At 46.7% G+C, this 72089-nt stretch overlaps 1 protein-coding gene and 1 pseudogene across 2 annotated transcripts; both read left to right on the forward strand.

Moving 5' to 3' along the window:
• Positions 1-23847: 23847 nt before the first annotated feature.
• Positions 23848-24210, forward strand: LOC123634132 (annotated as a pseudogene). The gene has a single exon (XR_006733869.1). The product of XR_006733869.1 is annotated as a 60S ribosomal protein L30-like (transcript).
• Positions 24211-39309: 15099 nt separating this feature from the next.
• LOC123634142 (cytochrome P450 4F2-like) lies at positions 39310-54063 on the forward strand. Its single transcript, XM_045545463.1, has 12 exons — positions 39310-39546; positions 41295-41439; positions 43495-43548; positions 43641-43768; positions 45717-45838; positions 46417-46687; positions 47711-47777; positions 47959-48088; positions 52815-52948; positions 53044-53108; positions 53288-53370; positions 53823-54063. Exons 1-12 carry the CDS (start codon positions 39349-39351, stop codon positions 53998-54000), a joined length of 1575 nt encoding a protein of 524 aa, XP_045401419.1. The 5' UTR covers positions 39310-39348; the 3' UTR covers positions 54001-54063.
• The last annotated feature ends 18026 nt before the right edge of the window (positions 54064-72089 follow it).

Here is a 72089-nt window from a genome sequence, read left to right on the forward strand (position 1 = left end):
ATATTGAATTTGAAATCCCAGCATATACCCCGTTTATCTCTTAAGATTTTTGCAATAACCACTTCCCACTTCCAATATTGCTTGCTGCTCTATGAGCTTACATTGAGTAAAATAATCCCACTTGCCCTTATGTTTATCCACAATCAGGTCAGAAGGAAGCAGTTAAAAGGCAACACTAGAAAACATAACTATTTTACCACTGAGTGGAAAAGGAATTGTTTCCTGCTTCAATGGCTACATAAGGTTCCTTGGTTTCCCATGAAAAACAAAATACTGGGTTTGGGAATATAAATTTCATACCAGTATGGGCTCTGGTGACTCCTAGCTTCACCACGTATTAATACAATATTGGCCAAATTATTTACAATTTTTGTATCTTTATCTATAAATGGATATAATACTATAATAGTAATTACTACATCGGTTATAAAAAGGTGTCATGGAGCGACTATATGGAAAGCCTGGCACAGGGCAAGCACTAGATGCATGTCGCCCTGCCTCCCCGCCCCCCCCCCGCCCCCTTTCCCTCCTCCTCCGGCTCCTCCTCCTTTTCCTCCCCCCTCCTCCCTCTCCCTCTGCTCCGGCTCCTCCCCCCTCCTCCCTCTCCCCCTGCTCCGGCTCCTCCACCCTCCTCCCTCTCCCTCTGCTCCGGCTCCTCCCCCTCCTCCCTCTCCCTCTGCTCCGGGCTCCTCCACCCTCCTCCCTCTCCCTCTGCTCCGGGCTCCTCCCTCCTCCTCCCTCTCCCTCTGCTCCGGCTCCTCCCCCTCCTCCCTCTCCCTCTGCTCCGGCTCCTCCCCCCTCCTCCCTCTCTCTCTGCTCCTGCTCCTCCCCCCTCCTCCCTCTCCCTCTGCTCCTGCTCCTCCCTCCTCCTCCCTCTCCCTCCGCTCCGGCTCCTCCCCCTCCTCCCTCTCCCTCCGCTCCGGGCTCCTCCCTCCTCCTCCCTCTCCCTCTGCTCCTGCTCCTCCCCCTCCTCCCTCTCCCTCTGCTCCGGGCTCCTCCCCCCTCCTCCCTCTCCCTCTGCTCCTGCTCCTCCCCCCTCCTCCCTCTCCCTCTGCTCCGGCTCCTCCCCCCTCCTCCCTCTCCCCCTGCTCCGGCTCCTCCCCCTCGTCCCTCTCCCTCTGCTCCTGCTCCTCCCCCTCCTCCCTCTCCCTCTGCTCCTGCTCCTCCCCCTCCTCCCTCTCCCTCTGCTCCTGCTCCTCCCCCCTCCTCCCTCTCCCTCTGCTCCTGCTCCTCCCCCCTCCTCCCTCTCCCTCTGCTCCGGCTCCTCCCCCTCCTCCCTCTCCCTCTGCTCCGGCTCCTCCCCCTCCTCCCTCTCCCTCTGCTCCTGCTCCTCCCCCTCCTCCCTCTCCCTCTGCTCCTGCTCCTCCCCCCTCCTCCCTCTCCCTCTGCTCCTGCTCCTCCCCCCTCCTCCCTCTCGCTCTGCTCCTGCTCCTCCCCCTCCTCCCTCTCCCTCTGCTCCTGCTCCTCCCCCTCCTCCCTCTCCCTCTGCTCCGGGCTCCTCCCCCCTCCTCCCTCTCCCTCTGCTCCTGCTCCTCCCCCCTCCTCCCTCTCCCTCTGCTCCGGCTCCTCCCCCCTCCTCCCTCTCCCCCTGCTCCGGCTCCTCCCTCCTCCTCCCTCTCCCTCTGCTCCGGCTCCTCCCCCTCCTCCCTCTCCCTCTGCTCCTGCTCCTCCCCCCTCCTCCCTCCATAACCATCGCACAATCATCCTGAAGACCGACTCACGGAGAAGGAACTCCTGTGCGTTCTCGACCCATACAGATGACTTGGTGGCTGTCATCTCTTCCAGTTTCTTCCCAAGAAAATACAAAACACGGGATGTTCAGAAACAGACACAGGAACTGTTACAGCGAATGACCTGTGTAAGCTGAGCTTGCGACCAAGTGGCTCCGACGGCGGAACGGGCGGAGGCGTTCTATCATGTCCTTTCAGATACTTCAGTTTTCCAAACGGCAAATCTTAAACTCATGCGACAACCTCTCACATGTCTAGCATGTGAGAATATTGGCCCAGATTTGTTTTTGTTTTCCTTTCCATTTGGGGGAGCAAGATACTCTAAGACATTCAGTGGGGAATGGTCTACTTTTTCTTTTAATTTTGAGAAACGGGAGACAGTTGTCCCTATTAAGGAGGAAAAAGAGAAAAACGACTGTGGCATTGGGCGGGCCCCTGGCGGGTGTTTTGATTTCTAAAGGGGTCGCACCTTACACAGAGCAGCCCCATGCCTAACAGAACAATAGTAACAAGGCAAAGACAACCTAGAAAAAGCGAACATTAAAATGTGACCTTCTTTACAGAACCGGGAAGCGAGAGCCCGTGCGGGGCAGCGGCGACAGCTCCGGGCGCTGCAGGACCGCGGTCCCCGCCCCGCTCCAGCCGCGGCTCCCAGCAGCCAGGCACGCAGCCCAAGGGCCCGGAGGCCTGATCAGAAACTGATGGCTTGCGACAAGGGTCTACACTGAAATGCCAACCGCAGACAGAAATGTATTTACACCTGTGATGACAAATATAAAATAATGGAATAGCCAGGCCTAGAAATGAAAGTTTATGTGCCTCATGTTTAAGGAACTGAAATAAAAAAGCAAAAGCCAATGTGCAAGCCAATATAGTATCTGCCACGTCTGCAGGATAAGTAAGAGAAAATTTATAGTCTGGAAGTAAATATTTTTTAACCTCTACTTGGTATTTTGTGATTATGTAACTATTTGCCAAGTTTTCATTACGGATGTAATTTTTTTTTTTTATTTTGTTAGGCTAGTACTAAAGTCTGTATATTATCAGTCTCTTGTTATAGAAATGTTTGCCAAAATATCTGCAAGCTGATCATCTGTTAAATAGGATACAGATTAATGTATCAATTTATATCAGTCAATCGGTGTCTATATATACCTATATCTATATGTGCATGCCTGTGTGTAACCATAACAGAGCTTGTTTTACCATAATGAACTCTATGAGGATTTTGAAAACAGGTGAAATTATTTTTCTTTCTTTAAAATCATAGTTAAATATTACTAATTTTGTAACACTTCATATTTTACATAACATGCTAATCCAACACTACCTTGACCTTTAATTTTTTTCACTCATTACCAAACCATATTGTCAATAGCTAAATTGTTTAAAATCAATGTTAACAATAAGTATACTGACATCATGTGTGTAGTCATTTGTCCATATCTTCAGCATGGGAATTGAGTGTGTGAGAAACCATAATTAATCCTGAGTTATGCTGCATCAGTTACCTCTGATGCACAGGCACAAAGTCAGCATCTACTTTCTTTTCATTAGGAGTTCCTTTTTTTTTTTTTTTTCCATTCTAAATTTCTCTCCCTCAGGACCTTCTCACTCTTAGTTTCCATTAGGAATTCCTCCGAAGGGATCTACATAGTAGGGCCTCACAGAGTATTTATGGAAGATCTTTAGCAGCTAATTTAGGCTTTCCTAAAGCAGTCACAATGTTACAGGAAGGTTTTTTAATACAAAATTTATGAGGAAACGTGCACAGCTGTATCTTATCTATTTTTTTCTTTCTTTGCCAAGAAGAAAAATTCCAATGTGATTAATCGTTGAAATATTTAGGAATACAACTCCATTTGACTAACATAAAAACTGCTTTTCTAAATACAAGTTCTCTACTCAAAACTAACATTGATTTTATGCAAAACTGGGTCATTTCCACTCCTAAGATATTGCATATCTAAGTATTCCCAAATGAAATGCCTTTTCCTTTAATCCAGTTTCTGTTTTCCTTGTTCATAACCTTATTCAAACACCCCATTTACCACCACCAATAACAACAAAACCAACCAAACATTTTGCTGTTTACTCTAAATTTTATTATTCTTCTATTCACTAACTCACTGTTCTTTCAATATTTCAGTGCTCCTTCTTATCTATTTACATTGCTATTAACTGGAATTCCAGCATTCAATAAATATTTGCTGAATGAATGAAAGAACACAAGATGTTTTGCCTGTATATAATTATATCCTACCTGATTTTTCATTCAAAATGGTAATTTCATTACATTATTACTTTTAAAACTGATTGTAATGAGTATATAAGCCACATGGCATTGTTTAGCACCACATGGTGAAACTACCTCCTTCCCTGCTACCGGAAGACTCCCAAAGTCACTGCCCTGTTAACAGGTACTGCAGGAATCTGAAATATGTTAAACAGTGAAGCTCAGGAAAATTATTTCAATTTGCTGCACTAGTGAGAGTTGACAGATTGCAGGGCAATGAATTCGATTCCACATATGGATTAAAAATATATATATGCCTACTGAAGGAAAACGTTATAGTCACGATATTGTAGTCATGCTGAAATCTTTCAACTGGAGGTGTTCATGCTTTGATAATTCTTAGGTATTTTTATTAATATCTTCCAGTATTCAAATATGATTTCTGAAACTTTTCAAAAAAATGTCAGTGTGATTCTCAGATTGTGGATGCTTCTGCAAACCTTTGTTAACTTTCTTTGTGGAAACTGAAGCTAATCCCGACAGTTGTCTTTAAATGGCTTACAGAATGGTACTTATGTTTCACAGAAAAAAATGTAATTAAATGATCAAAATGCCTGCAACAAACCATTTTTAGGAAGTGTGCTGTCTTCACTTTCGTTTTTCATTTTTTACAATCTTTCCTAATTAAAATGGCATCTATTCTGTGTCTCTGGGGCCCAGAAAAAATACTCTGAAGCATCATCTTCTAACTCCTGCTTGTAACATTTTCCCAGTAGGCACTTTGTTGCAGAAATACCAATGAGTAATCGCTCTGAGGATGATGCTGTGAGGATAAATTTGATCAAGATACCAATTCTGAAGGCTGTAGCAACCGGAAGTAATTTTTCTGATGCTGACTAATGAAAAAGAAAGCAGAAGATGTATTAACTGTGCCAAATTCATTGATTTCTATTTCACAAGCAAACACGAATGTGAACATTTCTGGGTTGATTAAACAGCGTTTCAGTGAGAGAGCAATAACAGAGAGATCCTCCTCAGGGTAGGGGCTCTTATGTTTTTGCACCGTTTCATCTGCTTATACACAGCAGCTTGAGGTTGTGTTTAAAACTAAAAGAAGCTTAAACACACATTTTGAATAAATTATAGGTATGACCTTGATTATTGAAATCCAGAGTAATAAACCATTAAAGTATGGTGCAATCCTTCAGCGCTTACACTCTTCCTCTCGGCTAGCTCATTCCCGCACACAGCTTTGAATCTCTCCTCTGTGAAGACATCATCTTAATTTTATCTCCCATTGCATTTGAAATCTAGCGCTGCATTTCTACCTGCTTAATAAATATATCTTTTCTCATGTTCCATGGAGATCTCAACATCAGCATATCTCTCAAATCTCATTCATTCAAGGCCCTTCATTCCTTTAAATTGAAATACTGAATTTGTAATCAGTGGTAGGCTCTCTATTCAGTGCCTAACTACTGAAATTAAAACACTACCCTCTTGCTTCAAGACTAAAGCAGATGAGCTTGGGCTAGGAGAAGGAGCTCAGGATGAGCTTCCAGGAGTTAGCAAAGCCTTCAGAAGAGAGATAGGCGAGCACAGGTGTGCTAGGTCCCAGGCACGGACACGGGGCTAAGGCATGGATCCCTGAGACAGAACACACAACGCGGTGACTGTAAGAATGTCTGTATTCATTATAGGGAGTGGAGGGGGAGTAGAAAGGAATGAGGCTGGAAGGGCAGCTAGGAGCCAGTTTGTAAAAGAACCTGTATCTTCTTACTCTAGAGTTAATCAACCTTGAACTGTCAGAGTGCCTTCTTCCCGGGTCTATCCATTTTCAACTTCCCTACTCAGGTCTGCCTTACACACCACTGTTAACACACACTTCCTAACATGCAACTTTGATAACTTAGCTCCTCTAATGCTTTATTAAGCCCACAAAATACGTATTTTCTGCAATATAGTTCCAACTCTCTCTGCCCCTTCGATCTACATATTTATGTACATGCTGCATACAGTCCAGACAGCCTCCTGACCCTTTCCCTGCCTCCAGTCTCCCAAAATGTTTCTGTTTGTGCTGTTCTCCAGCCTCATGATAAGTTCTGTGTCCTTGGTGGTCTCTATAAAACAGCAACAGTCACAGTAGTAGTAATAGTAGCAACGAGCATTCAATCACATCTACAAGCTCGTCTGCATGACACCTGCCTCATGATCTCTTTATCTCCCAAAAGGTTTGCATTCACTTTTGAATAAATTGAACATTTTATGACTTTCTCATATTTTGTTTTGTCTTTAGTCATTTGTTACACTTTAAAATATGAGACTGTAGCTTATTCATTATAAACAAAATTTCATGAGGCATCCAATGTAGGTTACCATATATAACACGTTCACTGTACATGTATTGTATACCTTTGAATTAATACTCTGTCAGGAAAAGGTAAACCCAATCAATAGTCCATGAAAAAGCCTGCAGAACAGGCTTTTTGGTAGATAGAGATGTTTCCTGCATTTTTGGTATAATAACTGGAATTTCCCTAGGGTTTCTACCAGATAACCTCTAGGAAAAATAATTTAAAAGAGCACAAGAGACAAAGATAATACTAGCACATGATATTAAATGGATTTATTGTTTAACAGATTCAAAAGTCTACATGTATATACATAATATAATTTATGATATACATATATGTCTGTGTATATCTACATCTATATCTATATTATAGCATCAATATCTATATCTATATCTTTAAAGAGTAAAATACAACTCAATTCAATTGCCTTAGAGTTGCTGGATAATCACACAACATAAAATTCAACAAATACTTGGTCCATCACCTGCTGAAAGGCCCTACGACTTTGTCAGCTGTGTTAACTTTCTGTTATGCTGTGGAATGCAGAAACCCTGTGGGAACAAACCAGTTTCATATCCTCAGTGGAAACACACCAGGATGATCAGTGCTGGAATGTGGACTGTCCACTCTCATTCGTTGCACTGCCTAAGTGGGTTGACTCAGAAAGGGAATGGACTCTTCCATGACTAAATTGCAATAAGTAATTTGCAGACAAGCATGGAAGGATTTGTTTATCAGAACCTTGTGATTTGTTTACAGTAATAGGAAGGATAAAGTTTATTTATTCTGCGAGAATCATTGGTCATTCTGGAAAGCCACAGAGACCCTCCCGCTGCTTCTCAAATGCATATGAGAAAAAAAATTCTCCATATATTATCAGGTACTTGGTGGTTTAAAGCCATTTTTTGGCAGAATATTATGTAGCTAAGAAGATGGGAATGGGAGAGAGAAAGTAGGGAAAGAGGAGGACTTTAGCAGACGTGAAAAAGTGTTTCAAGCATAATTAGCAAGAAGTTCCACCCTTTGAGAGACCTTGTTCAATATCTTAGATACTTTACACGACTGCCAGAGGAAATAAAAAATCAATTATCACCACTATCTCATGCCCCAGCCCAAATAAACAAACTGTCTCACCCCAGCCTTCCTAAAATGTAAATAAGAATGGCAGAGCATATCACCTGGCCTCATAACCAATCCACTTTTCCTGACTTATTAATGGCTGATGTGAAATCTTTGAGAATAAGCTAATTATGTCAAGTATTCACAAGAACACACAAATTCAATCCATACACAACTAACTATGTGTATGTTAAAGATTTTAAAATTAAGATGAATAAATGGTCTTGCAGAAATATTTTCTATATTTTGCATTTTAAAATGATATACTGTTTTAGACATTTTTATTAGCCTAAAGAGAAAGTAAAAGATTAAGAGAATGGGATATACATCTCTCTCTCTCTCTCTCTCTCTATATATATATGTATATACACATATATATAATAAACTTAAAATACTTGCCAAAATACATAAAATCAGATGATTATGAAAGGGCAATATGTTAGCCACACTTTAACAGTTGGGAACAGCAACAATAACAAAAGACCCATGGATTTGCAACGGAACAAAATAATTTTTTAAGCACCATGTTAGCTATGACAATAACACAATGACAGATTGTTGAGCTAAGCCAGGATGTCTATGACCTGCCATTTCCAGTTTCCCACCAAAGCAGCTCAAAAACGTAAGAAAGATTTTTATTTTTTACTGAAGAAAATAGAAAGAGGTCTTACCCATCAATATTCAGCAATTTTTGTGAAAATGGTGGAGTGGTAATAAAAAGTGGACATTATTGACCTATTTATTAACTAGTAGCAATCCACAGAGCTTGGGGAATAGAAGAAGGCTTGGTTTTGTATGCTTGTGGGAAAATGCAATAGGGCACAATGATTGTCACCAACTCTGCTACTGTGCACTTTGACATAACCTGTAGAAAGAATGGAAACTTCTACCAACTTGACAGCTTGCATCTATCAATTTCATAGAGAGAGCAAAGGATATTTCTGTGTTCAATATCCTCATGGTAGACCATTGGGTAAGGAGCTGTTACGTCTGCTGCCACAGGTTGTCTGAATAAATACGGAGAATGGTGAGATTCTATACAAATTCACGTTCTCTGGCCCCCTCACACTCTCTTTCATAGAGTTCTATTCTTAACTTTTCCAAATTAAATGTTTCCAATATGGGCAAGGAAAAATATCACAGTGAACACATTGGTGATCATTCCAATCAAATGAATGATTTTGAGGATAGTATTCTATTTCTCCAGCTTTCCATTAACTGCAGAGAATTCACCAAACAATTATCTTTTACATTAAATAAATTGACACTTATTTCTGGTCACTCAATGCCTAACAGCTAACAAAGCACTCAGGTGAGGTATATGTCCTTCAAAATGCAAATGGCCTCATAAGGCGCTGCGCTTCTTTCCTGTTGGTGGGATTTAGCAAAGATAGTAACTTACCTCATGCTGCCTATGGAATGTCTCTTGTGTCCCTAGCTCCAGTTATACCCAAGAATTTAACTGACGTGTCTGGCCCTGTATTTTATCTGACCAAATAAGCCAGCCTCACCTAGCGGCACATGCTATAGCAATTCTCACATATCCTTTGTCTTTCTCCATGATATCATCAATGCAATAATTTCAGTTGCTTTGATGATGAATCATAACTAAATACAAACAATGGCACCTCGGGCAAGATTTACATGGACACTTAGCAGGGTAAATGAATCCTTAATATCAAGAATTATGAAAACAAAATGAACTATGTCTCTAGCATCATTCCATTTGGGCACATTAAAAATACATGCACATGAAACTATTCTGTATGATCCAGTAAGTAATGCTGGACACGTGTTTATTTGTCAAAATCCATAGAATGAAGCACACAAAGAGTGAACCCTAACTATGGACTTCAATGAATAATAATGATATATCAATACTGGCTCATCAATTGTAATACATGCAATAAATATATAATAGGGAAAAATGCATGGAGGAGGGAATATGTAGAAACTCTCCACTATTTCTGATCCATTTTTCTATAAACCTAAAACTTCCTTAATAAAGTCCATGAATTTAAAAAGTAAAAAATTAAATAAAAAAACCACACACATGTAGAAAGCGAAGGGGACAAAATATAATTTTTTTAACCCTCGTAAGTTCTTAGTAGAGGCACTCCCCTGAAAACAAAAGTCAGGAGGCCGGTGGATCATTAGAGCTTAGGAGTTCAAGAACAGCCTGAGCAAGAGCGAGACCCCATCTCTACTAAATGTAGAAAAATTATCTGGGCATGGTGGCACCTGCTGGTAGTCCCAGCTACTCAGGAGACTGAGGCAGAAGGATTGCTTGAGCCCAGGAGTTTGAGCTAGGCTGACGCCACGGCACTCTAGCCCAGGTAACAGAGCAAGACTCTGTCTCAAAAAAAAAAAAAAAAAAAAAACCGTATGTGAACATGGATACTTTTATTCCTTCTTGTCCAATTTGTATGCCTTTTCTTTTTCTTGCCTAATTACTCTGGCTAGAACATTGAAGAACTTCCGGTACTTTGTAGACAAGTACAGGCTAAGTATCACTTATCTGAAATCCTGGGAACAGAAGTGTTTCAAGTTTCAGATGATTTTTTGGGCAGGGCGGGGAGGGGACTTTGGAATATTTGCATATACATAACTTGGACATGGGACCCGAGTCTAAACACAAAATCCATATAGATTTCATGTATACCTTATACACTTAGCTGGAAAATAATTTTATACATTATTTTAAGTGATTTTGTGTGTGAAACAAAGTTTGTACGTTGAATCACAAGAAAGCAAAGGTGTCATTGTCTCAGCCGCACATGTGGACTAGCTGTGGTTGTTTGGCGTCACCATCACTCCTGACTCTACTGACAAGCAATCACTTCCTTGTGCTTATTCACACGGAAGTATGAGCTCATGCTGCTCCAGTCTTTCAATAAGCTCGTCACATATTTTCATGATGTCATCTGTGCACACTTTTTCTGCAATGTTAACATCCTCTTCATCATTGAGGACTATCTTTATATTTCAGAATTACAAAGATCTGACCCAAGAAACCTGGTGTACACTCCCTAATTACAGACTATGGGAGAGTCTTACTTCCCTTACTTTTTTTTTTTTTTTTTTTTTTTAAAGACAGAGTCTTGCTCTGTCATCCTGAGTAGAGTGCAGGGGCATCATTATAACTCACTGCAACCTCAAACTCCTGGGCTTAAGTGATCCTCCTGCCTCAGCCTCCCGAGTAGCTGGGACTACACGTGTGCACCACCATACCTGGCTAATTTTTCTTTCTTTCTTTCCTTTTTTTAAAAATTGTTTTGTAGAGATTAGGTCTTGCTCTTGCTCAGGCTATTTGTTTTCAAACTCCAGTCCTCCCACTTTGGCCTCCCAAAGTGCTAGGGTTACAGGTGTGAGCCTGGCCTTGGGTCATGTTTGACCATAGTTTTACAAATACAGTGTTTAAAAGATTCAAAATGTTTCTAGAAATTCAGGAAGACAAACAGTATATGAGATGAAAGAATATGATAACTCATGTTAATTATTAATTCCTTTTAAATAAAATGTGTTATTCTAAATGAACTGGGTGTTAACTTGGTGGTGAAGGAATGAAACCACAGGTTTTTCCCTTAAAAAAATTCAGTTTCTGCTGCTTGAATCTACACCAATAAAAAAATAAAACACAAATAAATAAATAAATAAAAATTCAGTTTCAACTTTGGTTCATTTGTCCTAAGTAGGATTTTACCCTTCTTCTTTTTTGACCTTGGTTTATGAAAACTGCAAATATAAAACATGCATATATAAAAATGAGGCAGTTTTCATATCTCAAAAATTGAGGTGTTTTTCATATATAACCATAATATCATAACTCACATCATGAAACACAATGCTTTTGTCTACTCCTCTTATATTAATAGAAAGCCATTAAAATTTTCCCACTTTGATAATGTCAAATATACCTCATTTTCCACTAAATTAGGATATTACTCACTAAGTCCCTAATACCAGTTGAGATAGTGATATGAAAATCTCACTAAGTATATAAAGTTTAATTGTAAGAAATAAAAGACTCCCTTCCATGTGGAGTAGGCAATATAGAAATGCATTTCATTTTGTTCGTTAAACAGAGGGGACACTCACTGCCTCCTGAGACGATGTAAACATGTCAGTTTAACCTAACACGCACATCTCTGAGACGCCGGTGGAAACTGGAAACCCGAGCACACGAAGAAAACCGACGCAGACACGGAAAGGACATGCAAAGTCCACACCAGCGGCAGACCCGGCCCGGAATCCATTTTTTTCCTCATCGTTATAATGAAACATTGAGCAAAATGACATTATTTAAGGACCTGTTATATACACGTATACAGTTTTAAGTGTAGCTGTGTGTTTTCATAGTGTATAGTTACACCATCACCAAGTCGGAAAACAATCAGGTGGAGAAGAGACACGTGTTGCCCATTTTTTTTTTATTTCAGCATATTACAGGGGTACAAATGTTTAGGTTACATATATTGCCTTTGCCCCACCCAAGTCAGAGCTACAAGTGTGCCTATCCCCCAAATGGTGCGCACCACACCCATTAGGTGTGAATATGCCCATCCCGCCCACCTGCCTGACACCTGATGAATGTTACTACCGTATGTGCACATGGTTGATCAATCAATACCAATTTGATGGTGAGCACATGGGAGCTTGTTACTGAATCCTAAACCTTTAGCCACTGATGGGGGTTACATTCCCATCCCTTTGCCTTCGCTAGATATTATACAAATAAAACACCATTTGCCTTATGAGTCCCTCTTATCAGATTTGATGCCACATTTGCAAAAGTGCCTAATTATATGAAACTGGCAGTATTCTTCTGAGTTTGATCCTTGGACAGTGCCCAGGACACGTGGTGACACATTCAGCCATCACACTGAGAGACTCTATTGTAGTACAGGGAGTTTGGGTAAGGCCCTGTGCTCCCTCTAAAATGGAAGGAATGATTTTGGGGAAATGGAGAAAGGATCAAATGAGACACTAACAACCACGAAATTGCATAATCTCTAAAATGGGAAGAGAAATTAGAACTAAAAAAGGGACAATGACTGGATTTCCTCTGTTCTTTGATAACGCGCTAAGCTGTTACTCCCCACCTTCCACGACCTGTGCTGAAGTCGAAGCGTATGGAAATGGTACCTGCGAATAGAAAATGGATCCTGGGAACTTGTGGATCACGGGAACACAATGTTTCTAGCTATTCCTCTTACAGAAATAAATTAAAAATTCCCCACTGTGCAGATGTCAAAAAATTATGATATTACTCCAGTGATAAGCTCTGTCTGCAGCTCACCTCAACTATTCCTTGGATAACTGCCCTAAGCATCCATAGCTCCTTTTGGTATTTCAACCTGGACATCACAGTGGACTTGCACAGACATCACTCTGCTCATAGGAAAACACCATGATGGGCCAGCACTGTGTAGATGACCAGTCCTTCCTCAAACTAGGAAAAACTCCATTTTTAAATGGTATACCTATTACATCACTCACTCTGTACACCAGCAAAATGACACTACTAAATATCAAAGGCAGTTTAAAATCTTGAATGACATTGAACAGATACACCACAAACACCTGTGGCCCAAAGAAATGACAAGTCTCAAGTCCTAGAATTGCATGTCCAAACTTAAGGTGACATATTACATGCACTAAAACTTCTACCCAATGCAAAAATGAAGATGAACTATACCTGTATGTTTACCTTTAGGGGAATCATGACTGCTAATCCCCAAAACTCAGGACTGGTGATACTGCTTCCTAATGTCTACATCCACACTTGGGCAGTTCCTGAAAAGTGTTGAAGATGTATTAGATATGGAAACAGAAATGATCGGTGATGATAACTTCACTGACGCTCCTACCCTCCAGAGAGAAGACACACACACACACCAGCTTTCTTATTATCTCACATGTCATCATTTATTACACTTTCCTTTAATCTCCATCCTGTGCTTTTCTTTAATCTCCATCCTAAATACCAAAGTGTTACCATTCATTCACCACCTCTTTTTTTCACAAAAATATAAGCACCACGATCGCAAGGATTTGTTTTTTCACACCTCTGTATTCAGAGCCTGGAGGTCCTGGATTATTTGCATTTAATTCTGTATGTTTTTAGTCCACATCTAGCATAGGAAGAGTGTTGAAAAATTAGCATCAAGAGCACATTATCTGAGCAAGGCTTGACTGGAGTGATACTGTCTTTGTCCCTTCCTAGGCTTGTATTCTGACAATTTATCTAAACATTTTGGCCTCTTTATACTTATAAAGGAGATTTTTTAAAAAGCTTTATATAACCTGCTAAGGAGTGAATTTATTTATTTTAACTGAGGTACAGACAATCCCTGACATACAATAGTTTGACTTCTGATTTTTCAACTTCATAATGGTGTGAAAACAATTTGTGTTCAGTAGAAACTGTACTTCAAATGTTGAACGTTAAACTTTTTCCCGGCTAGCAGTATGTGCTACGATGCTCTCTCCTGATGCTGGGCAGCAGCAGCAGTGGGCCACAGCTCCCAGCTGGCTGCATGATCACGACGGTAAGTGACCGATGCAGAACACCGTATTCCATAAATTATATGAGATGGTCAGCACTCTGTTATAAAATAGGCTTTGTGTTAGATGATTTTGCCCACTGTAGGCTAAGTGTTCTGAGGACGTTTAAGGTAGCCTAGGCTAAGCTATGAGATTTGGTAGGCTAGGTGTATTAAATGCATTCTCGACTTATATTTTCAACTTAAGGCGGGTTTATTGGGATGTACCACACAGGTAGTGGGGGGCCATCTGTGGTTTATGGAAAACAGTGTCCAATACATCACAGGAAATATTTCAGTGTTTGGATAATAAGAAAGGCAAAAACAGTTCCAGAAACTAGAATCCAGTCTCAACTCATTGCAAATTCTTACGCTGTTAAAAAAATATATCATATACCTCAAATATTAGACCGTGCTCCTCTGTAACCATGATGGACCAAGACAAAAACAAGGGCTTTCTGTGACCAAGTCTCTAAAACTGGTAAAAGAGAACACATTCCCAATCACAGAAATGACAAAAATTCTCCTTTTCCTCACTACTAAGACTCCATAATACAGGAAGTCCTCACTTAACATAGTTGATGGGTTCTTGGAAACAGACTTCAGTGGAATGACATAGCGGATACTGTACTGTATCCCATAGGAACTTAACTCTTGTGTGTACCAATTAGCCAATGGTAAAACAGGTTTCATTATTTAGTAAGTCATTTCACTTAAAGTCGCTGCTTCCAAGAACCTATTGAGGACATTACGTGAGGACTTACTGTACTTCTCACAAATTAGGTTTCCCTCCCCTCCATTCTTGCTGCCTTCTAGGTAAGAACTATTACAACTGCCAAGGATAGAATCAAGTTCACCCTCTCACTGCATCCAATAGAGGAGACGTCTCACTTCCTTAAACAGCAATCGATCCACCAAAAACAAACACAGATTTGCAAGAAATTCTATTGAGAAGCCACTTACTGATAAATGATGCAGTCATTTATGGTTTGCGGTCATATTTATTACCAGAATTTATTACACCCTCTTTGACATAAGGTATGGTTCTGGTGGTCTTTGGCAAGAGATCACTCCTACAGCATGATTTAACCTTTGGTATTATGAGCAAATGAGAAATTGCTATCAAAATAAAAAGTGTAACTATGTAAGCATGAAAAGTAAAATTTATATGAGAAAAAAGAAATGCCTGAAGTTGTATATTCCTGTAATACTGACTCACAAGGTAGAATCAATAACTTGGCAGTTATAAATCTGATCCGATCCATAGTGCAATATTTTAATATATCTTCTCAGTAGATAAAAAAGATAATAACATTTGCTAGTATACAAGTTGTTTAAAACTAATAAACATCTAAGAAATGTAAAGAAATTTTGTTTGAAAAAAAGGCATACTGTTTTTAATCTCATACAATCGAACATAGCTGAAAATGAACTGAGGCAGCATATTCAGCAGTGACAGGAAACACCCACAATCTTCCTGCTAGTAATGAAAGGAAGGTGATTATCATCACGTGAAAGTATAGGATGAGACCAGTCACAGCACAGTGTGGCAGACGAACAGGCATTATTACGCCCATTTCACAGATGAAGAAACCAAGGCTCAAAGAGGAAAAGCAATGATCCCAAAGCCACCCAGCAGAGCCAAAATTTCAGACCAGATCTGTCCGAGGTCACTCCCACTTTCCCAAAGCTCCAGCTGAGACCCTGGGTTCAAGGGACTCACGTGCATGATGTTGTCACTCTTGTTGAAAATCTTCACGTAGGGCTTTAGGATTTCAAAGTGGAAGGCGGGCGTCAGCAGGTGCCGGTGGTGGTTCCACTTGTCACCGGCACTCACCTCATAAACCATGGGGATAGGAGGCCAGCAGCTGAGTCAGGACCCTCAAGCCCTGCCCTGTGGGGTGACTTGCAAGGTGGCTGTCACCTCCCCAGAAGGAGCCACAGCCCGTCCCCCCTGCAGCCTCCGGAGGCGGGTGGCCTTGGCAATGAGCTGTGTCTCATTGCAGCAGATGGAGGGAATCTCTGCTTCCTCCTGCTCGTTTCCTCTGGGGACCAAGGTGCATCCCAGGACAGAGGGAGAAGACCCGCCTCCGCCCATGGAGACGGTCCCCTTGGCTCACGGGGAAGGGTTTCCTCATCCTGAGAGAGCCTCCATCCCGGGGCAGCCCGGGTGAGAATCCCTGCAGGGGAGGCTGGCAAGTGGCAGGAGCCCCGGGGCTCTGCACGTCTGAGGGGGTCACTGGGGCAGGGGGGCCTCTCCTGCAGCTGGGGCTGGGCAGGCAGCATTCATGCCTTATCCTCAGCGTCATGGGTTTTTAGACAAGAAGTGTCGTGATCTAAACTAAATTTCGGAAAAGTCTCCGCAGGGCTGAGGAGAGAGTGGACCAAGCGGGGCAGGAGAGGCAACAGGGAGACGTCCAGGAGACAGATGGCAGCTTAGGGGGCCGGGGGGTGACAGGAGGACGCAGAGAAGGGACCGATTGAGGAGAGAATGTCCAGGTGTCAGCACCATACGTGCTGAGAGATGGGATGTGTGGGCGAGAGAAAGAGGGGTGAGGGGACCCCAAAGCGTGGGGTCTGGGCAACTGATGGACTAGACCGAGGGTGGGGGCGGTGCGGGGAGGGGCCGTGAGTCCAGATTCACACCCGTTGCGGTTGCGGTGTCTGTGAGACCCCCCACGAGGAGGGGCGGCATGGCCTCCTGCTCAGGAGAGACGTGACCTTGGAACTCCCCCCACCCCGGAGGGCACGATGGTCGCGCAGCCGGAGCCCTGGGGGAGGAGGGGCTGGGAGAGAGAGAAGAGGGAGGAGGGGCTGGGGCCCTGGGCGACCTCCACATCGGAGGGGAGACGACAGCAGAGAGAGAGGGTCCACGGGGAGGGCGGGGGCGGGGGGACCAGGGGAGGGCGGCGTCCTGGAACCCGGAGAAGAGGAGGTGCGGGAAGGACGGGACAGTCAACAGTCAGAGAGCTGCGGGAGACGGACGAGGTGGGCCAGGAGGCATCCCTGGGATTTGGGGGCCCGGAGGTCGCAGTCATCTCAAGGGAGCCTGATAGGGCTGAGGGGCGGGGAGGAGGGAGCGGGGAAATAGAGGCAGTGAGTGACCACAGCTCGTTCCCCACGAGGGGACAGCAGAGCGAGCGAGCGGGCTGGCAGTTTGGGTGCAGAATGAGGTGCCCTGCACAGGGGGTGGGTGGGAATTTACATGTCACCGTCTGTCCTATTTTGTGACTCTCTCCTGCACCCCTGCAGAGAGAAGCCTCAGAGAAGTTGGGTGGTTTATCGCATCCAAGGGGAAGGTTTCTCCAAAGAGCCATGAGGACAGGGATTCCAGGCTGGGCTCTGGGACGCATCGGGACAACACGGACACTGGACGATAGGGTGAGAGGAGGAAGCTGCCCCAGGAAGGGGGTGGGGAGAGACTGCGATTTCTCCCCGTGGCCCAGCTGTGCCGTGGGCAGGGGTCGCAGCTGATCCCTGTGGGGAAGCCGCTGGCCGGAGAGAGGCAGAATCTGGCCTGAGGCCGACTGAGATGGCCCAGGCAGGGGTCAGACCCCGGTCAGTGCTGCCCCTGAGGAGGTTTCAAGTCCAGTGATGAAGACTATGGGTGGAGCGGGGTCCCTGCTCTGTGCAGCCCGCCCTGGAAGCCCCCAAGTAAGAGAGGGGTGCACTACTGTGGAACAGACGGGCAGAATTTGACCCGAAGCAGGCTTGGGGCACGGAAGGGTAGGAACGGCAAAGGCATGGGGCATGGGTGGGATGGAGGGAGGAAGGGATCTGGTGGGGCGATGGGAAAGAGGGGCTCTCCTTGGCCGTCCTCGCTTCTCTGCCGTCCCAGACCCCAGCCCACCTCCACCCCCGGCTCCCTGAGCCCCTTCCTGGCCCTGGGGACGTCCACCCACCCTGACACCCCAGTCCCGTCCTACTGCTACACTCACCAGTCCGGCATGACCCAAGAACCAGCTCCGTGTCGGGGGCTGCGGGAAACAGCGGAGGCGGCTGCAGGTGCCATAGAAGGCGTAGGTCCAGGCCAGGACGCGGGCCAGGAGCCAGGAGGCCCCGACCAGCAGCAGCAGCAGCCACCGGGAGGCGGCCGCCGGCCCCAGGCCCAGCCAGGACAGGCCCAGCTGAGACATCCTGCAGGGCAGAGGGGTGCAGGGGGAGTTCCTGAGGCCCAGGAGAGGGAAGGGGCTCCAGGGCCAGTGCAGAGGGGCAGGGGTGGGAAGGGGAGGGCTCAGAGATGGGGACGCAGGGGCCCAAAGTGAGGGGACTCCCAGACAAACCAATCTTGTGGGCGTTGGTGTTTGTATAGGCATAAAGGAAAAACTACTCCCAACCGTTGGAATGGGAAGGGGGAGTGGAAGGTAGAATTTTTCTTATAAATGTCTACATTTACCAAGTGTTTCCTTTTCTTATGCAAAAGCTGTATAGCATTTTTAGTTATACTTACTCATCTATATAATTGTAAATTATATTTTTAAAGGAAATTGCTTAGCATCATGCCTGACACATAGTAGGACTTAATCTACGTGACTGGTGAGAAGGCAGAGAGGGTCATGGTTAGAAACAAGGACTCCAGGTACAAACAGCTTGGTTCAAATTCAGAACAGCTGTGTGACTTTGGGCCAGTCTCTATACTTCTCTGTGCCTCAGTTTTCTAACTTGTAAACGGGGGCTAATAACAAGGTGACTGTGACAATTAAATGAGTTGAAATGAGGAAAGTGCTTACAACAAGAATCCCCAGCATACAGTCAGTACTCAGTGTGTTTGACTTTATTACTCTGATGGCAGAACAGGGACATGAGCACCAGCCATGACCTTGGGACCCTCTGGCACAAACATCAGGAAACTTCCTGGCTTTGAACATCCCTCATGCATTCCTGTGGCCCTTAGCAGGGAGGAGTCTCTCAGGAGAGGAGTGAGTGCCCAGTTTGGGGACAGACAGGCCATGGTCAAAGCCAGACTCTGCCACTGGTCAGCTGTGTGACCTTGGGAAAGTGACTTGTACTCTGAGCATCATATTCCTTGTCCATAAACAGGACACAATGATAGTCTGAAGGAGATTAGAGGAGAGAGCTGACATGCGTGCCTTACCTTGAGTTCCCTGGAAGTCAATCCTGATGCAAAGATTTGAATGCAAATATTTCATCTGGAGGTGACCCTAAGACAAGGATTCAACTGGGAGGCAATCCCAGGAAACACCACTAGGGCAGTGGGGAAGTGAGACGGGAAGGAAAACACAGCAGTTAGGGGGAGCTCACTAGAGGAATTTCCACTGTGGGCAGCAAGGGCTCGGCCCTGCCTGGTGCCTCTGGGAGACAGCACAGGACATGCACCTCGGAGTCATCCCAGAGCGAGGGAACAGGGGCATTGATCCACCGATACCCACCTGCCATTACTCAGGGCTGCTTCCAAGGGCATTATTTCTCCAGAATGTCCTGCCGGCGCTGCCAGGGTCAGACCTGGGGACGGGGCAGGGGCTCTGACATCAGCTCCAGCGGTGAGCAGGAGCACAGCTGGTGTGGACTGTTACAGCCGCTCAGTGACACCGACACACACACACACACACACACACACACACACACACACGTGCACACACCACAGTAATGCTCCAACACAGTATGTAAGTACACACACACACATGCACACATATCGTACACACTAACATACACACAGGCACACACTCACGTATGTCACAAAAACAAACACACGGACATTGAACTAATGGAGACCAGACTCCTTAGAGCCCGTTGTCCCCAAACCATCCAGCAGAAGAGGGAGCGTCCTTCACACTCAGGAGAGGAAGGAGACTCCCCGCAGGGTAGCCCCTGACAGGACCAGGCCTGGGTGTGGTTTGAGAACTACACGCTCAGGTGCAGCAGAGTCCCGGGGACCCACAGACATCAAGTGTCCCTGCTCCCTCTCTCATTCATTCACTATCACTCCCCTCGGGAATCTCAAACCCTGTTGGAGTGGGAGAGGAGAAATCTGACACCCTAACGTGTAAGTGACTGTTTGAAGGAGTTTGCTGCATCATCGAGCAAAGATGTGGAGCAGCAGCTGGTGGGAAAGTGAAGCCTGTAGAAATTTCTTTGACAATGAGGAAATAGCAGCATTATTTGTAAACCAGTGGCAATGACCCAACAGAGTGCAAGACACACAGCCAATATACAAAACTCAATTCCATTTCTGTATTCCAGGGGTCAGCAAACTATGGTCTATGGACCAAATATGGCCTACGGCCTGTTTTTTATGGTCTATGAGCTAAGAATGGTTTTTATATTTTAGAAGATTATAAAAGGAAAAGAAGAAGGAACCAGAAGGGACATCCAAGGCCTAAAATATTTACATGGCCCTTTATAGGAAAAGTGTGCCAACCCCTACCATGTAAAATAGCATAAGCAATGTGAAAGTAAATGTTTGAAACTATAAATTTTTTTAGTCTCCTGCACCAGAAAAAGTGAAATTCTCAGCTGTAAATTCAACAAAATACATACAGGATCCTCATGATTAAAGCTTCAAGACATTGATGAAAGAAATGCAAGAAGACATAAATAAATGTAGAGGTATACAATGTTCATGGATTGGAAGACTTGATATTGTGAAGATGTTAATTCTTTTTCAATTGATCTACAGATTCAAAGAAATCCCAGCCAAAATCCCAGGAGGTCCTTTTGTAGAAATAGACCTGCTGATTATAAAATCTACATAAAAATACATATGACATAGAATAGCCAAAAATTAATTGAAAAGAAAAAACATACTTAAAGCATTCCAATTACCCCTTTCAAGGCGTATTATTATATAAAGCCATAGTAACCATGACTATGTGGAATCGGCAAAAGACAGACCATAACAGGGAGTTCAGAAATACATCCACCCAAATTTGGTCAATTGATGTTTTACAAACCTGCAAGCCATTTTAACACAAAAAGAACAATCTTTTCAAAAATGAAACTGGAATAATTGGATGCCCACATGCAATAATTAAAAACAATGAATAAACAAATAAAAATAAATAAAATCAATTTAAGAAATAAAAATAAGTCAAACCTTACCTCACACCTTACACAAAATTTTACTAAATAAAGATCATAGAATTAAATGTTAATCTAAAACTGTAAAACCTTTAGTAGAAAACATAGAAGAAAATCACTGTGACCGTTGGTTAGGAAAAGAGTTCTTCCATGTAACAGTGTAAACATAATTCATAAAAGGAAAAAATTGATAAATTGTACTTCATACAAATTTAAAACTTTTGCTGTATGAAAGAAACTTAATGAAAAGACCACCCACAGACTAGGAGAAAACCCTTGCAAATCACATATCTGACAAAGGGCTTGTATGCAAAATGTATACAGAAGTCTCAGAATCCAACAATAAGAAAGCAAATAACCTACAGGAAATTAATGGGCACGAGATTTGAGTAGACATTTCACCAAAGAAGATACACAAGTGGCCAAAACACACATGAAAAGGTGTTCAACACCATAAGTCATTAGGAAATGCAAATTGAAGTCTCAATGATACACCAGCTCACATGCATAAGGATGGGTAGAAAAAAACTGACACCGCCAAGTGCCAGTGAGTTCGTGGAGGAACTAGAATTTGCAGACATTATTGACAGGGATTAAAAATGACAGACACTTTAGGAGTGGTTTGGCAGTTTCTTACAATGTCAAACGTGCATTTATAATCTGATCCAGCCATTCCACTATGACAGCTATGAAAACGCAAGTTCTCATGAAAATCTGTACACAAATATTCAAAGCAGTTTTATTCAAAATAGCCAAAAACAGAAAACAATTCACAGATCCTTTAACTGGTGAGAAAAACTGGCCCATCTGTGCTCAGAAATAAGCACTAAATATTACAAACTTTATTTATGAAAATTTGAATATAATTATAAGATGACATGGAGGGTGATTACACATATTATTTGCCTAAATATACTATGAAAGGCTACATAAAAGTAAAAGTGTTTACCTTTATGATGAAGAAGAAACTGGGCAGATGAAGGCCATATGTAGCATTCATATTTCTCACTGGGTGCATTTTATTTTGTACATGAGTGAATGTATTTCCTGTGAAATTACTACAGTTGAAAATTTAGGCACCATCTGTCAAAGGATCCAATCTACTGAGTGGTTCCCAGGTGATCTGATGTGCTGAGGGCCAAGACCCTCTTTGAAAACCACTTTCTTTGCAGGTTAAGGCATGACCTCTGAAGCCACACTGATCACATTCACTCCACCTCCACCTACCACTGACCTTAAGCAAGTGAGTTAGTCTCTCCAATCCATAAGACCAGTGTGAGGAAGAAATCGACATATTTACCTGGGGGAGCTGGAGTATCACCTTCTCCCTTCTTGGTGGTCTACCTCTGTTAATAGAACCAAAAAATCAGTGTCTGTGGAGTCTCCAGGACATACCTGTTCTGTGAAAGGTGTCTCACCACACCCATATCTACTATGAATATATGTGCATCTATTGCTACAAAAATGAAATATCTACCCAACATTATTTGATGAAGAGTAACTCAATTTGTAATTGACAATGATATCTCAAGCCATCAATGTGTATGCAGAGAATTCCTCAAAAGTGAGACAAAGCACTTTTAAATTGTTTCCTAACCCTCTAATGCCATCTTTCTAAAAAATAAATAAAGGGTGGCTTGAACACTTAACATAAATATTTTAAAGATAGCCAAATAATATTTCATAAGATGATTTAATGTCATGGAAAGATGTTCACAACATATTCCTGTGTGAACAAGATTAACAAATAAATAAAATAGCAATTTTTTTGTTGAGATAAAACTGTATCACATAAAACTCACCATTTTAAGCATTTTAGTTTTGTACAATCCCATAGCATTTAGTAAATTCACAATGTTGTACAACCTTCACCACCATCTAGGTCCAGAACATTCTCGCCATTCCAAGAGGAAATTCTTTACTTGTGAAGCAGTCTCTTCCCATTTCCACCTCCCCAAGCTCCTGGCAGCCGCCAATCTGCCTTCTGTCTCTATGGATTTGCCTAGTCTGGACGTTTTACATAAACAAATCATAAAATATGTGAACTTGTGTGACTAACTTCTCTCCCACAGTTTAATGTGTTCAAGATTCACTCACGTTGTAGTGTGAACCATTACTTTATTTCTCTTACGGCTGAGTAACTTGTGTGGATGGAGGACACGTTGTCTACCCATTCATTTCTCAGTGTGTATTTGGATTGCTTCCACCTCTTGGCAATTGTGAATAGGGCTGCCATGAACATTTGCATACAAGCTTTTTGTTTCAACACCTGTTTTCAATTCTTTTGAGTCTATACCTAGCAGTGGAATATACTATATTCGGATAGGGTCACAGAACAGTTCTGGGCTTCACTTTTGATGAACCTCCAAACTGTTATCCACAGAACCTGCATCATTTTACGTTCCCACCAGGAAGGTGTGAAGGTTCTTATTTCTCTGCTGACACTTGTTATTTTCCCGTTTTCATAATAGATTCTAGCCGTCCTAGCGGCTGTGAAGTGGCACCACATCGTGGTTTTGATTTGTGTCTCCCTAATGACCAATGATATTGAGCATCTTCTCATGGCTTCTTTGTATTTAAATACAAAGCATTTGTATTTAATGCTTTAACATAACATAGTATTTTAAGCAGAAAAGTACACACAAATGGAATTCATTTGGATGTCAATAAAAGTTTTCACACGTAAAAAGATTACATATAGGTTGGTGAGTGGGCTCCACCAGGCCAAGGTTGGACCACGCCAGTATCCCCATGGGTTGTCGTTTGGAACTCCGGATCCTAAACTTCCTGTCTTGTCCTTTGTATGTTCTAGGTTGGGGGCCGTCCCGCACCTAAGGCAGGAAGATGGTGGCCGCAAAGAAGACATAAAAGTCGTTGGAGTCTATCAACTCAAGGCTCCAACTTGTTATGAAAAGTGGAAAGTATGTGCTGGGGTACAGACTCTGAAGATGATCAGGCAAGGCAAAGCGAAATTGGTCATCCTCGCCAGCAACTGCCCAGCTTTGAGGAAATCTGAAATAGAGTACTATGCCATGTTAGCCAAAACTGGTGTCCATCACTACAGTGGCGATAATATTGAATTGGGCACAGCATGTGGAAAATACTACAGAGTATGCACACTGGCTACCATCGATCCAGGTGACTCTGACATCATTAGAAGCATGCCAGAACAGACTGGTGAAAAGTAAATTGTGCAAATTTTTTCTTTAATAAAACTTGACAGTGCCTATGGTATATATAAAAAAAAGATTACATATAAATTAAAAACCTGGAAGCGCATGTGAGCGAATGTTAACATGTTTATTTTGACATGCTGTGATGATGGAGAATTTTCCTTTCTTATTTTTGCTTACTTGTATTTTTTTCTATAAATAGGCATCTTTTCAATAAAAAATGTAAATAAGAGCTCTAAAGACAAAAAAACAAATTTGACTTTTATCTTAGAATATACATCTAATTTCACTCTAATTAGATATATGTTCTAAGATAAAAGTCATTCCACTCTAATTAGGTCTGTGACCCCTCCCACTTCGACCCAGAAAACATCAAGGAGAAGTCACCTCTGGCTTTTATTCCCTTCTAGGGGGCAGGGCCCAGGTGAGGGTGGTGGGTGTCCAGGGCAGGGATAGGGTGATGGGTGCGGGGGTCTGGGCATGACAGTGGGAAAAGATGGGGGAAGGGGAGCTGCAGATGGTCACAAATCAACTGTCCTTCCCCCTCCCACCCCTCCCCCACCTCCGCCGAGGTGAAGGGCAAAGTTCCACAGAATGGGGTCCCTGGGAGGGGACAGCGGTGTGCACAGAGCCCCCTTCCCCTGGCTGCTGTTGTGAGTTGGGGGCTGCAGTCTGGAAACTCAGCCATTGACACAGGTTTGTCCCACTGCCCCTCGTGTGTCTACACACCCATCCATCCTTCTCTCTGCCCCCCGGGGGCTTGAGAATACATGCCCTAGGACACACCGACATTGCAGCGCAATAGTGTGAAAAACACTTGGAGGGGAGAGACATGGCTATCTTATTATGGGCTATTTGCTACATGTGATAATAGCGATCATATTATGGGCTATTTCTTACATGTGACAATGGCATGGTGGCTCTATCTATAAAGTGTTAGCTTTGCATAGTGTCAGTATCACAGCCAATGAGGTTTATCCAAGGTGTGATTATTTCTACAAAAATAAGTAAATAAATAAAATAAAGTGTCACGTGTCAGAGGTCCATACGGAAGTCATTATGGGTTAAGTAATACAGGGCTTGGGATTTTCTTAGCAGTGCTACAGCCAATTGATGGCAGGGTTATAGATGAAACAGAACTGGTTTAGTGTTTACAACTATTGAAGCTGAGATATCAAAAATCATTACGTTTTTCTTCTACTTCTGTGTCTATTGGAAATTTCCACATAAAATGTAATCAACGCAATTTATCTGTTATTAACTATTTAAAAAGAAAACCATTGTTTAAAAAGAAAATTGGTGAAGTTGGAGTAGAAAGGAAATGTCTTAGCCTGTAGAAGGCAACTACTCATGGACCTTCCGTAAATATCATGCTTAACAGTGAAATGTTGAGAACATTCTATTCTAAATATGAAACAGTCTGTGCATTCCCACTGTTGTTATTTCTGTTTAACATTATAGCGCGGGACCTAGCCATGGATGTAGGAATAAAACAGAAATGCATTAAAAATTGAAAAGGATGATACAAAAGTATCACAATTCATAGATGTGACTAATTTGTTCAGAGATACAAAAGAATCTACCCAAACAACTTGTTAGAATTGTTAAGTATGTACCAAGCTTTTTCATTCAGTGCACAAAGATTAATTGCATTTGAATGCAACAAGAACTAATTGAAAGAAAAAAGAAATATATAGAAAAGGTTATACTTACAACAGTGTACACTACACGTATTCATAACAAATTCAGATATTTTAATGTCTTTAAATGAAGAATTAACGAAACTGTGTACAAACACATATCAGAAGGCCCCAATAAATAGTTATAACCTGTTCCTGAATTAGAAACTCATATTGTCAAGATGTAACTCTCAGAACTGCTGCAAGAACTTATACTGAGGGAGAAGCATGAGCAGGATGGCCGAATAGGAGATCCTAGCCTTTCTGCCCTCTACAAAGAGTAGCAATTTGGCAGCTAGTCATGAATGAACCTAACTCTGGAAGAGCTCTGGAGTCCACTTAAGAAGGTTCAACAACGCTGTGGAAGATGTAAATGAGAACAACCACACAAAAAGGGGAGCAGGAAGCTTCATCTGGGTTGTATCACCCCATCCCCAGGTCAGCCCTGCCCAGCACCGGAGGGAAGTCCCTGGCTCATGAGCGCCCCTTGCAGGGTACAGGGGAGCCAGGTGGACAACTGGCATCCCCAGGCTTTTGGGGCACTACTGGAATGACTAGCTTCACTTTCGTCCCGCTGAGATTGCTGTGGGAACCAGCAGAGCTGAGCTGTCTGCAGACAATGGGGAGCAAGGAAGAGAGACAGGGGTTACCCGTGTCAGTCACACAGTGTGAGCTACCTGGTGCCCAGGGAACTACTGGGCACAGGCCTCCAGCAAACTCCTCTGCTGAGCACCTAGTAGGACTCCAGGCTGCTGTGCACCCCCCACCTCGCAGTGCGCCAAGGACCAGCAGTGTTCACCACTGCAGACCCTGGGGGGCTGAACACACAGGACCTAGCGGCCCTTGACCCTGAAGAAACCAACACCCAGCTCAGCAGTGGCGGGCCTCCTGCAGCTGTCACCACTAAGGGCCCCATGATTTTTCCCCTTTGCAGTCTCCAGGTGCCTGAGCCAACATCCTTCTCTCCATCCCGCCCTCTTCCTTCTCTTTCCCCGCCCTCCCACGCAAAAGCCCAGTCACCACCCTCCTCCTCCTCTTCCCTCCCTTTCCCCAGACTGTGCCCCAAATTCTTTTTTATTCTATTTTTCATACAGATCAAAAAATTTAAAGAACTCCCTTCCCACTAGCTTACACCTTTATACCTGCTCACTCTCTCAGTCTCTCTCTCTGCCCCCCCCCAACTTGTATTCTGACATTCTTCACTCAACTCAACTCAAAATATAATGCCCCCTCCATTAGGGTACATCTCTCCCAAAGGCAATGAGAGGAGCTATAAATATTAAACCATTTTTTTCTGAGACGAATAGATTATTTTCCTTTGTAAATATCTTCTAATTAAAAAGATACTATTTATTAAACACTGGTCACAGTGCCTGAGACATAGAAAAGGTGCAATGCTTAGTGGCATTTAATATTATCATCATTTTTTCTTGTTTTTTCTTATACTACAGGACAATAAAATCTTTCTTTGCTTCCCCAGTCAAGAAGAATCATGTGCATAAGTGCCCAGACACATCCATGTGATGATCCCCACCTGCCCACAGACAGAAAACATATTTATAGGCAGAGATAATTGGATGAAGTCCATCAAAATAAGTCATAAGGGATTATGATTGCTTGAGCCTAAGCAAGAAGTGGGGGAAACAATAGCTAGCATGCATCAGACACCCCTTGATGTGGGTGTTTTCACACCTGAATCCTTACAACAGTCCTACGGAGACAGACACTGTCATCCCCAGCCCTCCTGTCATATTTCTCCACCACCTAGCTGGCCATCGGGAGACTAGGGTGGAGAATTTTCTGCGGAAGCTTTCTTTTTTTGTTTTATTTCAGCATATTATGGGGGTACAAAAGTTTAGGTTACGTATATTGCCCCTCCCCCTCCCCCCGAGTCAGAGCTTAAAGCGTGTCCGTCCTCTAGACGGTGCACATGGGACTCATTATGTATGTGTACGCCCCTCCCCTCCCCCCCAAATCTGCCCGACATCCGATTAATGTGCTCTTAGGTGATGATCAGTGAAACCAATGTGATGGTGACTACATGTGGTGCTTATTTTTCCATTCTTGGGATACTTCACTTAGTAGAATGGGTTCTAGCTCTTTCCAGGGAAATACAAGAGGTGCTATATCACCATTGTTTCTTATAGCTGAGTAGTACTCCATGGTATACATATACCACATTATATTAATCCACTCATGTATTGATGGGGACTTGGGTTGTTCCACATCTTTGCAGTTGTGAATTGTGCTGCTATAAACATTTGGGTACAGATGTCTTTGTTATAGAATGTCTTTTGTTTTTTGGGGTAGATGCCCAATAATGGGATTCCTGGATCAAATGGTAGGTCTACTTGTATCTGTTTAAGGTATCTCCATATTGCTTTCCACAGAGGTTGCACTAGTTTGCAGTCGCACCAGCCGTGTAGGAGTGTTCCTGTCTCTCCGCATCCATGCCAACATTTGTTGTTATGGGACTTTTTGATAAAGGCCATTCTCACTGGAGTTAACTGATAACTCCTTGTGGTTTTGATTTGCATTTCCCTGATGATTAGAGATGTTGAGCATTTTTTCATATGTTTTTTGGCCATTCTTGTGTCTTCTTTTGAAAAATTTCTATGCATGTCCTTTGCTTACTTTTTGATAGGGTTTTTGATTTTTATCTTGCTGCTTTTCCTGAGTTCTAAATAGATTCTAGTTATCAGTCCTTTATTGGATGTGTAGCATGCAAAAAATTTTTCCCATTCTGTCGGTTGTCTGTTTAATCTTGTGACAGTTTCTTTGGCTGTGCAGAGCTTTTTAGTTTAGTCAGGTCCCATTTATTTATTTTTGTTGTTGCTGTGATTGCCTTTGGGGTCTTCATCATAAATTCTTTGCCTAGACCAATGTCTATAAGAGTTTTTCCACATTTTCTTCTAGAATTCTAATAGTTTCACACCTTAGGTTGAAGTCTATTATCCACTGTGATTTGATTTTTGTGAGAGGTGAAAGGTGTGGGTCCTGTTTCAGTCTTCTACATGTGGCTATCCAGTTTTCCAAGCACCATTTATTGAATAAGGATTCTTTTCCCCAGAGTATGTTTTTGTCTGCTTTGTCAAAGATTAGATGGCTATATGAGGATGGTTTTATATCTGGATTCTCAGTTCTGTTCCACTGGTCTGTGTCCCTGTTCTTGTGCCAATACCAAGCTGTTTTAATAATCACAGCTTTGTAGTATAGTTTGAAGTCTGGTAAATTAATACCTCCCATGTTGTTCTTATTGCCTAAAATTGCTTTTGCTGAATGGGGTCTTCTCTGGTTCCATACAAAGTATAAAATTATTTTTTCTATATCTGTGAAAAATGATGTTGGTAATTTAATAGGGATTGCATTGAATCTGTAGATCACTTTGGGTAGTATAGAATTTTTTTTTTGAGACAGAGTGTCACTCTGTTCCCTGAGCTAAAGTGCCATGGCATCAGCCTAGCTCACAGCAACCTCAAATTCCTGGGCTCAAGCAATCCTCCTGCCTCAGCCTCCCAAGTAGCTGGGACTACAGGCATGCACCACCATGCCTGGCTAATTTTTCTATATATATTTTTAGCTGTCCATATAATTTATTTCTATTTTTAGTAGAGAAGGGGTCTCGCTCTTGCTCAGGCTGGTCTCAAACTCCTGAGCTCAAATGATCTGCCCACCTCGGCCTCCCAGAGTGCTAGGATTACAGGCATGAGCCACCATGCCCGGCCAGTATAGATATTTTAACCATGTTGATTTTTCCGATCCATGAGCATGGTATGGTTTTCCACCTGTTTATGTGCTCTGCAATCTCCTTCCTCAGTGTTTCATAGTTCTCCCTGTAGAGGTCTTTTACCTCCTTCGTTAAATATATTGCTAGGTACTTTATTTTCTTTGTTGCTATTGTGAAGGGTATTGAGTCCTTAATTTGGTTCCCCATTTGACTGTTATTGGCATATATGAATGCCTCTGATTTGTGTGCATTGATTTTGTATCCTGAGACTTTACTGAATTCATTTATCAGTTCCAGGAATCTCTTGGTTGAATCCTTGGGGTTTTCTAGATATAATATCATACCATCAGCAAAGAGTGAGAGTTTGATCTCTTCTATTCCTATTTGGACACCTTTATTCTGCTCTCTTGCCTGATTGCTCTCACAGGGACTTCCAGCACTATGTTGAATAGCAATGGGGACAGTGGGCAACCTTGTCTGGTTCCACTTCTAAGTGGGAATGCTTTCAATTTTTCCCCATTCTGTATGATATTGGCTGCGGGTTTGTCATATATGGCTTGTATCGTTTTTAGATAGGCCCCATCTATGCATATTTTGTTAAGCATTCTTATCATAAAAGGGTGTTGAATTTTGTCAAATGCTTTCTCTGCGTCTATTGAGAGGATCAAATGGTCTTTGTTTTTGCTTCTATTTATGTGGTGAATTACATTTATAGATTTGTGTATGTTGAACCATCCCTGCATCTCTGGGATGAAGCCCACTTTGTCTTGATGAATTATTTTCTTGATAAGCACCTGGGTTCAATTTGCTAGGATTTTATTAAGAACTTTTGCATCTGTATTCATAAGGGATATTGGTCTTTAGTTTGCTTTTCTTGTTGTGTCCTTTCCTAGTTTTGGTATCAGAGTTATGTTGGCTTCATAAAATGTGTTGGGGAGGATTCTGTACTTCTTGATGTTGTGGAATAACTTTTGTAGGATGGACACCAGTTCTTCTTTGTAGGTGTGGTAAAATTCGGGTGTGAAACCATCTGGTCCAGGGCTTCTCTTTTTGGGAAGGTTTTTTATTGCTGTTTCAATTTCAGTTCTTGATATTGGTCTGTTCAGGGATCCTATTTCTTCCTGGCTGAGCCTAGGGAGGCTGTGTGTTTCTAAAAATTTGTCCATTTCTTCCACTTTTTCCAGTTTGTGTGCATAAAGGTTTTTGTAGAGTTCATAGATGATATCTTGTATCTCTGTGGCATCAGTTGTAATTTCTCCTTTCATGTTCCTGATGGAAATTATTAGAGATTTTTCTTTCCTGCTCTTGGTTAGTCTAGCCAAAGGCATGTCAATTTTGTTTATCTTTTCAAAGAACCAACTTTTTGTTGTATTAAACTCCCATATGGTTTTTCTGTTGTCCATTTCATTTAGTTCTGATTTGATCTTATTAATTTCTCTCCTTCTGCTGGATTTGGGGTCAGTCTGTTCTTCTTTCTCCAGCTCTTTGAGTCTATTCATTATGTTGTCTATTTGGGAATTTTCTGTCTTTTGGATATAGGCATTTATGGAAATAAATCTTCCTCTCAGGACTGCTTTAGCTGTGTCCCACAGATTTTGATAACTCGTGTCTCCTTTGTTATTTAGTTCAAAGAATCTTTTGATTTCTGTCTCGATTTCCTCATTTACAAAATAATTGTTCAGGAGAAGGTTGTTTAGCTTCCATGACTTTGAGTAGAAATGAGAATTTCTGTTAGGGTTAATTACTACTTTTATTCTGCTGTGATCTGAGAAGATGCATGGTATAATTTCCATTTTTTTTTTAATTTTTTAAAACATGCTTTGTGTCCTAGGATATGGTCAATCTTAGAGAATGTCCCATGAGCTGATGAGAAGAACGTATATTCAGTGGACTTTGGACAGAATGTCCTGTGAATGTCAGTCAGGCCCATTTATTCTAGCGTTCTGTTTAATTCCATTATTTCTTTGTTTATTTTCTGTTTGGAGGATCTGTCCTGTGCTGTCAGCAGGGTGTTGAAGTCTCCAGTTCTTATGGTGTTGCTGTTTATCATTTGATTTAGATCAAGTAGGGTTTGCTTTATGAATCTGGGTACACCTCAGTTGGGTGCATACATATTAAGTATAGTTATGTCTTCTTGTTGAACTTTACCCTTCACTATTGTATAGTGACCATCTTTATCTTTCATTACTTTTGTTGATTTAAAAACTAAGTTGTCTGAAATTAAAACTACCACGCCAGCCTTCTTTTGGCTTCCGTTTGCTTGAAATATCAACTTCCACCCCTTTATTTTCAGTCTAAATGCATCCTTGCAGGTTAGATGTGTTTTCTGGAGACAGCAGATACTTGGCTTGTATTTTTTTATCCATTGGGCCAGCCTATGTCTCTTGAGTGGGGAGTTCAATCCATTCACATTTATTGAGAGAACTGATAGGTGGGGCAGATTTGTGTTCACCCTGTTGGGTAGAACTTCATTGCTATGTTTTCTCTCTTGAGCCATTGTGGTATCTGGCTTTGATCTTTAGCTTTTGAGTAGTTTTACATTCGTTTGTGAGTGTTTCTTGTGCTGGTCCATGTGCAACTCTGTTGTGAGTACTTCTTGGAGGGCTCATCTTGCTATGGTGAATTCCCTCAGTCTTTGTTTATCTGAGAATGTCTTAATTTCTCCTTCATATACAAAACTTAGCTTTGCTGGGTACTAGATTCTAGGCTGGGCATTATTCTGTTTCAGAAGAGTGAGGATGGGGCCTCAGTCTCTTCTTGCTTCTAAGGTTTCCATCGAGAAATCTGGCATTATTCCGATGGGCTTTCCTTTGTGTATTACTTGTTTCTTTCACCTTACAGCTTGAAGAAGGGCCTCTTTAGTGGATATTTGGTCAGTCTGATGATTGCATGACGTGGTGTCTTCCTATTTGCAATGAATCTCCCAGGGGTCCTTTGGGCTTCTTGTACCTATATATCTAGATTTTTAGCAAGGCCTGGGAAATTTCCCTCAATTATATCTTCAAATAGCTTATCTAACCCTTGCATATTATCTTCTTCACCCTCAGGAATGCCCATAACTCTCACGTTAGTCTTCTTCACATAACCCCATATTTGTTGCTGACTTTGGTCTTTACTCTTATTTCTTTGCTCTATCTCTATGACTGACTTATTCAATTGGAAGGTGTTATATTTGATCTCTGAGATTCTTTCTTCTGTTTGATCTACACTGCTCCTGAGGCTTTCCACTGTGTTTTGTAGTTTCCTGAATAAATTCTTCATTTCCAGGAGTTTGGTTTGATTTTTCTTTAATATTTCAATTTCTTTGGTGAATTTTTCTTCCAAGTCCTGGATTTTTTTTGTGTGTGTGTGGTTTCTTTGTGTTGGTTATCCATTTATTCTTGCATATCATTCAGTTTTCTGACGACCCATGTTTGAAATTCTTCTTCTGACATTTTAGTGTTCTGAATTTGGTTAATGTCCATTGCTAGAGAGCTGGTGTTCCTCTTGGGGGTGGGGGGTGTTTTCCATCTGATTCTTCATACTTCCAGAGTTCTTTTGCTGAATGCTTCCCATCTGGATCAATGGCTGCTTCCCACCTTTCAGCTTTCGTTTGGAAAATAACACGCCTTGTGCTCTGTTCCTAAGCTGCCTACCAGCCTAGTTGTGTTGCTTCCCTAGGGGGAGCCATTTATGTGTTGTTTGGGGTTCTTCTACCACAGTTGGGGGGCTGCTCCTGGTTGGAGGAGTTACTTGGGGAGCCTGTTTTGGCCTTTTGCCAGGGTTTTTTTTTTTTTTCCTAGTCACTAACCCTCCTGTTGTCAGCCAGCTGGAGGTAATAATCTGGCCGCAGGGTTTTGATTTGACCTAAAACTGGTCTGATGAGTTAAGTCTCTGGGCTGACGACTTTTGATCTGCAGCCAAGATTCACACTGGTTGCAGAGAGAAAGTGGCTTTTTCTTGTCTCTCCCTATCTCCAGAGGTGGTGCCTACCACTTTCCGAGTGAAGGATGCTGGCTAGAGGGAGGGGGTGGTGCCACTGTTCGCCCAACGCCCCAGTGCCTGCAAGATCAAGGCGCTAGTGTCTCACGACTGGGGGAGCAGTCAGGGTTCACACATCAAAATGGGACCGTTAACCATAGGTTATATAAGGGCGGAGCTCATCGTGAGAGTCCCCAGGCTGGGGGAAGAGAGCCACCCGACACAGTATCACACTGCAGCAGCTAGGCTGTGGAACCCCAAAAATGGCGACTGCCTGCCCGTAGAGTGTCAGCACTGGGGAGCGATTTTTCAGGGGTTGGTAGGTGCCAGATTGGGGGGCTAAGTTATCAGGATTCCCCCTGTCTCTTTTATGTCACCCTCCCACAATCTCTCGCCTGTCCAGCAGGAGCTCTCGCTCTTTCTGACCCACCCTGAGCGGGCCTATTTGCCCGCAGCGGTTTCCAGGTTAGAGTCCCCTAATTAGTTTTCCCCTCCCTCGATCTGGACCCACTGAGTGGTAGAGGCAATTTACCTGTCTCCTAACTGCCTCCAGCGGTAGCCCAGACCAGCCCCTCCCCCAGCCAGTGCAGTCCTGGCACAGAGCTCGGGGAGTTCAAGATGCTTCCCGCTATTGTCTCCTCTCCACAGAGCCCCATGTCTCCCGTAGTGATTTTGCACTGACTTCAGACAGGTCCCTGACTGAGTGGGTGTGGAGGTCAGAGGGGAAGCAAGACTTTCTCTTGTGGGCCTGATCCCACCTCACTCGCTGGCGAGGCAGGCGCAGCCTTCCCACGCTCTACTCTCTATTGATTGTCTGGCACTGCCAGATTTTCGAGATCTTATCTCCCTTTCAACTTTTCTTTGTCCTGCTTTTTGTGTCCCACGCTGATTCTGCATCGATTCACAACGCTGTTCTTGCAGGGGAGCGATCCACTCACGTGTAGCAGACCAAGATCTACGCCTCCCTCTCTGGGAGCAGGAATCCAGGAGGTTACCTCCACTCTGCTATCTTTTTCTCCCGGGAGCTTTCACTGATGCCATTCTTCGGCTCCTCGCTCCTTACGCTGAAAATGAACAAGGGCTAAGGAAGAGGGTGAAGACAAAACTTCCACAGGAACAGTGAATAGGCCAAAGAACAGTGGAATAATACCAGAAGACTTAGGGGAATAACTTGTAAAAATGGGGGGAAATATCACACAAGTGAAATATAAACATGCAAATAGCTCTAGGTACATAAACAGCTACAGTCTAAGCTGAAATATTATTCATGCTAGGGTATATTGATACAAATATGACGACTAGGAGCTTATCCATTTATTCACTCTCCACCCACTTGTGAGAAAATATCACAGACTATATATGAGGTTCTGCACCTCACGGTCTCCATTGGTATCACATCTCGCCCCTCTTGACATGTGAACATACAGCAAGGAAAGTTCATTTTAAACAAACCCCCTTCTTCTTCGAAGTTACCACTGGTTATGTTTGAGGCCACCACCATGGGGCATCTTCCTTCTAATGTTTTTTAAAGGAATAGACCATGAGAGAGAGAGAGTGCGCGAGCACGCATGGTGAGCTCTCCATCCTGGGGCGCATACAAGCAGAGACTGTCAGGGATGGAGTAGCTTGGTTGTCCACGGCTCATCTCTTCATTGGGTAGGAGGTAGAATCCATGCACCGACCAGCCACCAGCTGCCAAAACAGCAGAAGTCCTCCCCAGGAATCCAGCTGTGAGGAGTGCTCAACACCTGGCAGTGTTCAAGGGTTCCCGTTGCTACTTCTCCATGGAAAACTCTTCTGGATTCAGGCCAAGGCTCCCCATGCCCAGGAGGGGGCTCCCCATGCCCAGGAAGATGCTCCCCGAGTCATTATCGATGGCCAAAGGGACCAGATGGTGAGAACAGGCTGGACCTGTAGGGCCCTTCTTCAAGACAGTGCAAGGTCGACACCTCTGACCCCTGCAGGGTCCAGTCCAAGCCCCATATCCAGCTTACACAGCAACAGTAGCAACATCAATAACAACGAGTAGCGTTTACTAGGCCCTTGCTCTGTCTTATGCATTTTACATACTTTGTCTCTTTTAATCATCACCACAGTCCTGACCGGTGAGTTCTGCTGAAATGGCCATTTACAGACACAAATGAGCGCAGCCCAGTGGTGGAGGGTGCCAAGGTGAGGCCGGGTGGTCTGGGGCACAGCCTGGCTCCACCAGCTTTGTGACTGTGGGTAGTCACATAATATCTTCCAGACTCTATCCCTCATTCGTAAAATGGAAAAAACAATGGTGAATATAATTAAAGGGCTTAAAACAGGCTCAGTGACTTGTCTTGGTGAAGGGTGTTGGCCACTATTCCTGCTGTAGGCTGCCTGCCCACCCCAGGCACACAGTAGGTCTTGCAGTGAGCTGAGCCCCTCTGGCCACTCGGGGCTCTTTTTTTTATTTCAGCTTATTATGGGGGTACAAAAGTTCAGGTTATATATATTGCCCATGCCCCGCCCATCCCCCCGAGTCAGAGCTTCAAGCATGTCCATTTCTTCTGTATCTCCAGGACTGCCTGGTTTGTCGTACTCCGGATTTGCCCCCAGACCCTGAAGTGCATGAACCTGCCAGCAGATGAGGTCTCCCAGCTGCAGCAGGAGATTCAGGAGGGGGCACACCCCACCACCCGAGTAGAGGGCTCAGGGACCAGCTGCCCAAATCCTCTGGCTGATTGAGCTGGACAGGGACAGAGGGAGGTCTGGAGTCTCCCTAACATGCTGCCAGCGTCAGGACTGTCTCTTCCCGCCCTCCTGCTCGACAGCTCTGCTAGGAGCCCCCACTTCAGGCCCTCCCCTCACCTGAGACCACCCATGGAGCAATTCTGATCAGAATTCAGGGAGAGCCAAGGGTGGGGATTGCACTAGGTCTGTTGGGTGGAGCATCCTGGGTGTGGGAGGAGGAGGCAGGTGGTGGTACAAGGGGCTCAAGACATTTCCCCTCTGGGGCACCACATTGACTGATGTTCCACTATTAAAGATGTCCCTGGATTCATATGGCATTGTACCCAATGAATGGGAGCAGAGTAGCTTGGCAGAGGGAAAGGCTGTAGGGTCTGACAGACCTCAGTTCCTATGAGCTCTGGAACTTGGGCTAGAGACTCGCCCTCTCTGAGCCTCAATTTGGTCTTCTGTTAAATGGGCATTTTCCTTCCTCTGGAGGCCATTGCTTGGGTCTCTCCATCAATGTCCAGAGCTCTGCCAGAGAGTTGCGGGGAGCGGGGTGGAAATGCACTGTGCGTTGTGATGCAGGTGAGCGTCTGACACAAAGAAGGCACACTCTCTGTAGAGTGCCTGGCACACAGTGGGCTTACTTTATGTAGAGCAGCCGGCACACATAGCAGGCATGTTTTATGTAGAGCACCTGGCACACAGCAGACAGGATTTATGTAGAGTCCTTGGCACACAGTGGGTGCACTTTATGTGAGTCACGAGACACATCGTAGACATGCTCTATGTAGAGCATCTGGCACACAGTAGGCATGCTTTACATAGAACACGCACAACACAGTAGATACACGTTATATAAAGCACTGTGCTCGAAATAAGTTTGCTTTATGTAGAGCACCTGGCACACAGTAGACAGGATGTATGTGCAGTGCCCAGCACACAGTGGGGGCACTTTATGTAGAGCACACAGTGGGTGCACTTTACGTAGAACACACAGTGGGGGCACTTTATGTAGAGCACACAGTGGGTGCACTTTACGTAGAGTACACAGTGGGAGCACTTTACGTAGACCACACAGTGGGGGCACTTTACGTAGAGCACACAGTGGGAGCACTTTACGTAGAACACACAGTGGGGGCACTTTACGTAGAACACACAGTGGGGGCACTTTACGTAGAGCACACAGTGGGTGCACTTTACGTAGAACACACAGTGGGGGCACTTTACGTAGAGCACACAGTGGGGGCACTTTACGTGGAGCACACAGTGGGTGCACTTTACGTAGAGCACACAGTGGGTGCACTTTACGTAGAACACACAGTGGGGGCACTTTACGTGGAGCACACAGTGGGGCACTTTACGTAGAACACACAGTGGGGGCACTTTACGTGGAGCACACAGTGGGGGCACTTTACGTGGAGCACACAGTGGGGGCACTTTATGTGGAGCACACAGTGGGTGCACTTTATGTGGAGCACACAGTGGGGGCACTTTATGTAGAGCACACAGTGGGGGCACTTTATGTAGAGCACACAGTGGGGGCACTTTATGTAGAGCACACAGTAGAAGGACTTCACAGTCTCTTGCACAGAACAGAGCCCTGGCCCACAGTGGCTTAAGGGCCACTTGCCAGCGTTTCCTTCACTTTCTCTTTTTGGGGCTCCCAACTCTCTAGACCCATCTTTTGTCTCCCACTGAGGACCTCATGTGATATCCCATTTCCCAGATGGGAAGACTGAGCCCTGAATGGCTGCCACTGCCCAAACTCAGAGCAAGGGCAGGGCAGCACGAGGACTCCCCTCAGGGTCCCCTGGCTCTACCCTCCCTGCCTGGACCCCTTGTGCTGACGGCCCCTCTCAGCCTCACCCCCAGTGCTTTCCCTCTGTCCTTGGACACTGAGCTCAGCCTCTAGGTTTGCCATTGCTCTGTCACCTAGGCTAGAGTGCAGTGGGGTCATCATAGCTCACAGCAACCTCAAACTCCTGGGCTCAAGCGATCCTCCTGCCTCAGCCTTCCAGGTAGCTGGGACTACAGGCATGCGCCACCATGCATGGCTAATTTTTCTATTTTTAGTAGAGACAAGGTCTCACTCTTGCTCAAAATCCTGTCCTCGGTACATCCTCCTGCCTCGGCCTCCCAGAGTGCTAGGATTCCAGTTGTTGGCCACTGTGCCCAGCCAGCAGCTGGGCCCTTTATCCCTGGAATCTGCCTGGGATAATCGCCGGCAAGGCTGGGTTGTTTGTTTCTGTTCCTAGCAGTCATGTCTCAGCCCAGGGCCTGGGCTGCCTCCAGGTAGCACTTGAACTCCTGCCAGACTGCACAGCCTGGGCCCCTGGGCTTTCATCTCTAAGCCTCCTAATTCTGCACCGAGAAATGGTACTTGATGTCCTACAGGAGCTCAGGAGATGATCGGGTACAAAGATTGGCCTGGCCGTGCTCGCCTGGCACCTGAACTCTCACGTTCATGCCTTTGCCAGCTGCACCTGGTGTGTAAACCTTGGGGCTCTGAGTCACCTTTGATCACCACTGCCTTGCCCCCCTCACCCCAAGTGGGTGGTGCTGAGATTTGAGGATCCAGTGCCTCAGCTGTGTCATCCCCAGCTGACTGCTCTACAGCCAGCTCCCTCCCCACCCCATGATTTGGCCTCCTGCCCTGGTGGGGAGGAGGCAGCCCCGCCTGCAGGGATTGGCTGGCCCAGCTCCCCTCAGCCTTTCTTACATCAGGGCCCAGGGCCAGGACCGCCCAGCAGGGGGACAAGGAGGTTGTGTGGACAAACTCCTGAGGGAAGGTGCCAGGCTGGGGGTGGTGGGCCTGGGGGGTCTTGGCCTGGGATGGGGAGGGGCTGCCCAAGCTGGGGTGGCTCCAGGGATGTGGCCCTGGGAATGGTGGTTTCCTGGAAACCGAGCCCCTGGCAGCCTCCCTGTGACTCAGGCTGTGCCTTTCTGGACTTTAGCTCTCCAGCATTGTTTACCCATCTCTGAGCCCTCCCCTTCCCGCCCCTGCCCCTCTGCACTGGCCCTGGAGCCCCCTTCCCTCTCCTGGGCCTCAGGAACTCCCCCTGCACCCCTCTGCCCTGCAGGATGTCTCAGCTGGGCCTGTCCTGGCTGGGCCTGGGGCCGGCGGCCGCCTCCCCGTGGCTGCTGCTGCTGCTGGTCGGGGCCTCCTGGCTCCTGGCCCGCGTCCTGGCCTGGACCTACGCCTTCTATGGCACCTGCAGCCGCCTCCGCTGTTTCCCGCAGCCCCCGACACGGAGCTGGTTCTTGGGTCATGCCGGACTGGTGAGTGTAGCAGTAGGACGGGACTGGGGTGTCAGGGCGGGTGGACGTCCCCAGGGCCGGGAAGGGGCTCAGGGAGCCGGGGCGGAGGTGGGCTGGGGTCTGGGACGGCCGAGAAGCGAGGGCGGCGGCTCACTCACGCCTCTGCTCACCGCCTCGCTGCTCTGCTGCGCCGTCCCAGGCCTCTGTCCCCCCCTTGTGCTCCCAGCCCAGCCTGCTCAGCATCGTTTTCCTGCCTGTCTTCCCACGCTGGTGCACCGTGAGGGCTCCCGGGGAGGGCTGCACAGAGCGGGGACCCCCGGTGTCCCCAATTCTCCGCTGCGGGACTTGAGGCCTCCTGAGGGGCACCGTCCGGGGTCTGCCCCCTGCCTGGCCCGTGTCCTGTGTCTGCCCCTCTCTGGGCTGTGACTGCCCCACCCCCCAAACACACAGGGGCACCGCTGGCCCAGAAGACAGGTGGGGACAGTGTGCCACCCCTGCCCTTCCTGGGCAGCTTCCTCTTACCTGCTCTTCCCCACTGAGATGTCGCCATGGGCCCTGCTGTGCAGCCTGCATGGAAGTTGGCCTCTCCCTTCCCCTCTCAGGAGCCTTTCCTAACCACCCCCTCCCACACCTTGGCCTCTGACTCGGACCTGCTCTGTCCTTTGGGGGACGTGGCCCCAGTCTGTTCATTTGTAATGGCAGGGGCCATGGGCGTGTCCTTAGGCTCAGTGGGAGGGCGCACAGCACACTCTATGCTCAGAGATTGATGGACAGAGGTGCTCAAAGGTGGGAGCCACGGTCCTGATGGACAGTTACAGCTCCCGTCTGCTCCCCTGAGGTCAGCTGAGGCTGGAAGGTCCCGAGGGTGCAGACCCTTCTCCAGAGGAGGAACTGAAGCCCACGTGCACCAGCCAGGACATGAGGGCATGTGGAAACCTGCCTTGGGGACACGTCCTGAGGTCACACTGCTGCCCACAAGCCCCTCGGTCGGGACATCGCCATATGGCTGCCCCCAGGCCGGAACCACTCGCAGGACAAGAAAACCCTTCCTGTGGAGCCAAGGTGGCCCCTGTGTGGGCAGACAGCGTGTCCTCTCCCTCTGCCCTGGGGTGCATGGGTGGCGTTTGGAGAGGCCCCAGGAGAGAAGGAGCAGGAGGAAGCAGAGATTCCCTCCATCTGTGCAGGATCCGGACACGCTGTTCACTGCAGAGGCTGCGCCACCTCCAGAGGCTGCAGGGGGGACTGCGGTGGCCACTCCTGGGGACGTGGATTAGTCAGTGTTCTGCAGAGACACAGAATCCCAGGGCACACAGATCTGGGTGTAGGTCTAGACAGATAAGAGGGGATTTACTCTGAGAACTGGCTCACATGACTGTGGAGGCTGAGAAGTCCCACCCTGTGCCGTCTGCAAGCTGGAGACCCAGGGCGCTGAGCTGTCATTCGGTCCGCGTCCACAGGCCTGAGCAGCTGCAGTTCTGATGTCCAAGGGCAGAGAAGGTGGATGTCCCAGCTCCGGAAGACGGAGCCAAGTCCCCTCCTCCACCTTGTTGTTCTCTCTGAGCCCTCAGTGGGTTGGATGGTGCCTGCCCGCACTGGGGAGGGCAGATCTTCCTTCCTCAGTTTACCCATTCCACTCCTCATCCCTTCTGCAAACATCCTTGCTGAAACACCCAGAAATTATATTTACCAGCTATCTGTGCATCCCTTAGCCCAGTCATGTTGGCATCTAAATTTAACCATTACAAGTGACAGCTCTGCCTTGCTTGCAGGTCACCACGACAGAGGAGGGTTTGAGGGACGTGACTCAGCTGGTGGCCACCTATCCCCAGGGCTTTAAAACGTGGCTGGGCCCCATCCTCCCTATCATCAATGTTTGCCACCCCGACGTCCTCCGACCTGTCCTGAACGCCTCAGGTACCATGCGGAGCTAGTGGTGGTGGGCACCGTGGCACATCCAAGGGCTTCCAGCCCCTTGTCCCCGAAGTTCCTCTGTGGCCCCTGCAGGACCCCAGCCCCTCCTTCCCTTTTCTCCCTCAGGCGTCTTCCTCTCCCCTTCCTGTACTCACCCGCCTGCACCTCAGTGTCTCCTGCCTGCACTGCCGTCTGCTCCCTGCCTTGCTGTCCTGGGCACCACTGGGGCCCCAGGGGGCCTCTCAGTTTCAGGCCTTGTCCTAAGGAAACTCCCCAAGTTCATGTGGTCAGGAATGGACCAGAGGAAGATCGACTATGAGAGCTCAGCAAGAACTAAGTTTCTGCTGGGCAGGCAGGAAGGCTTCCTGTAGGAGGAGTTGCTGCAGCTGGGTCTGGATTGATGAGGAGGAATTTTTTAAGTGGAGGAAGGGTGATGCCGTGGGCACCATTAGTACTGCAGGCTCCCTGCCAGGCCTGGTGCCAGCCTTGCATGTGCCCAAGCCCAGGACAATGAGGAGAGCTGGCCGCTGGTGGAGCACCTGGGCTGCTTGTATGAGTGCCACCCCCGTGGGGCAGCTCCTTCTACCCCACCCGGTGGCTCGTCTGCCCTAGGTTCACTGCTCTTCTGCTGCAGGCCCCAGAAATCTCCAAGGAGACCCCACTGCAGCCCGGTGCCCCTCCCTCGCTCTCTGCCCTCCCTTCCTCCGGCAGGCGAGGCTGAGCAGGGAAACCGGCAGCATCCCACAGGGACTATGGCTCTGACGCTAAAATGCTGAGAGACCCTGGGCAGGTCCCTGGGTCTCTCTGGCTTCTGACATCTCTTCCAGTTGAGAGTGATGGAAACTCAACCTCATGAGGTGTCAGCAAAGAAAAATCTGTTGACCATAAAGTCCGGAGAGGGTGGCTTTCAGGTCGTCCCCACCTTCCAGCCCCCTGCATCAAGCCCGTGCTCTTTGCTCAGACAGACCTTGCACTGGCCACAGCTCGCCCACTGCTGGGGTCTCCCTGCTGCCTCCAGCTGGCCCTGGGACCCGAGTGCAGACAGGAGGGGCTGTGGCGGAGATGCCACTGCCTCTGTCTCCCCTGGACTGACCTGTCTGACCTCTGACCTCTGGTCCTGTCTGCCGTAGTCTGGGCATGTCTGTGTGACGTCTGCTGTATGGACACATCTAGTCACCTGTATATTTACACCTGGGGCCAGGTGGCACCTGGCACATGTTACACCTGCTTACACCTGGTTTACACCTGAAATCCTGGAGATCACCCTGTCTGGGGCTCAGCTGTAGCCAAGGTCACTTGGACCATGTTGGGGCCTATCTGGTTCTTGTCTGAAATATTATTTGAGACTGTCCTTTTCTCCTGTTTGTCACATCGGGGCCATATTTGGGGCTTGTCTGAGGGCTGGGACCCAGGTCCCTGTGTGGACTGTCTGAGATATGAGTCTTGTCTGAGGCAGGTCCTAAGGTGTGTTCGGATCACACCTGGGGCACAGTCTGGGTCACACCAGGTCCACATCTGGGACATTAACAAGCTTATATTTAAATCCTATCTGGGGTCCAACCGTGGGGCATGCTGAGCTCATGTCAGACCATTGCAGGTCAAACTCAGACCATGTTGTGTCATTTAGGGTTTGTCATGTGTGCTGTGGCTGTGTCGGGACCTGTTAACACATCGGGGTCAGGTCACACGTCTGAGATCCCTGTCAGGAGGCGTCAGAGAGTTCTGGAGCAGACAGGGTGTCCTAGGTTCTTATGAAGGTGTTTTGTAGGGTGTTGAACTATGGTCAGGTGCTGCAGACATGTTGAATCATGTAGGAGCCATGTCAAGGCAAGGTGGGGTGCGCTGTGCTGTGTTAGGGTGTGTGTTGCTCTAGTGTCTGCTGCAGCCTGGTCTGGGGATCCCTCCCTTGCCCCGTCCCCTCTGCTCTGTCCGCCCTTGGCCCCTTCCTGCTGTGCTGGGCTTGGAAGGGAGTGCAAACCCCCGGCTGGGAGCTTCCACCTCCACCCCAAGCCCCTCCCCTCCCCCTCCATGTCCCCTGATTATCCTCATTCATGTCAGCTGCCACTGTACGGAAAGATGATATCTTCTTCAGCTTCATAAAGCCCTGGCTGGGTGAGTAACTGCAGGTGAATGGGGCTGGGGACAGCCTTGTGGGGCCAGGAGAAGGTGCTGCCTTTGCTCACTGCCCTTGGCTGCCCTACTAGGGAATGGGCTTCTGCTAAGTGCTGGTGACAAGTGGAGCCGCCACCGTCGCCTGTTGACACCAGCCTTCCATTTCAACATCCTGAAGCCCTACGTGAAGATTTTCAATGACAGTGTGAGCATAATGCACGTAAGTCCCTTGACACTGGGGTCATAACCGGAGTCTTGGGGTAGAGGAACCACAGACAGGTCTGATCTGGAGTTTTGGCTCTGCTGGGAGGCTTAGGGTCATGCTCTTCCTCTCTGAGCCTTGGCTTCCTCATCTGTAAAATGGGAATAATAATCCCCACTTAAAAGGAGGTCAAGATGATGTAATGGAGTCCTGTCCCTGGCACATAGTAGGTGTTCAGACAGTGTCAGTTTCTAAGTTTCTTTCACTGAATTCCTATGAGTTCCAGAGAGAAATGATGAAGATTACATAGCAGCTACTGCTGCACACAAACCACTTCCAGACTCATTGGTTTAAATCAATGTGCTCATGATTACTAATAAGTCTACAGGATAGTTGGCTGGTTCTTGTGGATGTGGAAGGGTCACTGGGAAGGTGTGATCAGCTGCAGGTCAGGTGGCAGCTTTGCTGATCCTAAAGTCCAGCACAGAATCAAAGGGTGGTGGGTAAAATAGGCTCCATCTCTTATGGACGTTGCTGAAAAATCACACTGCAAAGGGTGTAGGCAGAGGGAGAAGTGGAGAATTGGGGTCACGGATGTTTTATATATATTTTGTATTTTTGTTTCAGATTATTACAGGAGTACAAACATTTTGGTTACAAAATTGCTTTGGTACTGTTTGAGTCAAAGTTGTAAGTGTGTTCATCACCCGGATAGTGTGCATTGTACCCGCTGGGTGTGGAGTTACACATCCCCTCCTGCCCCCTTCCACCCGCTAGATTTCTGATGAATATTATTTCCATACGTGCACATAAGTGTTGATCGATTAGTTCCAATTTAATGGTGAGTACATGTGGTGTTTGCTTTTCCATTCTTCTGATAATTCACTTAGAAGAATGGTTTCCAGGTGGGATATGGGTTTTTTGAACTGCCTAGGATTTTTTTTCCTTACTTGCAAGGTTATAAGTTAGTATGTTACTATTCCATGGATTTTGCCACAAGACATGAGACTCCAGGGTCAGAGACAAAGGGCAGTTGACTACTCACGGCACAATAGCATGTGCTTCCTCTTGGTTTGTCTCCTTTTTCCAAGCCACCCAAATCCCTTGTGGGGGACAGAGGAGGGATTCTATCAATGCCTGTTCCTGGAGTCTACTGCATTACAGGGAAGGGGTACTAGGCTTAGGGAACCTGATTTTATAGCAAACAGATGCAAGCCTAACATGTGTCCAGGGGAATCATTACCTTATCCCCCAAGATTCTTCTCTGCAATCACAAGGTTGAGAAATGACCCAGGTTAAGAACATCAGGGCCTTGCATTCTTGGTGCGCCCAGCAAGGATGCTCAGGGCCCACGGAAGACTGCTTCTACCAACATAGGGATATTTTTGCAGTCAATTTATAACAATAAAGATGAGGAAAACCAACATTTCTGAGCACACATTATGTGACAGAAATGATTCCTTGTGCCAATTCCATGATATAAATTGTCCAATTTAATTTTAACACTCCTGTGAGTTAGAGTTTCTTTTCACCCCTTACAGATGAGGAAACTGATGGCCAGAAAGCTTAGAGGGGTTGCTCAAGTCTACCCATGTAGTAAGTCCTGGGGTGGTGGAGCAGGGATTCTCACCTCATTTATCTGGCACCAAAGCAGGACATCTTAACTGCTACTGACGATTTGACAGGTGGGACCTAAGGGAAGGCACTGAGTTGCCCAAGGGCACACAGAGCACAGGATGCCGAGCTGAAACGTGAACTCAGGGCTCTTGTTCCCAGCCATGGGGTCTTCATCTCCTAATAGTAAAAGCTTCTGCTTTCACCCAAGTCGGGTCCTCCCTGGAGATGGGTACCTGGGGCAGAGGACCAAGAGGCTGGTTCTGAATGCGTCCATCCTGATGTGTGGGGTTGAGGAGGGCCTCCAAAGAGCCAAGGCCCAGCTCCCCCAGCTCTGTGACCTTCTCTGCAGGCCAAGTGGCAGCGCCTGGCCTCAGAGGGCAGTGCCCGTCTGGACATGTTTGAGCACATCAGCCTCATGACCTTGGACAGTCTGCAGAAATGCATCTTCAGCTTCGACAGCAATTGTCAGGAGTGAGTCCTTGCCCAGGGTGTGGGAACTTGAGCTGTGGACCCAAGGGCATAGGTGGGGAGGAAGGACTGAGGACAACAACCACAAGAGCTGTTCTGGAGCAGGTATGTCACAGCTGGGCTGTGAAGGGCCGGGAAGGGTAGGTAGAAATGTTTGAGTGAAGGCAGGGAGGCTGGGATGAGTAGAGTATGTGCAGCAGACAGTAGAGGTGACTTTGTATGCAGGAGGCTAGGGTGGGGGCTGGGTCATGGACCAGGTGGAATCTGATAACATCTGAGCTGTGTGCACGGTTTTGGGAAGGAGAAGGTGCAGGCCTGGATGCTGGGCAGGAGACAGAGCGGAGGAGGGGTATGAGGTCCAAGCTACGCTCTGGCTGCCTAGTGGCACCAGAGGTGGATGCAGGCAGAGAAGAGGGTTTGGAGAGTCAAGTCTCATGGCCGATGCTGTTTGTGTATCTGTGGGGCCATCTGTTTCTGGAGACTCCGTTTCCTGATGGGAGGTAGATCCTGGCTGCTGGTGGGAAATGCTCCTGGGTTTCAGGTGTATTAAATTGTTTCCTCCCCATTCCCTGATCCTGCAGGAGGCCCAGTGAATATATTGCCACCATCCTGCAGCTCACTGCCCTCATAGAAGAAAGAAGCCAGAACATCCTCTTGTACATGGACTTCCTGTACTATCTCACCCGCGATGGGCAGCGCTTCCGCAAGGCCTGCCGCCTGGTGCACGACTTCACAGATGCCGTCATCCAGGAGCGACGCCGCACCCTCCCCAAACAGGATGTTGATGACTTCCTCAAGGCCAAAGCCAAAACCAAGACTTTGGACTTCATCGATGTTCTCCTGCTGAGCAAGGTGGGCTTCCTGGGATCTGAACTCAAGAGACAGAAGGGGGAGCTTCATGTCAAATGTCAAATCCAAGAACTTGGACTTGATCCAGTGGGCACTGGGGAGCATGGAAATTATTTGAGTCAGGAAGCGAACAGTCAGAGATAGGTTTTAGAGATGAGTGTCCGAAGTGCAGCCAGCAGAGGACTGCTAAGTCTGAAACTATGATGAGCCTCAGATTTTACTTCACTTACAATTTATTCTCTTAGTCTGCTGCATTGTTATGTGTATCCGTATGTCTGTGCTCTGTCTCTGTCTATGTCTAAGCTGACAGATGCGCCTGACCCCTGGGTCAGAGCAGCCTATTTATTATTCACAGCAGTAACAGCAGCCAGAGTTAGATTGCAGTGCCGGCTCCGCACTCCCGAATTCCTCCTGGGGCAATGCAACGTTTTTACCTCTTAGTGCACCAGACTTTGCACCACAGCAGAGGGGCCCCCACATTATGAGTCTTGGAGCTCACAGAGAACAGCTGGCACATCTGTGCCTTCATCCTTCCAGAGACAGAGACAGAGACAGAGAGTGTGCACTTTCTTCTGGAGTATAAACTACTTTCCAGTGAGATGGCAATGACTAGGGGTTTATAAGGGAACTTCCTTCAGGGGAGATAAGATTCTCTGTGTTTATCATCCTAGAAGGTGAGCAAATATCTTTGGAACAACACTTAATTTCTAAGCTCCAAGGAAAATTTCCATTTAAACATCCTGAAACCCAGGTTGTCAGTAATTTTTTCTCCAAAAGTCCTCATTATGCAGGAACATAAAAGTATTCATGGATCACTGATTCCTTCCACCAGGGATAAAAGAGGAGGCCAGGCAGTCACGGAGGAAGCCCATCAGGCAAGGGCTCTGGCAATGGTCTCCAGGGAGATCTAGGAGTGCAGGGTGGGTTTGGGTTTCTGGAAGGAGGATGCATCTTCAGAGATTGTCTCAGGTTAGACCCAGGAGTCTCAGAGCTAGTGTGATTTGTTGGGTTTTGCCTTCTCTGCAGGATGAAGATGGAAAGCAGTTGTCAGATGAGGACATAAGAGCGGAGGCTGATACCTTCATGTTTGGGGGTGAGGGGCCCAATGTGGGACTACAGTGGGGGTAGGGGCCTCTCCATCCCAGGGATGCAGTGGGTGGACCCTGATCACTCCATCCCTCCCATCCTCCCTGAGGGTCTCCATGCAAGGGCGCTGTCCGCCCCTCTGGTGCTGAAGCAGCTCAGAGACCCAGGTCAACCTTCTTGCCCCTCAGGCCATGACACCACGGCCAGTGGTCTCTCCTGGGTCCTGTACAACCTTGCGAGGCACCCGGAACACCAGGAGCGCTGCCGGCAGGAGGTGCGAGAGCTGCTGAGGGACCGCGAGCCTACAGAGATTGAATGGTGCGTGCAGGTCCTCATGGCCTGTTCCTGAGCCCCTCTCATTGGCTCTGCTGGCAGGTGGGGAGGAGAGAAGTTGTATTTATTGATTCTACCCATTTTTCTTAGTGGTAATAGGAGCAGATCCAGAGACAGGACTTGGGATCAATTTGGCTATCAGGGGAAAGACTGCAGGTTTTGGGGACAGAAAGACTGGGGTTGCTGAGAGAATTAGTAATGATGTGTGAGGGCTAATGACGCCACTTAGCACGTTTTCATTAATGAACTTCGTCTCCACTCCCATTCTTTTCTCCATGAAACACCATTCCTTTAAACAACTTCACTCACTGAGTGTTTGCTCTTCTATGCCCTAATTCCTACCCGACTGTCCGGGCCAGGGATTCCCAAAGGAGACCCAGAGGTAAAAGTCACCCATCTCTTGTCCAGAACACCTGTGTCACTCGTCCACCCAGCCTCCATGTAACAAACACTCCCGCGCTGCCTTCCCACCCCCAGTTCTGTGCCCAGCACTTTTTTGTGCTCTGGAGACCTGGGAAGGACCCAGCCCAGGGATCTGCCTTCGAGGTTCTCTCAGTCTGCTGGGGGAACAGTCCCACATGAGGACACTCTCAGCCCACAGGAGCGTGAATAGAGTTGAGAGTAAGAGAAACAGGACTGGGGGTTAAAAAAGTGTCTCATCTGAGTCCCTGAATGATGGTCAGTAGATATCTGGGTGCAGCTGGGCAGCAGTGCTCTACGTCAAGGAGACGGGCTGGGCAAAGGTCTGGGGAGAGATGAGACAGAGACAGAGGGAGAGAGGAGTTTTAGTGGTCAACTTTACCCCAAGGGTAATGGGGATCCAGGGGTGGTGTTTGAGCAGGGGAGGGAGAGGTCAGATCTGGGTACCAGGAAGCTCTTTCTAGGGCTAGTGTGGACAGGAGATTGGAGGGGACACGCTGTGTAATGAGGGTTCAGAGGGGAAGTTCCAAGGTCTGAACCAGGCCAAGGATGGGGGGACACAATGGAAACATTGGACTAGACAGGTGTTTGGAGGTGGTGTCCTCCCCTCCAAGCCTTTGCTCAGCACAGCATTTTTTTGTGAGGTGTAGAAACATTTTCATTCATTTAAAACCAGGATTCAAGAAAAATTATGCACTTGGTAAAAAAATGTGTCCAGAAGAGTTTAGGATAAAAATAAACCTAATTCTTAAGCCTAGCAGTGACTATGGCCAGTGGTTTCCTGTGTGTCCTTCCAGAAAATGGTTAACGCAATGCCCACATTTATGTGAACACACACTCTCTTCTTCTGTACAAATGGGAGTATCTAAGACCGACACAGGTCTGCACGTTAACAATATACCTTTGAGATTGTATTTTTTTCTCAAATATGAGCTTTGGAAATGAGTGTATTTTTAAATTTTTTTAATTTTAATTATATATATTTATGGAGTATAATGTGATATTATGATATATGTGTACAATGTGGATCAATGGAATTGAGTTAATGAACGTACCCATTCCCTCATACACTTCTTATTTTTGTGGTGGGAACATTTGAAATGTACTCTCTTAGCAATTTTGAAAAACCCAATACATTATTGTTAACTGTCGTCACCATGTTGTGCCATAGATTTTAAAAACATATTCCTCCCATCTAACTGAAACTTGTACCCTTTCATCAACATCTTCCTGTTCCTTTCCTCTCTCCCTCCTCTGGTAACAACCATTCTCTTCTCTGCTTCTGTGATATCTATGTTATCTATTTTAACACAGATAAGTAAGATCACATGGTATTTGTCGTCTCATGCCTGGTTTATTTCACTTGACATAATGTCCTCCAGATTGATCCATGGTGTCACAAATCATAGAATTTCCTTCTTTTTGAAGGCTGAGTAGCATTCCACTTTGCGTATATACCACATGGAAAATGAGCTTTGAATTACAAAAACAAATGAGAACAAGTTCTTCTTGTACTAAATGAGACATTACAGAGAAGACTAGGGTTATCATTGACATTCCTCCTGAATCCACTCCCTTTCTCCCCAGGGGTGTCTAGAGATATCAATTGGTCATCTATCTGTTTATCTATCCATCTACCTAGCTATCAGTCATCTCCTTATGTAGCCATATAGTTTTTACTTTTTGGTATATATATATATATTTTATATATGTGTGTATACAACTTGGTTTTATCCACTCAACAGCATGTCTTATAGCTATTCTTTGCTGAAGCTGCATAACATTCCATATTTTATTCAGTGCACCCCCATGGTGAAGACTCTTAAGTAAACATTTGTAGTTGTAATAGATGTGCCAATAATCTTCCCAGTCTCTGTACTGATTTACCTCCCAGTCTGCAGTGTGATAGGACTACTGATCCTCATCTCTTCCTTTGGTGCAGCTGTATAGTAGCCTATTGTGCGGGTGTACCATAATTTTTCTAAACATCTTCCCAATGGTGTATACTTGCATTGTTTCCAGCCTTTTGCTAAATTAAACATGGTGCAGTCAGCGTGTGTACAGTCACCATTGCTTCAAGTGGGAGCATCTCTGAAGAACAGATTCCAAGATGTGCAATTGGTGAATCAAAGACCATTGCAATGCACAATTTTATTTGTTGCAAATCCATTCCTATTACCTGAGTTTGATGGTACCACTTTTCCCATAACTTCAATGTTACTATTATTGTATTCTTGAATTTTAAATCTTTGTCAATCTTTATATTTCTTCTTTCAATGGACATTTCTTTAAATAACAGTGAGATTGAACATTCCTTGCACGTGTTGATAAGTCATTTGTTTTCACTGTATGGTAGTGGTATCTTACATGTTTTGTTCTTTTTCTTTGGGTTCATTTCTTTTTCATATTTAGTTATAGGCATGTGTATGAGAATTAATCTTTTTTTCTGTCTTGTATTCCAAAAGATTGCCTTTTGATTTGGGGAGGGGATATTTTGGTTAATTTTTCTGAAGCCAAATTTGTCTACATTTTATTTTACAGCCAGCCTACCCATCCATTTCCTAGGGGGTTGTGGGACTTCTTTTACGAAATGCAAAGTTTTCACTTATTCACGCGGCTGTCTCTATCTGTTCCATGGGTATATTCTGCTGTTTTTGTAGCAGTGCCACACTATTTTTATTACTGTGACTTTGTAATAGGTCTTAGTATCTGGTAGAATAACTTCCCCCTCTTTAATATTTTATTTTCAAATTGACCTACCTCTTCATGATCCTTTATTCTTCCAGAAAAACTTTAGAGTAAGTTTATCAAGTTCTAAAAAGTCAGATAGACTTTAATCTTACTTGAATATATTTCATTGGTTGCATTCAATATATGATTGATTTGTGGGAAGCATAGCTTCAAAATATTGATACATCCTCTCTCATAGTATGAAATGAATATTCACCTATTCAAATAATCTTTAGTCTTTTAACAGAGTTTAAAATATTTGCTTAGAGATATTATGCATGTTTGTTAAACCAATCCTTAGACACTTTTGTTGCTACAGTGAAGTGTATTTTTTAATTGGATTGAAGGAAATTTATCAGTTTATCTGGAATATAGAGATTTCATGTTTCTTAAGTTTAATCCAGTTGTTTTATATTAATATTATTAGCATCTTTTCTTGTATTGTCTTATACAGCTGGTTGTTATTTCTACATAGAGAAACTCATGATTTAGGCATATAAATTTTGCACCCAATAAGCATAGTAAATGCTAATATCAAGAGGACAAATATGGATCATTCAGGAAAAGCACTTGGAACAACTGGGAAGCTTTCTAGAAATGTCCAGATGAGTCAAATATTTAATATTTTTTTAAAAAACAAGAGTCTTAAAAGCTCCAGTTGAAACCATGGGGAAATTCTTTTATAGCTCCAGAGTAGGAATAACCTATTTTGATACAAATCCCAGGAGAGAGACAAGAAGAGAATGAGATAATGTTCACTGAGAAAAGATACACAGTAGTGTGTATAGTACAATAGTATGATAACTACAGTATAGTTATATAGTGTGCTACTGTATAATTTCTTAAAGAAGTTTAAGAGGTGGCTTTAGAAAGATACATGAAACCATAGTAACCTAGGCAACCTGTGGGGTGGCATTGGGCCACGGGGGTGGGTGATGTAGTAGAGTTTTCCAATTTTGAACTAGTTAAGTGTATCAGGTCCTAGTATTTTAAATCAACACTGGAAAACAAGTGGGGAAAGAATTCAGCCCACTTACTGGAACTTCAAAGTTTGTAAAAGTGATCCAGTGGAATCTCTTGTGTTTTCTAACCATAAAATCACTACCTGCCAAAATGATACATTTACCCCCACATTTCAAATTGTGTTACCATACTTTTTTCTTGTCTAATTGCATTTGCCAGTATCTCTAGTACAATAAGAAATAAAACATTGATTCTGTGTATTTTGTTTCTTATTCATTTGTATTTTGATTTTGCTTTCTTGCCATAAAAATATTTTTACGCACATTTGTTAACATTTTGCAGTTGGCTTTTAAATGCTGTGTTTTCGTCAGAACAATCTTTTCAAAATAACTGGATAAATTTCCTCAGGTACTTTTCTCATTCTCTGCTCTTCCGATTTTTTTCTGCTTTTCTAATTCTCAAATATTTGACCCCTGTGGAACTTACTTTGTTATAGGGAGAAAAGATATTAGGAAACACAGTGGCTGGAGGATTCTATTTGTGTCTTTGCTCCCTAGCTAGACATTAATGATTATTGGGGTGGGGGGTGTTTCCACAGGGACGACCTGGCCCAGCTGCCCTTCCTGACCATGTGCATTAAGGAGAGTCTGCGCCTGCATCCTCCAGTCCCAATGGTCTCCCGACACTGCACCCAGGATGTTGTGCTCCCAGATGGCCGGGTCATCCCCAAAGGTGCCCACAATGGCAGGAGGAGGAGGCTCCTGGGCAGGAACAGGGGCCTATCAGGCAGTGGGGCTCTGTCCTTACTGCTCCCTCATCTCCCACAGGTGTCATCTGCCTTATCAATATTTTAGGGACCCATCACAACCCAGCTGTGTGGCCGGACCCTGAGGTGCTGACTCCCCCAACGCCACCATTTTTACCCATTCCAGGGATCCTGGTGGGGCAGGGCTTTGACAGGGAAATCCGAGATCACTTCTTTCCCCAACTACCAGACACCCTCATCTGTCTCTCCAAGGCTGGCTGTCCTGGGAGACCCACCCAACAAGCCTGTCTCCCTCTCGCCCCCAGGTGTATGACCCCTCCCGCTTCGACCCAGAAAACATCAAGGAGTGGTCACCTCTGGCTTTCATTCCCTTCTCTGCAGGGCCCAGGTAAGGGTGGGGTGTGCCCCAGGTAGGGATGGGGTGCCGGATGCGTGCAGGGTCTGGGCATGACAGTGAGAAAAGTTTGGGGGGAAGGGGAGCTGCAGATAGTCACAGTTTCAGCTCTCCCCCCCCCCCCCCCGAAGTTAAGGGCTAAGGTCCTTAGAATGGGATCCCTGCGAGGGGACTCTTCCCTGGCTGCTGTTGTGAATCCAGGGTTGCAGTCTGGGGCAGGCCCTGGGATTATGCAAGCCCACATTGTGCGTGTGTGTATATGTGTGCGTGTGTGTGTGTGTAGGGGAGGAGGGTCAGAGGTGGGTGGGGTCCTGGACATACTTAGCTCCTCACTCTGCCCCTCAAGCTGATGTGGGTGTGGGTGGGGGACCCAGGCCAGGTTCCAGGCGCGATGGGGCCTGGATGGGGGTCCTGGGCGAATTCAGAGTCTCCACCTCTGCTCCCAGGAACTGCATCGGGCAGACCTTCGCCATGACCGAGATGAAGGTGGTCCTGGCGCTCACACTGCTGCGCTTCCGCATCCTGCCCGACGACACGGAGCCCCGCCGGAAGGTGGAGATGATCCTGCGAGCCGAGGGCGGCCTCTGGCTGCGGCTGGAGCCGCTGGAGGCGGGCCAGCAGTGACCCCTCTACCCCTTCCACCTGCCTTTGCAGATTCCCGGGAATAAACCTGTGCTGTCACCTCTGCCTGAGCCTAGCCAACAGCCAGCAGGGATGCTTGGGGACTGTGGGGATCCAGGGGGTGGGCCTGGGTGGGTGGAGCCAGGCTGGGGGCTCTGAGCTGGACACCCTGACAGCCTCTCTGGCTGAGCACAGCACTCCTGTGTCGATTGCTGGTTCTCTCAGACCCCAAGTATGGACTTTACTCTGCAGGCGATAGGGAGCCATGGGAGGTGTTTGAGCAGTAGAGGGACCAGGGTTAAGGACAAATTTAAGGGGCAAGATTGAGGCTCTTAGATAAAGAGATGAATTCATAGAGGCAGATCCCTTTATCTAGACTGTGAGTGACCCGCAGACAGAGCCCCCTGACCAGCCCAGAACACACTGTGGGAAGCCTTCAGCTTCCGCCCTGGCAGCCTCTCTGAGATTGTTAGTTCCCTCCTGCTCTTGTCAATGTCCCACCCCTTCTTTTGCCCCTCCCAGGTGGTCCCATCCGTGACCCCTTCCCCTACCTTCAGGGAGCCCCTCCCTTTCCTCTTCTGGGCCCCTGATGCTGCCCGGGCAGCCTGCACAACACACACTGACTGAGCCCACTCAGGAGCTCCCACAGGACTGTGAGGGGAGGCTCCTCCCTACCCTCTCACCTCCGGTTCCTCCTTCATTCCCATCACAGGCCTCCCGGGCCCATCTTGGGGTGGGGTGGGGGCAGCGCCATCCCGTTTGAGTGTTGAGATTCAAAGCCAGACCACTGGACACAAACACCAACCCCAAAAGCATGGGATCTGGAGCCTGACTGCTTGGGCTCAAGTCTTGGCTCTGCTGTGTGACTGAGGCAAGTTAGTGTCCTTCTCTGTGCCTGTGTTTCCTCAACCATATAATGGGGACAACAACACAACCTACCTGAAGATTGTCCTGAGGGCCAAATACAAAGGACTCAGAGCTGTGTCTAGTGCACAGTTAATGCTCAGTAAATGTGGCCTTATCACTGCCTCTCGCAGAAAGTCTGTTGAAGCATGCTGCCTATCAAGGGTAGTTGTTCCTGCCATGAATTTTAAGAGTGTGGCTTGGAACTCGGACATAGGTACTGTAAGATTTGTGCTCAATCAGGCCTTTCCCCTCCAGGGCTGTGCGTATAGGAAGCAGTTATTTCTGAGAGTGATGGAGCCCCTGAAGGTGCCAGGAGGTGGAGAATGAGAGTAACCTCAGTTAATGTCTCAAAATATTGCCCCGCTACAGACATTGATCTCTTCATAGCCTAAAGGGCTCTGCACCACTGAGCCCTGCTGAGTCCTCCGATCTCTCCAGCTGCACTCAGCCACCCTGGACTGGCCCCTTTTCTCCTAATAGATTATCTTTCCTTGTCCGGGGGCCAGTGCGTTGCCTTTGCACCTTTGGCAAAGATCCGTTGCCTGTACTTACATGAGTCTATTTTCTGTGCTTCCTATTCTGTTGCATTGTCTTTCACCAACACCATGACATCTGGACAACTGTAGCTTTACACTGTCTTGAAGTTGGACAGTGTCAGTCCTCCAACTTCGTTCTACTCTTTCAAGATGGTATTGGCTAATGTGGGTCTTTTGTCTCTCCATATGAATTTTAGAATTAGTTTGTTGGTATCCACAAAATGACTTTCTTGAGATTTCTATTGGGGCTGTATTGAATCTATAGATGAGGTTGGGAAGAACTCACGTTCTGACAATATTGAGTTTTCCTCCTTTACGAGAAACGCTCAAGGAGCACTGCGGAGCCTTGGTTGGCTGCTCGCACTGCCGTGCCCAGTGACCAGGATCTGGTGCAGAGCGCCCCTCATCATGGGAAACCGGGCACCAAGGGAAGAGGTGGCCTCCCCGTCACCCGTCACACAAAGCAGGTTCTTGGGGAACCTGGTGCTAACCCATTCCTAGACGACCCACTTTTGGGTCAGCACTTCATTCCCAGCACAGCAGCTCCCCTGGCGGGATCTATGGAAACTCAGCCCTTGACACAGGGGTTTGTCCTGCTGCCCCCGTGTGTGTCTCTGCACCCACCCATCCATCCTTCTCTCTGCCCCCGGGGGCTCGAGAGTACATGCCCTAGGAGGACACGCTGACACTGCAGCACAATAGTGTGAAACACACTTGGAGGGAACAGGCATGGCTATCTTATTATGGGCTATTTGTTACGTGTGATAGAGGGACGGTGGTTATATCTTTCAAAGAAAGTGTCACATGTCAGAGGTCCATACTGAAGTCGTTATGGGTTAAGTAATACAGTGCTTGGGATTTTCCTATCAATACTATAGCCAATTCATGGCAGGGTTATAGATGAAACAGAATTGGTTTAATGTTTACAACTATTGAAGCTGAGACATCAAAAATCGTTATGTTTTTCTTCTACTTTTATGTCTATTGGAAATTTCCACATAAAATGGAATCAATGCAACTTATCTATTATTATGTTAGATGCACACAGCAATGTAAGTGAATTTTAAAAATATTATCAAGTGAATAAAGCGAAAAATATGAACTCTGTAGTGTAATTCCATTTGAGCACATTAAAAATACATGTACATAAAACTATCCTGTATGATCCAGTAAGGAAGGACACATGCCATTTGTCAAAATCCATAGAATATACAATGCAAAAAGTGAACCCTAATGTAAACTGTGGAACTTGGTTAATAATAATGTATCAATACTCGTTCGCCAATTGTAACACATCCACCACACTAATGCAAGATGTAAATAATAGGAAAACTCTTATTTACAGGGATGGGGGCATCTGTGGGAAATCTCTATGCTTTCTGGTCAATATTTCTACAAACATAAAATTTCTCTAATAAATAAATCTGTTCGTTTAAATAATTTTAAAACATATGTGCACACAGAAAGCAATGTGTAGCTTACAAGAACATATACAAAAAGTACGCATACATTCAGTATGTTAGAATGTCTGTCCAAAAAAAAAAAAAAAAGGAAGGGAAATGGAGTGAAAAAAAGGTGATCAATAAATGAAATAAGAAAGGATCTTTTGCAACCCATGGTCATCAAACACCACGAACTGGAGATATCATGGACTCAAACCTCTGCACCTGAAATCTACCAGAAAATGAGACAAAAATATTTTTACAAGTACCTTCAGCCACTTTGCTAAGAAGAGTTACTGAAATTCTTGGCTCCAGGACAGGACCACCCTTAACTTCTGCATAGTCTTATCAGGGCATTGTCTCCCAAGTATTCCCCCAGCAGGGGTCAGCCTGGAGCTTGGAGGACACGGAATCACCTGGACAATGAGGAACTTCACGGGAATGAGGATGAAGTAACCCACATGGGAAGACTGCACTTAAGACCTGGGGGAAAAGTCTCTGACCACCCACTCGCCCTCCCCAGAAGTCACGCACCAGTATCAGCTCCCTTCTGTCCCTCACCCTCCCAGCACTTGGCGTCCTCTCTCCCTGCTACAGCTCTCCCTTTTCTCCCCTCCCCTCCACCCTCCTGGCTCTATCCCCTCCCTCATGGACCCCTCCCCACACTCCTTCTCTGCACCCACTCCCCTCTGGCTTCCAGAGAGAATGTTCTGAAACACACACAAGCCATAGAGTCATCAGACCCAGGGCTCCAACCCCAGCTCCCACTGTGTGACTTTGGAGAAAGAACTTTCAGCTCTGGGCGTCTTCTGCCCAACTGCAAGAATGGCGGTAACCAGAGAACCGCCTTCAGAGAGTCCACGAGGATTCAGGTAAAAGGCTCAGGGTTCACATAACAAATGGAGTCGTCATTGATTCTGATATAGTTTTCAGTCTTCTGAGCTGGTTGGTTTGCATCCTTTGGTATCAGATGTCACTAACTGACCCCATTCTAAACTCAGGGGCTCTGACCCCAGCAGGGCCCTGAGGACCTCTGGTAATGTCACAACAGTTTCCCCAGGGGCTGATCCAACTGTCACCCTCTCCCCAAGCCCCTGCCTCACCCTTGCGGTCTGCCTTCTCACCTCCTGCTGGGTAGAGCACCCAGGGCTCTCGGGGCTGGGCTTCCCCATCTCCTCTGACAGGCGACAAGAGCTCTGCCACTCTGGTCTCACTGAGGATGGCCCACACACAGGCGTTGAGCAAATATCTCACAGCATGGGGACATGCCCAGCTCCGCCCTGCCTTCCCCACATCTTCCCACCCAGGCTAGCAGGGACACAACAGCGAAGGCAAAATACACTCAGCACAGGGTTTCCAGACCTCAGCACTGGTGACATTTGGGGCTGGGACATTATGGTGGGGGCTGCCCTGTGCATTGTCTGACATTTAGCAGCATCCTTGGCTTCAAGCCACTAGATGCCAGAAGAACCCCACCCCAAATTGTGACAACCAAAGTGTCTCCAGACATGATCAAATGTCACCTGAGGGCCAGAATCACGTCTGGTTGGAAACCAATGACCTATAAGCTGCAGTGGGCATCTGGGCTGGCTGAACAACCAGGAACCAGACGGGCAAACAGAGAAGACCGCAGCCAGCCACCTGAGGCTGAGGACTCCCTCTCTTCCGCTCTTCTCCCCAGCCCCACACCCCATCTCCAGGCTGGACAGCTCTACCTACAGCTCTCTGATTCTCCCTCGTACCCTCTCACTCCCGGTCCCTCTCCACCGGCCAGAAGGAGAAGGCAGGAAAGCACCCCTGTCTGATGCTCTCAGGGGCGCCTGCAGGCAGGCATAGGTAGGGGCCAGACCAAGGGCCTCTTGGTTCAGATGCTGTGCGCTTTATACCTGCTGTGGCCTTCCCGGCAGGACATTCCCATGGGCGTCTCCAGGAAGCCAACCTGGAAGGGCTGTCCTCTGGGTCTGGAGAGGCTGGGAGGGGCCCCAGGGGGCCTTCAGGGACCTGCAGCCCAACTCCCTCCTCCAGCACACAGCAAGGGCTCCCTGTTGCCCCTTCCTGCCCAAAGAGCCCCGGCCCCTGCGGAGGGTGACGAGCTCCCAGTCTTGGGGGAGACAGAGCTGGATTCAGAAGCCTCCAGGACGTTGCAATCATGGCAGGGTCAAAGGGAGGACAGGAGAGGGGGGAGCCCAGAGTGGGACTCCAGGACTCAGCCCTGAGACAAGAGCAGCTGGAAGGCTTCCCAGAATAAGGGTAGCTTGGAGCTGGGTGTGTTGCAAAGTGGTTTCTCTCAAGCAATGAAAGTGTTCGGTGTCTTCTGCTCAAACTGGACAGCCCTGCCTCTCTTCCTGGTCAACTTCTACCCCATCTCTCTTGTCCTGGTGATCCAAGCCAGACAGTTTGACATCAGTGGTGCGCCTCCCTGTGATATAATGAAAAATAAACATTGGTTCTGTCAATGGAAAAGAACCCAAACTCTGTAACATAATTTAAAGAGGCTCATTCTAAGCCAAGTATGTGCGACCGTGACCCAGACAGCCACGCCCAAGAAGCCTTGAGCAAGTGACCCTGCTGTGGTTGGGCTACAGTTTGGTTTTGTACATTTTAGGGAGAAAGGGATCGCATGTAAAATCATAAATCAGTACATGGAAGGTGTACATTGGTTTGGCCTGAAAAGGCAAGACATCTGGAAGCAGGGCCTTACAGGTTATGGGGAGGGTTAAGGATTCTTTGATTTGCAATTGTTTAAAGAAATGAAGCTTTGTGTAAAGGCTTGGAGTGTTTTAAGTAAGAAAGTCCGTTAATCAGAGACAAGCCACTGGACATGTACTGAGACTCAAGTCACCTGCAAAGTAACTTGATGATGGCAGATGTGGTTTAACCTTTGTCTTACATGGCCTTAGGCCTGTTGATGATTTAGCATCCTGTTGTTACAAAGAGTAACTCCAGAAGGGATGGGCATAACTAGGCACGTGTGACCTCCCTTCCCCTCATGGCTACAACTCAGCTTTAAAGTTTCTCTGGAGTCCCCTTGGCCAAGAGGGGGTCCATTCAGTCAGCTGGGGGGTGGGGCTTAAGATTTTATTTAAGTTCACAGATCTGTAATAAAATAAAATAAAAAAATATCAAGACCATCCAAACTCGTTATGCCAAAGGGAAAGTTAAGTCTGGACATTGAGTCATGAGTCATGTGACACTGCTGTCCCTTTCCCAAATACATGACTGCTGCTTCCCAACTTGGTATTCAGGTATTTTGCATTAGTCAGATCCCCCCAAACAAATGAACAAACAAACAAAACCCCACAAGGCCCCACGCGTCTCTGGATGACTGCCCTCACAAACTGTTCATAAGCCAATTCTTCACTTAGCCCCTAAACCTTTCAAGACGTGCATCCTCCCATAAACAAAGAGATGTCAACTGTAACCTTAGCTCTGCAGCTAAGTCTGACCCCTTGTTCAGGGAACTAAAATGTGTTCAATTTCACACTGGCAATGTTGACGACAAGCTTCTTCTCCCAGGTGCAGAGCAAAGATAGGATGAGATCAATCGTCAGGAAGGAAGGAAGGTATTTTCAGGAGTCGGCTTTTGTCTGGAAGGTATGTGCCCATGCAAATGAACTAAAGTTTCAGATTCTAAGGTCTGTAGGGTACAAGGTGCAGAAAACAAAACCCAGAGCCTGCCAGATTGGAACAGTGTAAAATGAGATCCTTCTCCCTATAAGGCAAGAAACACTCAATGTAAGGAGACACCAGACATAAGCACACCCCCCTACAAGGAAAAGTGACTATCAAACTTTTGTACAAGCAGAGGGAGAAAAAAATTACCAAAGAGAATTTGGAACTACAAATATAGGTTTCTGGACTAAATTAATGCTTTCTTGCCAGTCCAAAAATCTTAAGCTAAGTACTTAAGTTAACCACAAACCCCTTATGATACTCCAGGAGACCGACTGAAGCAAAGAAAAATCTCTCTGGAGATTTGAGGCCCAATATCCAAATCAGGCTTCAAAGAAATCCTATAAATCTTTGGTTCCCAGCCCCTGCACTGCAGACAGGTACCAGTCAGAGGCTTGTTAGGAACCAGGCCACACAGCACGAGGTGAGCGGCGGGTGAGTAAGCGAAGCTTCATCTGTATTCATCTGCATCTCCATCTGTATGAACAGGATGGGTTTTCTAAACAGTACAAAGTCACTTCCCATGGGTACAGGAATAGCAGTTAAGGTCCAGGGCCAGGAATCCTTCCATCCCGAAAAGAACAACAGGAGGAAATGTGACCTGAAGACTTTTAGGGGCTGTGAACATGAATAATTCAAAATCTAAGCTGGTGGAACTATAAATTATTTTGAGCCTCAAAGCATCCTCATTATGATGTCAGAGTCACCTGACAGGCTCCTGACAGTAGAACCCTGTTGAGCAGGAACAATTAAAGATTAATTTCCCTCATACCTTTTTGCCACGGACTTCAAGGCTGTCACATCTTAAGACGGAATATTAAATACATGGCATTAAATTGGAAGGAAATGAAACCTTCTGAAAGAAAATAAAACAAGCAGCGTGAAAAAGAAAACAAACCAACTAATTAAATTGTTGCAACTCATAAACCAGCCTTGTGGAGAAAATGTTATCCTGTTATAATAGACTTTATTTTCTGCTTATACAAGTAACAACTTTTTTAACTTTCGAGCACTGAGCCCATTTCCCTGAAGTCTGTGTTTTCCCCAGTGGCCATTCACAACTTCTGACTTGAATAAACTCTTTAAAACTGGATTCTATTACGCCTTCATTTGAAAGTTAAAGAACAAAAACAAAACACTGCATTCTGATCCTCTCCACCATTTCAGGTTGACAGGACACACATTCACTACAAACCTACTGCAGCCCCTTAGCTCCTGCTTCCACGTCCTGGGTGGAGCACACGCCCTGCCCCCAACCCTTCCCTCTGAACCCTCCTAACTCCCTCACTCCGGTCACGCTGGGCCCCCTCAACATGCCCAGAATGGCCCCACTAACTCTCTAGCCTGTCACAACGTGGCCTGAGCCTAATCCCCTCCATGGCGTCCCCACCCTCTGTCCAAACTGTCTTGGCCGGGCTCTGAACTGCTGCCCGTGCCTCTCCGCGCCCCCTTCCCCTCCCCCACACCTTGGCTAGCTGCACCGGGACCCCCCAACCTCCACGTCCTCCTGAAAGAGCCACCACCATTGCTAGCTGCATCAGGTCCCTCAACCCCAGGCCCCGTCAGCACCAGTGACCCTCTTCCCTCAACCCCGGCTCCACGCAAAGCTCTGGACTCAGCGCGGGAATAGTCCGGGGTCCCCGCCAGGTCTGGGCCACAGAGCCAGTTCTGCTGCGGGGCCCACACTGCCCTCGGTTCTGGGCTCCCCTCCTGCTCTGAGGCAAAGGGATGGCGACGCTGGACGCTGAGTCTGGAATTCCCTTCCACGTGTGTGATCACCTCCAGGAGGAAGAGGCAGAGCCAGTCCATTGTGTAAAGAAGCCCACAGTGACCCTTCCAGCAATCCGGAGCAAGTTTGGCTGAATTGCAAATATCCACTGAGCAGGGCGCAGGGACCCAGATGGCCTTGAGAGGCTGTAATTAGAACCTGTCAATCAGTCTCCAGGGGTTCCGGTTTCCCTTCGCTTTGCCTGTCACTCAGGCGTCAGGGGGCGGGACCTCAAAAGTCAATTACTTTCCTACACAGTCACACAAATATACTCAACTATCTTTGATAAAGAATCAAAGGCAATTAAATCATGAAAACATAAGTCTTTTCAGGAAATAGTGCTGAAAATAGCATACAACCACATTTAAAAATTAATCCAGACATAGACCTTAAACCTTTTGCAAAAATTAACTCAAAACAGATGAAAGATGTGATTGTAAAATGCAAAACTATAAAACTTCTAGAAGATAACATGGGAGAAATTCTAGGTGACCTTGAGTTTGGTAATGAAATTTTAGATATTAATAATTATAACTTTGACTTCATTAGAATTAAAAACTTTTGCTCTGGAAAAACGGTGATAAGAGAATGAAAAGACAAACCACAGAGTTGGAGAAATTCTTTGCAAAACACTTACCTGATAAACTGTCACCCAAAATACTAAAACAACTTTTAAAACTCAACAACAAGAAGAGAGACAGCCCAACTAGAAACGGGCAAATGATAAGAACACACACATCGCCAAAGATTCTGAGAAGGCAAAGGAAAAGATGCTCAACAGCATATGGCGTTAGCAAGATACAAAGAAAACTGAATGAGGTATCGCTACACACTTAAAGGAGTGGCTAAATTTCAAAACACAGAAAACAGATGATGATGAAGGTGTAGAACAACAGAAATCCTCACTCCATGCTGGCAGAAGTGGAGAATTGTGCACCTACTCTGGAAGACGGGCAGTGTTTCACAAAACAATACAGGAGCTGCTTGATATACTTCTAGGTAGAGGGGGGGTCCTCTCTATCTTAACATTCATCATTTTTTTTCCCTCCATAGAGCCTCAACTCGGTATCATCAATGGCAATGGTTGCTTTAAAAAGTTTAAGGACCCTGGGCTTAAGTCATGTTTCAACGATCTACCTTGCTGTGCCACAGGGGTGCCATTCATGTTGCCCCCAAAACCATAAGGATCAGAGTCTTTACAGCTAAAAAGCAGGGGGCAGTGGTAGCCAAGGACTTAAAAGTTCAGGTGAGCCCTTTGGCATTAAGCGTGTGGGCTTAGCCCACCATTTGATGGCTGCTCTCTTCTTTCTTTCTCTCTTTTCTTTTTTAAAATGCCTGCTCTTTCAGGAGCAACCACCCTATGTACCTGCATCTTGCACTTCGTATTGTCTTTCCTCTGAGCAGCCTTTAGATTGCGCCCAAGGCCCAATGGAAGCCACAGGGTCACTCTAAAGCAGATAGGAGAAAGGGAGGAAACGGTTGACCAGAGACGTTGGTCTCCAGACAGTCTCAGAAAGAGAAAGATTCAGGTAAAAAAACAAAGCCAGGTGTAATTCTGAGAAAAGAGTGCCAGAACCTACTGGAGATCCCATGGGAAGAAGCTGTGGAGCAGAACACGAAGGATGTGCTAGAGATCGACCCCAGGGGATCTGGAGCCCCACGGAAAGGGTAGGTGGGTGTGCTTGTGTCTCCTCCCTCGCGCTCCTGGCAGTCTGCAGGCTCCTGCGCTGCTGGGGCCCTCTCTGCCCCCGCAAGCCCAGGGACCTGGGAGCTTCCTGAGAACAGAGCCCTGCGCTGCCAGCGCCCTCAGGGTCAGCCCCTCACCGCAGACCTGAGCCAAAGCGGCAGGCGCCATACTGCTTTTCCACCCCCTGAGCCCCTCTGTCCCACCCAGGGACCTTCAGCCCGTCAGTTGTCTCGTCTCTGGACCCCACACAAACATTCCCCGACACTTGCCCAGACTGCAGCAGCCACAGGAGGCCAGCAGGTCCCGGGGGAACTGTGCAATCCCAGAGCTTGGGCATTCAGGGCAGGCTGCCTTCAGCTGGCACAGCCAGGGCAGCTCCTGTGCTGGGCGGCACGAGTGCCCAAGGGACAAGTAAGCTAGGGCTCCCGGGAATGGCTGCGTCTCCTCTGTTGGCTCACCCAACGCAGCCAGGCTTCCACGGAGAGTGGAACTCATGCCTCTGCCTTTCCCCTTAACGTCCTAGAGCAGACTGAAGGGTGCTCAGACTGGGAGCTCCCTGCCTGCCGGGCTGCTCCAGCAGAGCGGGGCACGCCCTGGCGCAGAGGGGTGTTAAGCTGGCTCGACTACTCTGTGGGCAACGCTGGGCCAGCACAGCTCTCCCTGTCGTGGTTGGGGCTTGAACTTGGGGGATCAGAGGACAGGCCGGTAGACCTGATCCCACACCCCCAGGACCAGGTCGCATTGCTCAGGGGCACGGAGGAGAGACTTATGAACTGATCTTGAGAGGGTAGGGAGCCCACGTGGGCAGAACTAAAAGTCCCAGGTGCACTCCCCCTGTAGGTGACCCACGTTTTCAGTCTGGGACGGGGTCCTGGACAGGGAAGCCTGCCGCTGCACTGCCAGTGAGCTCAGCTGGGTTGGGTTACTGCTTGTGGCCAGATGCCCAAAGGAGATCCATGGGGCAAGGGAAGTGGCAGAACAGTGGAACCTACTCCCGCCTGCTGGACTGTGAATTCCAGACTGCCTCTCCCCCGTGAGCAGATCTTTTTGGTGTGGTGGGGCTGCCTCAGCCCCTCCCTGGTGGCTTTTCCCCAGTGGCCCAGGAGCCGACCCTCAACCCCTGCTGAGACAGTGCTTGTGCCCCCCTTTGTGGAGCCTGAATGCAGGCTCTCCTGACCCAGCCCTGCCCAGTCTGAGCCCCCCACCCCACCTTGGCTATGGTAGAACACAAGAAGGGGACCCTGGGAGCTCCAGGGCCTTGCCCATTGCCTGGGACACCTGAGTGCTTCTAACTGACTAGGGCTGGACACAGCCTCCCAAAACACCACCGAAGCTGGCTCTCTCCTGTAAGAGCTGGCTCTTACCCACAAGTGCCACCTACTTACTTGGAGACTAAACTGGGCATCCCAATATAATTCATACTGTTAAGAAGTCCATGGGGCTGGGGAAAGAGAAAAGATTTCGAAGACTTCTATTTCTCCTTCTCAACAAGAGGCAGGGGATCTGCCCACACACGCAGTACACCACCACTACCGCCTACAAATAATTAGCAGCTGAGAAAACCCCCACACTAAGGCTAAATCTCTAACCAAGGTATCCATTCAGAACCCAGGACCCACTGAAAGTACCTACAGGCAGAGCCAACAGTCCTTCTCCAACATATGCTACAGCTACACCCTTAAGAGGGAAACAGGAAAAAAGTCCCATTTAAACAAAAGAAAATTCAAAAACAAGAAAGGACTGCTGCTCTAGATAAGAAGGAATCAGCACTAGAACGCTGGAAGTATGAAAGTTCAGGGTGACAGAACTCCCCTAAAGAATCACACCTGCTCTCTGGTAATAAATCCCAACCAAAATGAAAGTATAGAAATGACAGATGAATATGGATTGTAAGGAAGCTCAGTGAGCTTCAAGAGGAAATGGAAAACCAACTCAAAGAAACCAGAAAAATAATCCAGGAAATGAGTGAAAAATTTACTAATGACATAGATATGTTTTTTAGAAAAACAAACAGAACTTCTGGAAATGAAAAATTCATTTAGGGAAATACAAAACACGGTGGAAAGCTTTAAGACTAGCCTAGACCAGATAGAAGAAAGAATTTCATAGCTTGGAGACAACTCTTTCAAATGAACCCATTCAGTCAAAAGTAAAGAACAAAGAATCAAGAGAAATGAACAAAGTCTCCAAGACATAGGGGGTCACGTAAATCGCCGAAATATAAGAATCATAGGTATCCCTGAGGGAGAAGAAGAAAAAACAAAAAAAAGGCCTGGAAAACCTATTTGAGGGAATAAGTGAGGAAAACTTCCCTGGTCTTGCTAGAGATTTAGACACCCAGATCCGAGAAGCCGAGCGCACACCTGGGAGACACACCCAGCCATCAGGCCAGCCAGCGGCAGTGTGAAGGAGGAGCTCCCATGAGCTGTGAGGCAAAACACCAAGTAACTTACAAGGAAACCCATCAGACTAACAGCACACTTCTCAATAGAAACCCCACAAGCCGGAGGGACTGGAGTCCCGTCTCTAGTCTCCTTAAACAGAGTAACTGTCCAGCAAGAATTCTGTATCCTGTAAAACTAAGTTTCACAAAGGAAGGAGAAATAAAGTCTTTCCCGGACAAACAAACACCAAGGGAATTTGTCACACTAGACCTGCGCTACAGAAAATGCTCAAAAGTGCTCTTAAAATAAAAAAGAAGGGTTGATACTCACCAGTATAAAAACACTCAAAAGTAAAAACTCACAGCTCTTATAAAACAGTGACACAAGGGAGAATACAAAGCATCAGGTAACAATCTGCAAGATGACGAGGACAGCGTCTCACTTGTCCATGTTACCAATGAATGTAAATGACGGGGACGGCGTCTCACTTATCCACGTTACCAATGAACATAAATGGTCCAAATGCCCCACTTAAAAGATATACGCTGGCGGAAGGGATAAATAAAACAAAACCCAGGGCCTGAGGCCTTCCCCGCCAAGGAGCTACTGCCACCGGGCCGGGCCGAGGCTCAGGAGGTGGCCCTGCTGGGGGCAGAGGAGGCCAAGGCCCCCGAGGCAGCCAGAGCCTTCACGCTGCCTGACACAGTGCTGCTGGAAGACCCCATGAAGCTCTTTGACCACCTGCTGGGCAGCGCTGAACCTGAAAGTGGCCCCTGCAAAGCCCCTGGCCGCCCTGCCAGACGGTGGCAGCGGCGGTGACGACTCAACCAGCAACATCTGCTGGCTGCACATGCCCAAGGAGCAGCCAAACTTTGACTACAGCATCCCCGAGATCTTGGACACCGTGTCCGACATGGACTGCTTCTTCAGCTTCAGGGCGCTGGACCACAAGCCTCTGCCCTGCCCGGGCCCGCCGTGGACACTGCTGCCCCCATCCTGCCTGGTGAGAGGAAGGCCGGCTCCTGAGCCACCAAGAAGGGGAGGCTGGGCGGGAAGGGCAAACAGCCCGCAGGCCCGGCCAGCACCGCCCCCGGGGCCCAGGCAGGACCTGGGCTCTAATCCCCATTAAAGCACATTTGATCTCTCAAGAAATAAAAAAGAAAAAGAAAAACCCAAATATCTGTTGCCTCCAAGGGACCCATTTAACTTGTAAAGATTCTCATAGACTCAGGATGAAGGGGTGGAAAAAAATATTTCATGCAAATGGAAACTAAAAGTGAGCAGGAATAGCTATTCTCCCATCCAAGTACTAACATCAGATGAGATCAGGTGCGTTCAGGGTGGTATGCCCGTAGGTGAGAGTAGCTATTCTTATATCTGATAAAACAGACTTTAAATCGAAACCAGTAAAAAAAAAAAACACAAAGATGGTTATTATATGATGACAAATGGATCAATTCAACAAGAAGGTACAACAATCCTAAATATATATGTACCTAACACTGGAGTTCCCAGATTCATAAAACAAACACTACCAGACCTAAGAAAAGAAATAAACAGCAACATAACAATAATGGGGGACTTCAACACTCCCCTGACAGAATTAGACAGACCACCAAGGCAGAAATTAATGAAGAAACACTGGACTTAAACCAGATGCCAGAGAAAATGGAAAAATGGACCTAACAGACATTTACAGAACATTCTACCCCAAAACTGCATAATACACATTCTTCTCATCAGCACAGGGAACATTCTCCAAGATAGATCATATGTTAGGCCATAAAACAAGTCTCAGCAAATTTTTAAAAACTGAAATCAACCGTGTATCTTCTCAGACCACAGTGGAATAAAGCTAGAAATCAATTCCAAGTGGAACTCTCAAAACTATACAAACATGTGGAACTTAAACAACCTGCTGCTGAATGATCTTTAGGTCAATGATGAAAGCAAGATGGAAATCAAACATTTTTTTAATTAAATGACAATGGTGACATAAGCTATCAAAATCTCCGGGATCTAGCAACAACAGTGCTAAGAGGGAAGTTGATAGCACTAAATGCCTACTGCAAAGAGACAAAGATCACAAATAAACAACCTAATGTCATAACTCTGGGAGGCCAAGGCGGGAAGATCACTTGAGCTCAGGAATTTGAGAACAGCCTGAGCAAGAGCGAGACCCCCGTCTCTACTAAAAATAGAAAAATTAGCTGGGCATGGTGGCATGCACCTGCAGTCCCAGCTACTTGGGAGGCTGAGGCAAGAGGATTGTTTGTGCCCAGTAGTTTGAGGTTGCAGTGCGCCATGATGACACCACTGTACTCTACCCAGGGCGACAGAGTAAGACTCTTGTCTCTTGATTCTTGCCTCGCTGTCAATCTTATGCCTGGACTACAGTTCCCACAGGGCCATGCGGTGCCCAGCGGGGTGCAGGCCACTAGCTCAACCACTTATCTTTGACAAAATAGACAAAAGCATACACTAATACCATCGCCTGGGTGGTTAGGTTTCAATACGTGAATTCTGGGGGGACACAGGCATTCAGACCACAGCACCTGGCACAGCTCCTCTCTGAGCCCAGGTGTGCTGGGGGAGTTCATAGCGGGTGGGTGACCAACAGTCTCACTATGCTGGGGACTATCCAGGCTTCAACACCAGGAGTCCCATGTCCTGGGGAACCTGGGGTGGCTGGTCGTCCTCCTTGGGGTGCATGCAACCAGAAGGCTGGGCTTCCCTGACATTCTCTCCTTCTTCTCTCCCTTCCCCCTCCTGCTTTGCTTCCTGCCTCGGTTTCCCTCCTGCTCTCTTGCTGTCCCCCCTGCTGTCACCCCACCTCAGGTGTTCCTGATGGCCACTCACCCTCACAGCTCCCCTTTTGATGCCCTGGAGGGCTACATCTGCCCTAGGGGTAGGGTGACCGTCACCATGACAACCACAGAGGGTGCCACGGTGGTTCCCACTGCGGTCGTGGGCCGGGCACCCAGCATTCGGCCGTGCCCGCCAAGTCCCAGGAGGAGCTGAGCGAGGGCTCCAGGAAGAAGAAGACCAAGAAGGCAGATTAGGGGCTGGCCTGAGAGGCACTGGGGAGAGGACCCCGACTCAGGATCTCTGAACTGGGAGGTGTCCTGGGCTCGGATCTACCCTTTCCTGGCCTTGATGTCCCCATCTGTGAGTTGGGGCCATCAGCCCACCCACCAGGGCTGATGTGGGGGTTAACCGAGGGTCCCACTCTCTATCCCAGGCCCCCATAGAGTCACGGCCTTTGGGGGGTGGGGGTGGCCAACGGAATCCCAGCAGCAGCTGCAGCCAGAAACCCCAGCCGTTAGATTCTTGGTTCTATTTTTCCTTCTCTAAAATCGCGCCTTGACTCCGAAAGACTCTCAAGCCACGTTGAGACTCATTCATCTGATGGACATTTCCGAAGTACCTGCCGTGATTTTCAAGTCTCTTCTTACCCACAGTGGCTAGACTTTCTCCCGTGCCCAGAAAGTTCCGACTCCTGCAGGACGTCCCTGGGCAGGTGACCTCCCTGCTCTGAGCTTCCTGTTCCCCGTCTGTATAGCAGAGACCCTTGGCCCTGCTCCATACGGAAGGGCCGATGTGAGGCTGGACGTGGAAAAGCTTTACAAGTTCATAAACACGGTGCAGTCAGGAGGGGAGGCCAGGACGGTTGTAAATTACGATCGAACATGACTTTGCACATTAGATCATTTGTGTTTGTGGATCAGAGAACCTCTCAAGTTACCCAGCACAAAGGAAGCCCTCGGTAGACACATCTGGGGCAGGCTGGAGAGATCACAGTGTGCTTAAGGCTTCTTCTGATCCGTTGCCTTCAGGCTGCCCTTAAACCAAAGAAATGCAGCCAGCTGGGCAGGGTTCCAAGATCCAGCTTCATCAAGGGGCTCCACATGCTCACATTAAGACCTGAAAGTATTAGTCCTCCCTCAGGTTGGAAGTCCACTGTTGCTCAATCAGTCATTCAACAAACATACTGATACCTACCTACTCTGTGCTGAGCCTTGTGCTGCTGCTGGGCAGGCCGGGAACTTGCTTTGAGGTAAGTGAGGGGATGATGGCTGAAGGGTCCCTCCTGGCCACCCTCATCTCAGCCTTGGTCACCAGGACATCCGAGAAGGGTGGATGTGGTGGGCATGGCCAGTCTCAGGTGAGGTTTGGGCCCAGACACTGTTGGGGTCCCAGGAGTTGCCCAGCTGTTGAGAAAGTGCCTTGTTCCAGTGATGCCTCGGAGTTGGGTGCGTCCTGAGGCAGTAAGGCCCCCATTTTCATCCTCTTGCATGTCCCTCAGAGCTTGGCCTGAGGCGTCAGCCAATAAATCTGTTGTGACTGACCCCTCATGGCTTGTCTTGCTCATTCTTAGGCTTTTGGCTTCACGATACATGGACATTGAGGGGTCTGTGTCCTCAGAGATGCTCGGGGTTTACAAAGGAATGATGGCTGTGGCAGCCCCCGATCACTGGCAGAGATGGTGGCAGTGAGTGAGGTCTGCGGGATTTGAGGTCAAGCAGACCTGGGTTCGAATCCCTGCTCTGCCACCAACAGGCTGAGTGTCTCCTCCTTATCTGAGACTGTTGGCTCCTTGGGAAAAAGTGGGGGGTGATGCTTCTCACTGTCCGTCAAGGGTGAGTGAGAGGATGAGTTGGGGCGGTTGGAATTTGCAGCTCAGAGTCCCATCCAGACCCTGTTAAGAGAATGAAAGACGAACCACAGGCTGGCAGAAAAGCTTTGCAAATCATGCATCTGATGAAGGGAGTGTGTCTAGAATACTGAAAGAGTTCTCAAAACCCAATGGTAAGGCTGGGCAGGCACGGTGGCTCACACCTGTAATCTCAGCACTTTGGGAGGCCAAAGAGGGAGGATCACTTGAGGTCAGGAGTTTGAGACCGCCTGAGCAAGAGTGAGACCCCTGTCTCTGCAAGAAATAGAAAAATTAGCTGGGCGTCGTTGCATGTGCCTGTAGTCCCAGCTAATCAGGAGGCTGAGGCAGGAGGATCACTTGAGCCCAGGGTTTGAGGTTGCTGTGAGCTAAGATGACACCACTGCACTCTACCCAGGACTACAGAGCAAGACTTTGTTTCAAAAAAATAAAATAAAATAAAAATTTAAAATTCTAGAAAAGGCAAACTAATTTTGTAGCAACAGAAATCTGATCAGTGGGTGCTTTGAGAAAGGGGGCCGGGCCGGGGCAGGTGGAAGGAATGAGAAAACTGGGCGACGGATCTGTTGACGATCTGACTGTGGTGCTGGTTTCGTGGGTCTATACACATGCCAGGACTTACCAAATTGTACATTTTAAATATGTTCAGTGCCTGTATGTTATACCTCAGTGAAGCTGTAAAAAGAACCCTTGAATAATAATAGCAATTTCATTAAAAAATTGGGCAAAAGAAGCGAAGTATGATGGTGTGCGCCTGTAATCCCAGCTACTCTGAGGTGGGAGGATCACTTGAGTCCAGGAGTTCATGTCCAGCCTGCAGTGCTACATAACCAGACCCTGTCTCAAAAAAAAAAATCAAAAAATGGGCAGAATATTCAAACAGACACTTCACCAAAGGAAAGATAGGAATGGCAAGTATCACATGAATTGCACATTGAAACCACAACAAAATGCCACTGCGTGTCTGTGAAGAACTGAATTGTGTTTCCTTCAAATTCATATGTTGAAGTCCTACCGTCCGA

The sequence above is a fragment of the Lemur catta genome, chromosome 1 (assembly GCF_020740605.2).
Source record: "Lemur catta isolate mLemCat1 chromosome 1, mLemCat1.pri, whole genome shotgun sequence".
NCBI classification, from domain to species: domain Eukaryota; kingdom Metazoa; phylum Chordata; class Mammalia; order Primates; family Lemuridae; genus Lemur; species Lemur catta.

Coding starts and splice junctions, on each gene's coding strand:
- LOC123634142 (XM_045545463.1), top strand. CDS start 39,349: ATGTCTCAGCTGGGCCTGTCCTGGCTGGGCCTGGGGCCGGCGGCCGCC. Junction 41,440..43,494: donor ACCTGTCCTGAACGCCTCAG/GTACCATGCGGA, acceptor CATTCATGTCAG/CTGCCACTGTACGGAAAGAT. Junction 45,839..46,416: donor TTCGACAGCAATTGTCAGGA/GTGAGTCCTTGC, acceptor CTGATCCTGCAG/GAGGCCCAGTGAATATATTG.